The sequence below is a fragment of the Triticum aestivum genome, chromosome 2B, assembly GCF_018294505.1.
Source record: "Triticum aestivum cultivar Chinese Spring chromosome 2B, IWGSC CS RefSeq v2.1, whole genome shotgun sequence".
Lineage (NCBI taxonomy): Eukaryota > Viridiplantae > Streptophyta > Magnoliopsida > Poales > Poaceae > Triticum > Triticum aestivum.
The window spans coordinates 247,769,589-247,830,633 of NC_057798.1; the positions used below are offsets into that span (position 1 = coordinate 247,769,589).

General features: G+C 50.1%; 3 protein-coding genes, 2 non-coding genes and 1 pseudogene across 8 annotated transcripts; 5 read left to right on the forward strand and 1 right to left on the reverse strand.

Annotated features, from left to right (window-relative positions):
• Positions 1 to 31,068: 31,068 nt before the first annotated feature.
• LOC123044599 (uncharacterized) lies at positions 31,069 to 36,072 on the reverse strand. Its single transcript, XM_044467389.1, has 3 exons — positions 35,789 to 36,072; positions 32,490 to 33,871; positions 31,069 to 31,466 (listed from the first exon to the last, which is right to left on the reverse strand). The coding sequence occupies exons 1-2, from the start codon at positions 35,877 to 35,879 to the stop codon at positions 32,511 to 32,513; spliced, it is 1,452 nt and encodes a 483-aa protein (XP_044323324.1). The 5' UTR covers positions 35,880 to 36,072; the 3' UTR covers positions 31,069 to 31,466; positions 32,490 to 32,510.
• A 218-nt stretch (positions 36,073 to 36,290) lies between these two features.
• On the forward strand, positions 36,291 to 37,739 carry LOC123044600 (60S ribosomal protein L38). Its single transcript, XM_044467390.1, has 3 exons — positions 36,291 to 36,413; positions 36,525 to 36,708; positions 37,502 to 37,739. The coding sequence occupies exons 1-3, from the start codon at positions 36,411 to 36,413 to the stop codon at positions 37,522 to 37,524; spliced, it is 210 nt and encodes a 69-aa protein (XP_044323325.1). The 5' UTR covers positions 36,291 to 36,410; the 3' UTR covers positions 37,525 to 37,739.
• A 565-nt stretch (positions 37,740 to 38,304) lies between these two features.
• LOC123047892 (small nucleolar RNA snoR77) lies at positions 38,305 to 38,440 on the forward strand. The gene has a single exon (XR_006423206.1). It is a non-coding gene; the product is annotated as a small nucleolar RNA snoR77 (small nucleolar RNA).
• A 66-nt stretch (positions 38,441 to 38,506) lies between these two features.
• LOC123047875 (small nucleolar RNA R44/J54/Z268 family) lies at positions 38,507 to 38,600 on the forward strand. The gene has a single exon (XR_006423186.1). It is a non-coding gene; the product is annotated as a small nucleolar RNA R44/J54/Z268 family (small nucleolar RNA).
• A 526-nt stretch (positions 38,601 to 39,126) lies between these two features.
• Positions 39,127 to 39,219, forward strand: LOC123047799 (uncharacterized; annotated as a pseudogene).
• A 1,616-nt stretch (positions 39,220 to 40,835) lies between these two features.
• LOC123044601 (peptide chain release factor PrfB1, chloroplastic) lies at positions 40,836 to 44,985 on the forward strand. Of its 4 annotated transcripts, none has more exons than XR_006420182.1 (8): positions 40,836 to 41,181; positions 41,436 to 41,513; positions 41,626 to 41,846; positions 42,320 to 42,523; positions 43,235 to 43,450; positions 43,568 to 43,754; positions 44,157 to 44,549; positions 44,655 to 44,985. XR_006420182.1 is itself a non-coding variant. In XM_044467391.1 (7 exons), exons 1-7 carry the CDS (start codon positions 41,046 to 41,048, stop codon positions 44,459 to 44,461), a joined length of 1,347 nt encoding a protein of 448 aa, XP_044323326.1. In that variant the 5' UTR covers positions 40,836 to 41,045; the 3' UTR covers positions 44,462 to 44,985. The 4 variants fall into 4 exon arrangements, 2 of the variants coding, with proteins under 2 accessions (XP_044323326.1, XP_044323327.1); XR_006420183.1 differs by having other exon boundaries at positions 44,666 to 44,985; XM_044467391.1 differs by having other exon boundaries at positions 44,157 to 44,985.
• The last annotated feature ends 16,060 nt before the right edge of the window (positions 44,986 to 61,045 follow it).

Below are 61,045 nucleotides of genomic sequence, written 5' to 3' on the forward strand. Positions count from 1 at the left end.
ATTGCCGGCTCATCTTCATTTACACAGCACCGAAAAGACCAAATTAATACAAGTTCACACATAAAGTTCATACAACACATATTCTCATAAAACAACATACAGATAACTCTCTAGCTAAAGCATTTAAATGCAACAACAAATGCAATCAAGATCGCAACTAAGGTAACAATTGATCCAATAGCATAATGATACCAAGCCTCACTATCGATGGCATATTTTCTAATATTTCTAATCTTCAAGCGCATTTTCTCCATCTTGACCTTGTGATCATCGACGACGTCGACAACATGCAACTCCAATTCCATCTTCTCCCCCTCAATTCTTTTCAATTTTTCTTTCAAATACTTGTTTTCTTTTTCAACTAAATTTAACCTCTCGACAATAGGGTCGGTTGGAATTTCCAGTTCACATACCTCCTAGATAAAAATATCTATGTCAACTTGATGGGCATAATTTGTCATAAACACGAAATGCAACAAATAGTTATAAAAGAGAATATACCACATCCGAATCATAACCCAAACAAGGGCCGACGGGGACGGATATCAAAACCATGGCACTATGTATAACAAACAACGTACGGGTAAGATAATTATACAACTAACTATATATCTAAATCACACAAGCATGAATTTTTCTTATATTAAAAATATAAGAACAAGAGGCTCACCACAACATGGAGCCGGCGACGGGATGGTGCGGGCGATCGACGGTGGTTAGGACAGAGACGGGAAGGCACTAAGTAAACCACACCTACATATGCAAACTAAGAGTTATTTTGACCTCAAATTGCATATAAATCAAATACTACCACATATAATTCCTAACAAAATAAAACCCACAAATCACTATACTTATAGAGCATTGTAAGAGCTAATCTAGCAATGAGAGATGAAAGGACAAAGTTGCTAACCTTTATGATCACTTGGATGGATGGGGTGCCTTCAAATCTTCACAAATTTTGGCAAAAATGGAGTGTGAGCTCGAGAGGAAGAGGAAGAAAACAAATGAGAGGAAAGGGGAAGAACAGAGCGTTCGGGATGGACGAAGGGGTTTATATAGGAAGACCTTTAGTACCGGTTTGTTAGATGAACCGGGACTAAAGGTGAACTTCTAGTCCCGTTTCGTGGCATGAACCGGTACTATAGGTGCTGGTGGGGCCGCAGCCTGACACTAGCCTGCCACCACCTCTTTAGTACTAGTTCATGGCACGAACAGGTACTATAGGTTAGCCACTAACCGGTACTAATGAGTGCCACCCGCCTAGCCGTTGGAACAGGCACTAATGGTCACATTAGTGCTGGTCCAGTTACAAACCGGGACTAGTGTGCTTCACATTAGGCCCTTTTTCTACTAGTGTCTTATTCCTTGGTCCTCTCCCCTGGTAGCGAGAGGTGTTTTCCCTAAAAAATTCATGGCTATGGATCGTGGAGAATGATAGACCCCCCAACCACCACCATTGGATCAGACTTAGGCGAGGAGCCCTTTCTGGACACTTAAATCTAACCCCTTCAACGTGACAACGGCGCGTCTTGCTCACTCAGTGCTTGTAGTCATCGCTAGACGATCTACGGACCTGGATGTAAGTTTTATTTCTTCCTTTTTTGCGGAAAAATTTCCGATCTATTCATCTTAAATCATGGCAGTACAACGAACACCAGAAATAATAAAATTACATCTAGACCTGTAGACCACCTAACGACGACTACAAACACTGAAGCGAGCCGGCGCGCCACCGCCATCGCCCCTCCCTCGCTGGAGTCAGGCAAAAGTTGTTGTATTAGACAGTCAGAAAGTCACCAGGCTAAGGCCCCATAGGACCAGCGCACTAGAACAACAACCGCCACCGATGACGAGTAACGTAGATCGGAAGAACCCAACCTAGAAATACACGAACATAGACGAACTACGACCAGATTGGGGCAAATCCACCCAAGACGGATCTGCAGGGGACACACCTCCACACGCCCACAGATGATGCTAGACGCACCACCGGGATGGGGTATAGGCGGGGAGAACCTTATTCCATCTTCAGGGAGCCGCCTCTGTCTCGCCTTCCTGAGCAGGACACAACCCTAACAAAACTCGAAAAAACATCTAAAATGGACCTCTCCCACTAGCAAAGACCGGGATCCACTGCACCCCTATGGCTCTAAGGCTGCCAGAGACGAGGCGGATTAGCGGCGGCGCCAGCGAGAGGCAGAGGAAACCTAGGGAAGAGGGGGCGAATGCGAACGTACAAAACTAGCTAGGCTAGATGCAATTGATCTCCTGCATATATTACTTGAAGCCAAAGCAACGCTTAACTAGCATAACAGGAATGTAAGTTTTATTATATCTGTGTTCTTTGTACTTCCATGAATAGAACAAAAGTTTTACTATAAAAAAATATACCATCCTCTCGAAAATGACAAGTAGACACACATAAAGGAGAAGATTTATCTTTATATTCATAGTACACATGTCACTCGATGATGGGACACTTGTTATGGTGATATCCATAGGATGCCCTACATCATCTCCCCACACTTGAAAAAGGGGCGTCCTTGACACTAAACCGTTATCACCATGGGAAGGAGGTAGATCAATGACCCTGGTGTAGTTAGAGCAACTCCAACGCGCCAACCCAAACAGATGACGCTTTTATCCGCTTTTTGTCCGTTTGGGTCGGCCTCCCGCTCGACATCTGTCAGGTTTTAGATTTGGGTCGACAATGCACCCAACACGCCGACCCATATTTGCCGGCGTGGACGGCTGGCCGCCCTTTTTCAACAAATATGCACAAAATTTCACAAGCAAACATATAGTTTCAAACCAAACAAAATAGCATAGTTTACAAGCCGAATAAAAGTAATAGTGTCACATAGTTTTGTAAGATGAATAAAAAGATACATCTATTGGTTGCCAACATGAGCCCACATATGCTCAACCAAATCATTTTGCAATTGCATGTGATTTTCCCAATCACGCATGTCATGATGAAATTGGGTGAACTGTTCAAACGTTGCCGCTCCTCCATGCTCAGGCACAACATTCTCACCCTGAAACTGAAACCCTTGATCGTAGATACATTCTGGGCGCTCATCTTCTACGATCAAATTGTGCATGATCACACAAGCAGTCATCACCTCCCACGGCTTCTTTGTGCTACAAGTCCTAGCAGGATACCGAACGATACCCCATCGAGATTGCAAAACACCAAAGGCATGCACAACATCCTTCCTAGCACTCTCTTGCTCTTGGGGAAATCTTTTCCTCTTCTCTCCGACCGGGTTGGGGATTGTCTTCACAATAGTGTTCCATTGAGGATAGATACCGTCACCTAGGTAGTATCATTTGTCATAGTTGTGGCCGTCGATGGTAACATTCACCGTTGGGATGTTGCCTCCGGCAAGCCTAGCAAACACTAGAGAGCGCTGAAGCACGTTGATATCATTGTGTGATCAGGCCATGCCAAGGAAAGAGTGGCAGATCAAGAGATCTTGTGAGGCCACGGCCTCAAGTATGACAGTGCAAGCCCTGATGTCGGTGTCAAAACCGGCGGATCTCGGGTAGGGGGTCCCGAACTGTGCGTCTAGGCGGATGGTAACAGGAGACAAGGGACACGATGTTTTTACCCAGGTTCGGGCCCTCTCGATGGAGGTAAAACCCTACTCCTACTTGATTGATATTGATGATATGGGTAGTACAAGAGTGGATCTACCACGAGATCAAGGAGGCTAAACCTAGAAGGTAGCCTATGGTATGATTGTTGTAATGGTTGTTCGTCCTACGACTAAAACCCTCCGGTTTATATAGACACCGGAGAGGGCTAGGGTTACACAGAGTCGGTTACAATGGTAGGAGATCTACATATCCGTATCGCCAAGCTTGCCTTCCACGCCAAGGAAAGTCCCATCCGGACACGGGACGAAGTCTTCAATCTTGTATCTTCATAGTCTTGGAGTCCGGCCGATGATGATAGTCCGGCTATCCGGACACCCCTTTGTCCAGGACTCCCTCAGTAGCCCCTGAACCAGGCTTCAATGACGATGAGTCCGGCGCGCATATTGTTCGGCATTGCAAGGCGGGTTCCTCCTCCAAATAATTCATAGAAGATTGTGAACACTAGGATAGTGTCCGGCTCTGCGAAATAAATTCCACATTCCACCGTAGAGAGAATAATATGTACACAAGCTCAATCTGCTGACGTGTTCTGTGGCATGACGTCACGCCACTACCAAGCCTTTACTTGAATCATTTTTTATTATACCACCTCAACACGTTTAGCGAGGCGGTTTCCTTGGCACATCTTGTCGAAGCAGAGATCGTGTTCCCCTTATTCCGGGATTCTCATCAATACGGACGTGGGCAACCCAACCGCGCCATTGATGGTGGCGCTTGGGAGATAAGCAAGTTTTACCAGGCCGGTGGGGACGCATAGTCTTCGTCCGCCCATATATAAGGGGATAAGGATCCACCTTTTTTACCTACGCCTTCTTCCTCCTTTGCTTATCCATCTCCGCGCACTCGAGCTCCAGCGCCCAAGTCCACACATCTCGTCTCAACCTTCTCCAGCCATGTCCGGAGCGGGAGGCAAGTGGATGACCTCCTCCGTTACGGAGGAGCACATCGAGAAGCTGCGCGGCGCCGGATACCTGTCCAGCGACATCGCGCACCGGCTGCCCGACAAGGGGCAGCTCATCCCCACCCCCAGGCCCCATGAGAGGGTCGTATTCCTTCCCCACTTCCTCCGCGGACTGGGCTTCCCACTTCATCCCTTCGTCCGGGGGCTCATGTACTACTACGGCCTGGACTTCCATGATCTGGTGCCAAACTTCATCCTCAACATCTCGGCGTTTATCGTCGTGTGCGAGGCCTTCCTATGCATCCAGCCCCACTTTGGCTTGTGGATAAAAACCTTCAATGTCAAGCTGAAGGTAGTGAAGGGCGTCCAAGCGGAGTGCGGAGGCGCCATGGTGGGCAAAATGCCCAACGTCTTCTGGCTTGAGGGCGCCTTCGTGGAAACCATCAAAGGGTGGCAATCGGGGTGGTTCTATATCACCAAGCCGCGGGACCCTAAATGGGCAGCGGCCCCCGAGTTCAGATCTGGTACCCCCATGCAGCTCACCTCCTGGAAAGAGAAGGGCTTGCTATGGGGCAGTTCGGAGGAGCTGACCGGACTCCAGTCTTGTCTCCAGACCTTGGTGAACAAGAAGCTCAAGCTTGTCAACGTGATCCAGGTCATGCTCGTCCGCCAGATTCTCCCCTGCCAACAACGGGCCTTCAATCTATGGGAGTTCGATCCGGCACAGCACCGGACCCTGAGTGGGCTCTTTGACATGATGTACGAAGCTGCCTGGAGGGTGCTGTTCAAGGGCGGAGAAGCCCCCCGCGTCCGCGACTGAAGATCGCGGATTCAGCACCAAGCGCCCGGCCGGTGTGGTAAGATGTGTTATCCTTTAATGGACATTTATTTCTTTCATAGTTTGACTCTATGTGGGATCTAAAATTCCCAATGCCTTTAACAGGGCTGGCAGAGGACGTCCGGACAGGTTAACTGTCCGGCTCCCCTCCCCGAGGAACCAGCGGACGCCCGTTTAACGGGGCTGCTAGTCCCGACACTTTATGTGGTGCCGGAGAAGAAGGCCAAGAAGAAGGCCACGGGAACCCGAAGGAGTTCCCGGCGCCAGGTGGTATCGGACTCATTGTCCGATGACTCCGAGGCGGACTCCTCCCCCGAAGGCGAGGAGGAGAAAGAAGACTCTCCCCAGGAGGGGGGAGAGAGGAAGAGGAAGGCTTCCCCAACGGGGGAGGCCGAAGGGTCCAAGAGGGGAAGGACCCTTCCTCCGGACAGCTCCGCCAACACCAACGACGGCGATGACGAGTGGCCCTCAAGGGCCAAGCCCCTGGCAAGATCGTAAGTATCCGGATTCCTGAGTGATTTGTAGTTGCTCTTTTGTGCCACGTAGTGTCCTTCTAATGCCACACACTACCTGTAGCCCGGCCGAGGAGGATCTTCCCGCTTCATCCAGCGGGTCCTTGGCTCCGTCGGATGTAGATTCCATTCCGACCGCCTCCACCCCTCGCGATGCTGAGGACGCCGAGGTGGGATCCCAGGAGGGGACCCCCCAGGAGGGGGAGGCTCCGGAGGTGCCACAAGGCAACCTCCCGGACTTCGTGCCGGACTCCGTGCCGGAACCCGCAGTGGTTCTGGAGTCCGGCAGGCGGCCCCTTCATAAGAAGGGCAAGACCGTGGCACCGGCAGCCTCCGTCCAACCGGAGGCGCTGGACAACTTGTTGGAGGCGCTCAACGGCGCTTCCATCGAGGAAGAACACCGCACTATTATGAGTGCGGTGATTCAGAAGGTTCAGCTCGCCAAGAGCGGGCTGACCGAAGCCTGCAGCAGCCTTCTAACAGGCTTTGAGGTAAGAAGTTTTAAAATATGTAATGTAATACCGCATAGACAGTAGCCCCTGATGCTCGGTTCGGTGTTCGGAAAGAAAAACCGAACTGAGGATCTAAAAAAGATATACGCAGGAGTTCTAAAAATTATGTCAATATGGGATTGCAGGCTGCGCTGCTGACCTCTGCCGCACTGACTGCGAAGGTCGGTGCTTTGAAGCAGGACCTTGAGCGGTCCGAGCACGAGCTCGGCCTTGCCAAGAAGCAGCTCGAGGACAAAGAAGGTGAGTAACACCGCATTAAATTTGTACCTTATAGAAAAGGATTTTGGTTGCAATAGAAATGACAAGGATAACGTGGGTACTGCAGGGGCCACGAACGCGGTGGCGACCCTGAAGGAGGCCGTGTCCGCGGCCGAACGTAATGCGGCCGCGGAACGAGCGGAGCGAGAGAAGCAGGGGGCGCGGGTGGCGGCGGTGCGGCAAGAGCTCCAGGCTCTCATGGAAAAGCATGAGAGTTTGGAGCGCGACTCGAAGACTCGAGAGTCCGAGCTTGCCTCGGCTCTTGAAAGTGCCAAAGCCGCTAAGGCCGAGGCCCATAAGGCCCTCCAGGAGATTGAGGCGGCGAAGAAAATAGCGGCGGGTAAGGCATTTTTCATGCAAAGCAAGCATGTGAATGTGAATTACCTGTTACTTACCCGAATTCGGAGCTCTCCAGGGGCGTTTGCAGATCTGCCTCACAGCGTGTCCGATGCCGCCGCATTCTACCGGGCCGAGGAGGGGAGCTCAATGGAGAAGGTCTTCTGGTCTCAGTATGCTGAGGCCGGACATCCGGTGCCCCTTAGCGACCAGCTGAAGCAGCTGGTCGAGCTCCACAAGGTAGCCGAGCAGGCCATGAAGGGCCTCATAGTCCGGTTGTGGCCTGGAGAGGCCATGCCTGGGAGCTACTTCGGCCTCGTGCGGCGGTTGGTGAATGCGTGCCCTTGGGTGGAGGTCATCAAGCGCTCCGCCTGCATTGAAGGTGCCCGTCGGGCCCTTGCCCGCGCAAAGGTGCACTGGGGCAGGCTGGATGCTGAGAGGCTTCTGACAGACGCGCCGCCGGCGGGCAAGGAGTATCGTACGCCCAAAATGTACTATAAGAGTGTCCTGAAGGGTTCCCGCAAGATTGCGGATGAGTGCCCCAGAGATGTAATTTTTGAGTAAACTCGCGATGTGTTATCCTGTGCGCTAAAAACTTGGTTCATATGCGCTAAGCAACGCTTATTAATTTAAAATATTACCTTCTGTGCGGCCGTTTATCAAATCTGAGAGATGGCAAGTCGTCGGCTTCAGCCCCCATGCCACGAGTGCTGGGGTGTTCGGGATAAACTTGAGCGCTCTTGTTCCCATTTTTGGGTCCATCTAGGGAGGCGCTCAACACAACGAACAAGGCAACCGGACTTATAATGCTTGAACACTCTCACTTAGCCATAGAATTCTATAATTTTAAATTTCGGCGAAGCCCCTAGTGTTCGGAAGACCGAGTTCGGGGCGCTATCCACGCCTGGGCCGGACACAGCCGGTTCCTCGCTCTAAGCGGCATAAGTCTTTAGGGACTCGAAAAGACCTCTCGAACAGCGACCAGCTCTCGCCTTATCATGACGGTCAGTTTTAGCTTTCTCCACTGAGGCGCTCACCCAGCTCAACCGGGGCGCAATCGCAGTGGTTCTCCCAGTGCTACCTTAGCCGATAGAACGGAACGTAAGGTACCAAAACATGGGAGCCGGTCAAACCCAACTATTGACCCAAGACATGATTCGGAGCCGATGCATATAGTGCTATAAGTTCGGGGTGCCGCACTTGTGAAAGTGTTCGGACTTACAACACCATAATGCGGGGAACATAAGCCCCTGGTGTATTCGGCCGTACCAAATTGTACGGATGCAAGATGTCATAAATGAACATATATATAAAGAAAAGGAATGCAATTATAAGCGAAAAAGTGATGCATTGTTTATTCAAGGAATTCTGCTATGAGTGCAGAACGATACAAATAGTGGGGTAAGCAAGGGTTTGGACTATTAGACATGTCCCCCTCCAGGGGTAGGCTGCGGAATGGTGTATTAAACAGATTTAATGCTCATAATGGAGACCACCTGAGTGTTCGTCGTAGCCATTGTCCCTCCCTGGCTGTTGCATCGTGAGTTCGGCAGATCCATCGCCGGACAGGGTCTCTGGTGAATGGAGTCCTGTGGATAAAATAAAAAGGAAAAGAAAAAGAGCGACACACTTGGGAGCCCCTGGTGTGGTTGAGCCGCACTCTGGGCCTGTCGTGGTCGTGCCCCTCCCCCTGTGCCCAAGGTATCTCCAGAGCGTAATGATGTACGCGGAGGGCTAATCTTGCAATCATGCAGGGGCTGAGGTTGGGGCCGCATTGCTACGCGTGCTCGGAACGTGCCAGGTGGTCTTGACGTATGTTACTCCGGGCGCGTTTGGCCATGTCCGGTCGTTTAACGACCGGACTCGAAAATTGCCTTAAGAGGCTGCTCTGTACTTCTGCCGCGAGAGCCGCTGTGTGTTCCTCCGTTCGGAGGGAGCGTTCCGTGTTTCTGTTGACCGTGATGACTCCACGAGGGCCTGGCATCTTGAGCTTAAGGTATGCATAATGCGGTACCGCGTTGAACTTTGCGAACGCGGTTCGTCCAAGCAGAGCATGATAGCCACTGCGGAACGGGACTATGTCGAAGATTAACTCCTCGCTTCGGAAATTATCCGGGGATCCGAAGACCACTTCTAGTGTAATTGATCCTGTACAATTGGCCTCAACACCTGGTATGACGCCTTTGAAAGTCGTCTTTGTGGGTTTAATCCTTGAGGGGTCTATGCCCATCTTGCGCACTGTATCCTGATAAAGCAGGTTCAGGCTGCTGCCGCCGTCCATCAGGACTCTAGTGAGGTCAAATCCATCCACGATTGGGTCTAAAACCAATGCGGCGAATCTGCCATGGCGGATACTGGTGGGGTGGTCCCTTCGATCGAAAGTGATCGGGCAAGAGGACCATGGATTGAACTTCGGGGCGACAGGCTCCATCGCATATACGTCCCTAAGTGCACGCTTCCGCTCCCTTTTGGGTATGTGGGTTGCGTATATCATGTTTACCGTCCGCACTTGTGGGGGGAAACCCTTTTGTCCTCTACTGTTCGGTGGTCGAGTCTCCTCCTCGTCATCGCTATGCAGCCCCTTGTCATTGTTTTCGGTGATTAACTTGCCTGCCTGCTTGAATACCGAACAATCCCTGTTGGTGTGGTTAGCTGGCTTTTCGGGGGTGCCATGTATCTGGCAAGAGCGGTCGAGTATTCGGTCCAAATTGGACGGACCCGTAGTGGTTCTTTTGAATGGCTTCTTCCGCTGACCGGGTTTAGAGCCTCTGAATCTGGCGTTGACTGCCGTATCCTCAGTGTTATTGCCATTGACACGGCATTTGTTTTTGTTGCGACGCGACCTGCCATTGCGGTCCTTGCTGTCCGGACTGCCAGAATTTTTGCTAAGGTTGTTACTGCGAGCTAGCCAGCTGTCCTCTCCCGCACAGAAGCGGGTCATGAGTGATGTGAGGGCTGCCATGGATTTCGGCTTTTCCTGTCCTAGGTGCCGGGCCAGCCATTCGTCGTGGATGTTATGTTTGAAGGCTGCGAGGGCCTCTGCATCCGGACAATCGACGATTTGATTTTTCTTTGTTAAGAACCGTGTCCAGAACTGTCTGGCCGATTCGTCTGGCTGCTGAATTATATGGCTTAGGTCATCGGCGTCTGGTGGTCGCACATATGTGCCCTGGAAGTTGTCAAGAAATGCGGCTTCTAGGTCCTCCCAACACCCAATTGACTCTGCTGGCAAGCTGTTAAGCCAATGCCGAGCTGGTCCTTTAAGCTTGAGTGGGAGATACTTGATGGCGTGGAGATCGTCACCGCGGGCCATATGGATATGAAGGAGATAATCTTCGATCCAAACCGCGGGGTCTGTTGTGCCATCGTAGGATTCAATGTTCACGGGTTTAAACCCTTCAGGGATTTGATGATCCATTACTTCATCTGTGAAGCATAGTGGGTGTGCGGCGCCTCTATATTGAGCAATATCACGACGTAGCTCAAGAGAGCTTTGTCTGCTGTGTTCGGCCCGGCCGGAGTTGCTGTATCCGGCGCGACGGTAGTCGTCGTGGGTCATGGGGCGCCCGCGTGATCCGTAGATAGATCTTGATTGTCTTGCCTTATCCTCCAATATATCCCGCAAGTCCGGTGCATTCCCCCGTGGCTTCGTGCTTTTCAAGCGGTGCCGGGGTACGGCTCTGACGGAGGGCCTGGATGCCTCTCTATCGCGGCCACGAGGTGGTCGGTCTGCCGTATTGTGCGCTGGTGATGAAGGTTTGTATGCTTCCTCCTCTAGTCGGGGGAGCAACTTGCGTTTTGGGTAGCTTTTGGAGGGGCGTTCGAGTTCATACTCTTCGGCCGCGAGGACCTCGGTCCATCTGTCGGCCAGCAGGTCTTGATCAGCTTGAAGCTATTGTTGCTTTTTCTTTAGGTTGTTCGCCGTGGCCATTAGCCTACGTTTAAAATGCTCTTGTTTGACGGGATCCTCGGGCACGACGAATTCGTCATCATTGAGGCTTGCCTCGTCTCCGAAGGGAGGCATGTAATTTTCATCCTCATCGTCTGCCGCTCTCTCCTGAGGGCTGGCTACTCCATCCTCCTGTGTTGAATCGTGCTGGAGGGGGTTGTCTTCGGCACTCTCTGGGGTGTTATTATCTCCGGTGCCGGAATCTCCATTCTTGCTGTGGCGGGATTTAGAGCGGCGCCGCTGTCGTTGGCGCTTGGGCTGTTTCTTAGAGGAATCTGCCTCTGCTGCTTCTTCACCATCCCCATCCTTTGGGGTGTCCACCATGTATATGTCGTATGACGAGGTGGTCTTCCAGTGCCCTGTAGGCGCTGGTTCTTGATCGTCACCGGCATCGTCGTCCATACCGTCGATGTCTTCGGAGTCGTAGTCTAGCATGTCGGTTAGATCGTCGACAGTGGCTACAAAGTGGGCGGTGGGTGGGCTTCAAATTTCTTCGTCGTCCGCATCCCAACCATCCTGACCGCAGTCCGGCCAGGGCTCTCCTGATAGCGAGAGATACTTTAGCAAATTCAGGATGTCGCCAAAGGGTGAGTGCTGAAAAATGTCCGCAGCGGTGAACTCCATGATCGGCGCCCAATCGGATTTGATTGGCAGGGGCGCTGGAGGTTCAGAGTCCGGCAAGGAGTCCGACACCTCGGAGTCACAAGCTTTGTAAGGGACAAGGTCGGTATTCGGCTCTATCACCGTAGAAGTTGCAGCCCCCGAGGCGGTGTCCGACCACCTGCCCTCGATCTGCGCGGTCGGCTCCGAACTATGGGTCAGAGCAGACTTGTGTGCGGCCTCCAAGGTACTGTCCGACGGCAGAGTTAAGTCATGCCCATCGTGACAGTGCGGCTCGCTCGGCTGCGGCTCAAATCCATCGAAGATCAAGTCTCCGCGGATGTCAGCCGTGAAGTTTAGGCTTCCAAATCTGACCTGATGGCCAGGGGCGTAGCTTTCGATCTGCTCCAGATGGCCAAGTGAATTGGCCCGCAGTGCAAAGCCGCTGAACACGAAGATCTGTCCGGGGAGAAAAGTCTCACCCTGGACGGCGTTGTTGTTGATTGAAGAAGCCATCAAGCCTATCGGTGACGACACAGAGGAACTCTCAATGAAAGCACCAATGTCGGTGTCAAAACCGGAGGATCTTGGGTAGGGGGTCCCGAACTGTGCGTCTAGGCGGATGGTAACAGGAGACAAGGGACACGATGTTTTTACCCAGGTTCGGGCCCTCTCGATGGAGGTAAAACCCTACTCCTGCTTGATTGATATTGATGATATGGGTAGTACAAGAGTGGATCTACCACGAGATCAAGGAGGCTAAACCCTAGAAGCTAGCCTATGGTATGATTGTTGTAATGGTTGTTCGTCCTACGGACTAAAACCCTCCGGTTTATATAGACACCGGAGAGGGCTAGGGTTACACATAGTCGGTTACAATGGTAGGAGATCTACATATCCGTATCGCCAAGCTTGCCTTCCACGCCAAGGAAAGTCCCATCCGGACACGGGACGAAGTCTTCAATCTTGTATCTTCATAGTCTTGGAGTCCGGCCGATGATGATAGTCTGGCTATCCGGACACCCCCTAGTCCAGGACTCCCTCACCTGACATGGCCCTTATACTGCCATTGCCAAGCAGAAGGGCAGTTCTTCCACTCCTAGTGCATGCAGTCTATGCTGCCAAGCATCCCTGGGAATCCTCTACTGGCATTCATCGCCAACAAGCGGGTTGTATCTTCAGCAGTCGGCTCTCTTAAGTACTCAGGGCCAAACACAGCAATCACAGCCCTGCAGAACTTGTACATGGAACCTAGACATGTAGACTCCCTCATACGGACGTACTCATCAATGAGATCACCAGGCACTCTGTATGCAAGCATCCGAACGACTGCTGTGCATTTCTAATAAGATGAGAAGACAATCTTTCCAACGGCATTCTCTTTGCACTCGAAATAGTCATCGTATCCGACTACCCCCTCTCTAATACGGTTGAAAAGATGCCTACTCATACAGAAACACCGCCGAAATTTCTGATGTGTGAACAATGGGTTGATTGTGTCAAAGTTGTCCTTCCAAAGAAGGAAATGGGCGCTCTCTTGGTTGCGATTCAACGCCGAAAGGTGGCCCGGAATGGAGCCATGGAACGATGGGCATTGGCTATTGAGGTGATGGTGTACCAAAACGGCAGCCAAGATCTCCTCATCATCATTGGACAAGGAATCATCTAAGTCGCAAAGAAAATTGTGGAAAAGAACTCGTCGGCCGAGTCCATTTTGTACTTGGCAAACTGTCAAACAACTTGCGGACGTTGACGAAGGAGCAGGCCGGCAGGGAGACGCGTGCCTCCCTTGGACCAAGTGGCTGCCCTGGAGGCGTCCGACGAGCGTGCTGGCGTTAGGCCGGAGGAGCTGGCCAGGGACGGCGAGGCGGCTTCCTGCTCGCCTCTGCGTCGGGTGGTGGGGGTGGGAAGCTTCGGCGCCCCGACGGCGAGACGGTGGTGGGGGCAACGTGGGAGGTGGCGGCGTTGGGGGGAGGTGTGTCGGCACCAGCTGCTGGCAGAGGCGCCGGAAATGGGTAGCGTTAGGGACGCGGCAGAGTTGGGCGAGGATTCACTATCGATCTTGGGGTGGGAGAGGATGGCCAATGTGCCACCAACTAGCGGGCCAGGGAAGGAGGAGGCGGGCGCGGTGCGCGTCTGTTTCGTGTCTGTGCCGATGCAAATGAGGCTTAAAAATAGAACAGGAATGGGTCGGCAGGCGGACGAAAGCGGACGCACGTCCATTTGGGTCAGCGCGTTGGGCCGGCTTTTCTGTCCGCGCCGACCCAAACGGACGCGCGCGGACGAAATGGGTCGGCGCGTTGGAGTTGCTCAGCTTGTCAATCACCATGTACTCTCATCATCTTGACGGTTGATATGGCGATTCTTGAGGTGTATCATGCAAACAATAAGGAAACGACAATGAAATTGTAGCCAATCATCCATAGGTTCAGGTTAATCTACCTTAGTTCCGCACCACTGAGCACTACTATGCACACTGACACTTTGACATCCAATTTTTTACATGATGAGATCTAATCACTGTTGGCTTGCATCATTTTGCTGATCAATGTCGTCCGAAGTAAGTATGGGAGTACCTAGAACTCATCTAGATGAGATATAATTGGTCTCATTCGCTTTGAAAACAAGAACAGATATAACCCACGTGAGCACACACGCATCTTATAGCATTACATCCAATGGCTATAAGAGGTGAATGAGACCAAATTATATCTCATCTAGATGAGTTCTAGCAAAACTGAGTAAGTATTGTAACTAAACCGGACATGAATTGTCATGTGCCAAATACTTATGCCGCTCTAATTATCATTTGCGTTCGTGTAATTATCTTTTTTTTGAAGACCCAGCATTGCTGGCTTGTCGTTGATTTAGCAGAGGAGAGTTAAAACAAATACAGAGGAGCTCTTTTGACAAGAGCATGCCCGAAGGCAAGGAGAAAAAAGGCTACTCTCTCCCAAACGGGGCCCCAAAAGGGTGCGCTAAGCATTTAGGCCCTGCAATATTTCAGAGCTCTAAATGTGTTGTTACACGTCTGGTGACATTGTCCAAGGATGCAGCTTTTCCTTTGAAAATGCAGTCGTTCCTCTCCCTCCAAATTTCCCAGCAGATGAGCATGATGATCGAGGCCGTGGCCTTTCGTGCCTTATCATTGCCGAATTTTTGCAGGCATAGTTGCACTCTTTGGGTTGAGCTGCCATTGTTGCTCCAGAGAGCAGGATTCAAAGGGCCACAACCATTCCAAGTTGCCGCCTTCTTCCAAATCTCCAGGACGAGGGAGCATTCCCAAAAGAGATGCACCGATGATTCGATGTGGCGGATGCACAGCGGGCAAAAATAGCCATTGACCCAGCCTCGGCGTTGCAGCCTGTCATTGCACCACAGGCGATCAAGATGCAGCAGCCAAGAGAAGATCTTCAACTTTCCGGGCGCCCAAGGTTTCCAGATGGAGGAGCAAAGATCATCTCTTGTGGGTGATTGAAACTGCATGTTATAGGCCGAGCTCACCGAGTACTGAACTGAGTTGCTCACTGTCCATGTAATCATGTCATTGATACCTGCTGTTAGCACATCTTGCACCACCAGCAGCCGCCAGAGAGAGAGAGGAATTCTGTGACGATCACTGTCCTGTCACCATGTCTGAGATCCTTTACCCAGGTGTGATCCGTGAGAGCGGCAACCACGGACCTATTTTTTCGGCGGGAGTGTGCAAACAGAGCCGGAAAGACTTGCTTGAGCGGCCCGACCTCCAGCCAGTGGTTTTGCCAGAAAGAAGTCATCGCGCCATCGCCGATTGTGACTCTCGTTGCTTCGTTGAACACCTTGTGGTCTTTCTCATCGCATGGCACTGGGGTGCCCACCCATGGACGGCAAGGTTGCTGCCAGGCGAGCCATAACCATCTGAGCCAAAGGGCATGACTGAATTTCAGCAGATTCAGGATGCCCAAACCTCCGTGTTGCACCGGCGAGCACACTTGAGACCAATTCACCTTGCACTTCCCCCCGGTTAGATCCTCATCGCCTGCCCAGAGGAAACGCCGGCGGACCTTGTCTATATCTTTGAAAAACTTGACTGGCGCCCTGAGAACGGAGATCGCATACGTCGGCAAGGCAGACAGGACCCTTCTGACCAAAACCCTCCAGCCGGCAGTGGATAGCAGACGGCCTTTCCAGCCAGCGAGGCGTGCGCGGACCCAATCTAGGATGAACTGCAGGTGAACTATATGCAGACTGGATATGGTGATTGGATGACCTAGGTACATCATGGGGAAACCTACAATTCTACCCGTAAAGCTATGAAGCACATTTTGTAGGTCGAGGTCGTTGCAGCAAATTGGAGCGATGGAGGATTTTTCGAGGTTTATTCTAAGCCATGTTGCATCTCCGAAGAGTGCCATGATGCGCATGAGGTTGTCAACCTCCGATCTACTAGGGTTCACAAAGAGGATCGTGTTGTCGGCGTATAAACTGACTCTTGCAATGATTCTATGGTCTGGAAGGGGGTGAGGATGCTGTGCTCAGTTGCCGCTAGGAGAAGACGATGGAGTGGGTCGATAGCTAAAATGAACAGAAGTGGCGATAGAGGATCGCCCTGTCGAAGACCACACGCATGCTCGATCGTCTCTCCGGGCACTCCATTAAGGAGGCATGACGACGAGGCCAAAGACATAAGAATAGCTATCCAATCACGCCATCGCGCGCTAAAACCTAGCTATTGAAGAAGTACAAGGAGATAATCCCAAGCTATGGAGTCGAAGGCCCTAGCTATGTCAATCTTGATTAGCAGCACTGGTTTTTTGTTTCGATGCAGGGAGCGGACACAGTTTTGCACGTATAGGAAGGAGTCCTGAATGCATTTCTTCCTCTAAAACGCGCTTTGTGCCGGCGAGATAACATCGTGAAGTACCCCGGCTAGACGGAGAGATAGCACTTTTGCCAGCAATTTTCCGATGGAATGAATCAAACTTATCAGGCGGTAGTGGCCAATCTCCGAGGCTCCGTTCTTCTTTGGCAATAGTGCGATCATTGCCATGTTGATTGATTCTGCATTAGTGCTCCCCAGGTGGTAGAATTTCTCGAAAACCCTCATTACATCTTCTTTGATGATCTGCCAGCATGATCTGAAAAACCCTCCCGAAAACGCGTCCGGGTCTGGCGCCTTCTCGACTGGCGAGGGCTTGATGGCCTTCCACACCTCTCCCTCAGTGAATGGTAGATCCAGCATGTCCCCTTGTACCTGTGGCAGATTGAGCATTTCCCAGTTGATGGTGTTGGCCCGATTGATTCTGCTCCCCAGCAGCCTGGAGAAATGTTCGTGAATGAGTTGTGCTTTTCCTGGTGTTCGGAAGCAATGTGATTCCCCTGGTGCAGAGAGTGAATATAGTTTTTCCGTCTTTTGGAGATCAACCTGGTGGAAGAGCTTTGTGTTTGCATCACCAGTGCGCAGCCATATTATGCGAGAGGCTTGACGCTTCCTTGCCCGCTCAATAGCCGCGAAGCCAAGGATTCTCTACTTAACAGCTTGCGAAGACTGAATTCCTGAGGGGTGAGTTGTCTTCTTTCTTGGGCCTCATCCAGCCGAAGAATCACCTCCGAAGCAATATGCAGTTTCAGACGTGCACCACTGAAGAGGGTCTTGCTCCACACCTTGAGATCCGCTGCCACACGCTGCATTTTGATCTTGATACGCACGTAGGGGCAACTGTGGTTTTGCTGGCCTTTGCCAGGCTCTCTGAACTGTTTCTTGAAACCTTGGGAATTTGGCCAGAAATGCTCATATCTGAACTTTGCTTTCCTCGGAGGGGCGGCGGCACAGGCTAGAACAAAAGGACAATGGTGTGAGATGGAGGTTGAGGCAGCCATCAACAGATACTCCTGATGATCCATCTCCCAATCCATGTTACAGAAGAACTTGTCGATACTGCACATTGTGGGCCGGACATGCTCATTGGACCAAGTAAACTTTCTGTTCTTGCATTTGATTTCCCTAAGGCCAGCAAAATCGATTGTTTTCCGAAACTTCCCCATCACATGCCTGTTAATTCTGCTGTTGCTTTTGTCCCTAGCTTCATAGATGAGGTTGAAATCTCCGCATATGAGCCATGGTTGACCAGCCGGAGGAGCAGTGACAACCAACTCCTAAAAGAAATCATCTTTCAGAGCGTCATCCACCTGGCCGTATACATTGGTGAGCCAGTACCAGCCCGTTGAGAGTCGCGATGAGACTTTTGCTGTTAGTGAAAATTGGCCAACAGCATGGGTTTGGATTTCCAGGGCCGACTAGTCCCATAAGATGGCCACTCCTCCTCTTGATCCTACTATAGGCAGAACCGCGCAACCTTCCAGAGTCGATCCACCAATCTCTCTGACCAGTTCCAGAGACCATTGTTCAATTTTTGTTTCCTGCAGACAGAGAATGCCTAGCTTGTTGGCCGAAACCACCTCGTTAACAGTCGTGCGTCTTGCGGGCGCGTTTAGACCTCTAACATTCCATGAAATAATTGTTGGGTTGTAGCTACTCATCAGGAAACCAAGATTGCTCTGCAAACTGAAGAATTTTACTAAAAAAACAGGTGATACACAACCCAACTAGCAGGGGGCGACGACATCCACCAATAGCCCCAAAAGCATGTCGTCATATAACTAACCTAGCCACTGATCTAACACAGTACATCATCATCATTCCTAACTCAAACCAGCTTAAGGTTGGTCACCTACAGAGCCTAACTACTGAAGAAACTAACATGTTCAAACATCGACCTCCTCGGCCACAACGGCAGTGTCGGGCATGGCAGCGGCGACCCGTAGAGCGGCTTCGTCCAGGTCCGTGAGCTTAGCGATGGCCTGAATGTCACTGTTGGACAGGGGCTCATCGAAGCGCTTGATGAAGGCAGCCATGGCGCCCGTCGTCATCTTGTCCTTCGGGCCCAGGGCTCCAAGCTCCTGGATCAGCCTTAGCGTAGCCCGTTGCGCCACCGGCATGGTAGAGTGCAAGGCCGCCTGCCTGGCACTCTGTCTTCTCGGGGTCGGAGCAGTGCGCGTCTTCAGGGGAGCAGAGGAGCGGCGGTTGGAGCGGGGCGGGAGAGGACCAAGGACCGCAGGATCCGTGCTGGTGAAGAGGAGCTGCGGGTCCCTGTTCTCATCGTCCCCGATCCCCATGGCCTAGACCTGGCTGGAGACTGCGCAAACTTGAACTTCAAGGGCCGCGGAGGAAGGCGTGGACCGGCATGCGTGCAGAGTGGGGGCACCGAACTCCAGGGGCTTCTCTAGCGTGGCCTTGATGGAGGCGTCCAGCTTGAGCTGCATGCAGTCCACGTGAGCCAGGGAGGGGACGAACTGACCCACGAGGAAGTCCGCAACAGGATCGGTGGCGGACAAGGCCGTCGGCTCGTGCTCGCATCTGGAGTTGCTACGTCCCCTCGTGGCGGGCACCATGGTGACGAGGCACCGACGTCCTGCTGTGGCGTCTGGACGAGCCCTCATCTTGTGCCTTCTCCTTTCCTTTGCTCGAGCGGCCCCTGCCAAGGAGGGTGTCTCGCCATGAGCGCCGCCCGCAGCCTCCATCGCCTTGGTCGTCGGTGTCGTGGTCACGGTGGTGATCGCCGGAGGAGAAGTCGCGGCAGCCCGTGGACAACACACAAGGCACACTCCTGCGTTCCCGTGCCTGTCCGTCTTCCACCCCCTTCGACCACACCCCCGAGTCGGTGTAGGGCAGCCGTTGGCTGTTGTCCGAGTCCGAGGATGGGATGCCGCTCTGACTAGAGTGGGAGGAGGGTGGGTGAGGGAGTCCTAGACTAGGGGGTGTCCGGATAGCCGGACTATCATCATCGGCCGGACTCCAAGACTATGAAGATACAAGATTGAAGACTTTGTCCCATGTCCGGATGGGACTTTCCTTGGCGTGGAAGGAAAGCTTGGCGATACAGATATGTAGATCTCCTACCATTGTAACCGACTCTGTGTAACCCTAGCCCTCTTCGGTGTTTATATAAACCGGAGGGTTTTAATCCGTAGGACGAACAACCATTACAACAATCATACCATAGGCTAGCTTCTAGGGTTTAGCCTCCTTGATCTTGTGGTAGATCCACTCTTGTACTACCCATATCATCAATATCAATCAAGCAGGAGTAGGGTTTTACCTCCATCGAGAGGGCCCGAACCTGGGTAAAAACATCGTGTCCCTTGTCTCCTGTTACCATCCGCCTAGACGCACAGTTCGGGACCCCCTACCCAAGATCCGCCGGTTTTGACACCGACATTGGTGCTTTCATTGAGAGTTCCTCTGTGCCGTCACCGATAGGAAGGATGCCTCTTCCCGCCTTTAAAGACGGAACTATCACCAAAGGAGCTTTGGCCGCCGGCCAAACTATCTGGCTAGGTGGTTTTCTTATGACTGCCTGTTCGGCCACCGCTTCAACGACGACCTCTCGGGTCATCAAAAGCAATCTTCACGTCAACTCGGAATTCGCCGAGCAGCTGGATCCAATAGAGCTCTCGTCCGTAAACGAGCTCTTGGATCGCATCGCCGCCCTGGGAGTTGCTATAGACTACAATCAGATTGGGCTTAAAACCGATCTGAGAGAGATTAACTCTCCCCAGGTTACCCACCACGTTGCGGTGGTAGAGGAACGACGCGGCGAATCTTCTTCTGTATTGAAAACTAGTCATGTCCGGACTCCGGAACCCTCCATGCCGGATTCCCGCGGAGGAACGGACGTCGATCAAGCACTGAACCTAAAGTCAGGCATCGGACCAGACTCGTTGGACAACGTCCAGCAATCCAAGCTTCCAAATTCGGAAACTTTCCGGCCCTTGAGCCTCGAGATGGGTAGGGTTCCGAACTTAATTCCGCCCACCCACCCAGACATATGCGATCTATCTCAAATCCGGCAAGAGCCCGCTGAAACAGTACATCATTACTGGGCCAGATTCCTCCTGGTTATGGACAGGATAAAGGACTGCCGTGAGGAAAACGCAATTTCAATTTTCTGCAATAATTGCACGGACGAGGGAATCTTGAACACCGTCAGTCGTCGCGAAATTACACGCTTCGCCGATCTGGCGTCCATAGTATGAAAGTACTGTGCGATGGAGAGTTTCCGGAAAACCGAAACTAAGTTTTGGGACAATCCGGCCCCGAATACAACCCTAGTCTGAAACAAAAGGGTGCATCACACTCAGGCACCAGGTACAAAAACCAAAAAGCAAAAACCCCATAAAGGGCACGGAACTGTACTGGAGGGATGGCTCAGCGGACCCTGTAAAATTCACAGTACAGAAGGCGCCACTCCAACACACAGCCTTCGAGCATGTTGGATACTACGGCAGGTGGCCAAAAGTGGCGAAGAGCTTCTAGCCCCGGAGAGACACTCCAACAGTACCAGTACGGTGTCAACAGTCTTCGAGACTTTCGCATCAAATAATATGCGGAAACGAACAATCCGCAGCCTCGCCGAAGTCTACCAAGTAGCAACAACAAATCCATGGAGTGACACGGCCATCACCTTCAACGCCAGCGACGAACCTAAATTCCGAACAGCCCGAGCACCGGCCGCATTGGTCCTCAGTCCAATAGTGGACGGCTTTCGCCTTACCAAGGTACTCATGGATGGCGGCAGCGGATTAAACCTCATCTACGAGGAAACTCTTCAAAAAATGGAAATAGACTGGAGCCGCATTGAGCGAAGCAGCACAACCTTTAGAGGAATAATCCCCAGCCGGGAAGCCCGTTGCACAGGAAAAATCACACTTGATGTGGTGTTCGGCTCGCCGGACAATTACAGGTCCGAAGAAGTCACGTTCCAAGTGGCCCCATTCAGCAGTGGATATCACGCTATATTAGGACGGGAGGCATTCACAATTTTTCAAGCCATACCCCATTACGGGTACATGAAGCTTAAGATGCCCGGGCCCGGTGGAATAATCACTCTCGTTAGTGATCCGGACACAGCACTCCGCGCCGAAAACAAGACAGTCGCATTAGCCCTGGAGGCACTATCCGAAGCCCTAGCTGCAGAGGAACTCACCGCGCTGCGCTCCACGGTGAATAGGGATGATGTGATACTCGATAAGAGATCCAAGTCCACCTCCTTTAAACCAGCTGATGAAATAGTCAAATTCCAGGTCCATCCAACGGACCCAACAAAGACGGCCTCCATCGGGGCACAGTTGAACCCTGATGTAGACGCCGCACTACGAGAATTCCTTCGGGAAAATTGGGACATCTTTGCCTGGCACCCTTCAGATATGCCAGGAATCCCACGCAGATTGGCAGAACACAGCCTAAACATCCTAAAAGGATTCAAGCCAGTCAAACAGGCTCTTCGGTGATTTTCTGAACTCAAAAGACAGGAAATGGGAGAAGAGCTAGCCAAACTACTGGAAGCCGGATTCATCAGAGACATCAAACATCTGGACTGGCTAGCAAACCTGGTAATGGTACCAAAGAAGGATAAATCCTGGCGCCTATGTGTCGATTTTAAAGACCTCAACAAGGCCTGCCCAAAGGATCCCTTCCCCCTTCCACGCATCGACCAAATAATCGATGCTACCGCAGGGCACGATTCATTGTGCTTCCTTGACGCATACTCCGGCTACCATCAAATTAATATGGCGGAGGCGGACCAAGCCGCAACGGCATTCATTACTCCATATGGACCATTCTGCTTTAACACGATGCCCTTCGGACTCAAAAGCACCGGCGCAACATATCAGCGCATGATTTAGACATGTCTGGCTACCCAGATCGGCAAAATAGTAGAGGCATACGTAGACGACGTAGTCGTCAAAACCAAACACGTCGAAACTCTAGTAGACGATTTGAGGCTCACATTCGACAACCTCCGAGCATATGACATCAAGCTGAATCCGGAAAAATGCGTTTTCGGCGTACCAGCCAGAAAGCTCCTGGGCTTCATTGTATCCAGTAGAGGAATTGAAGCAAACCCAGCCAAGATCCGAGCTCTGTCACAGCTGGATATTCCAAAAGACCTCAAACAAATACAAAAATTGACTGGATGCGTGGCGGCCTTAAGCCGCTTCATCTCCCGTTTGGGAGAAAAGGCATTGCCCCTCTATCGCCTCCTCAGGCGCACTGAACACTTTGAGTGGACGGATGCTGCCACTGCCGGACTCGAAGAAATAAAAGCCATATTGGCAACAAATCCGGTCCTAGCTGCGCCTAACCTGGGCGAACCAATGTTGTTATATATCGCGGCAACACATCAAGTTGTAAGCGCAGTGCTCGTCGTCGAACGAGAAACAAAAGGGCATAAATTCCTCTTCAAAAACCAGTGTACTACGTATCCACTGTCTTAACCCCCTGCAAGTCCCGTTACCCGCACTATCAAAAGATAGCGTACGCGGTGTTCATGGCATCCCGGAAGCTCCAACACTACTTTCAAGAGTGTTCGATAACAGTGGCCTCTGAAGTGCCCCTCAACGACATTATAAACAACCGCGACGCGACGGGCAGGATTGCAAAATGGGCCATTGAGCTCTTACCATTCGATATAACTTACAAACCTCGGTGAGCTATAAAGTCGCAAGTCTTGGCTGACTTTGTCGCTGAATGGACTGAAGCCGAACTCCCTAAAGAGTACGGCGCATACTCCAATTGGATTATGCATTTCGACGGCTCCAAAATGTTGGCCGGTTTGGGGGCTGGCATCGTATTGACGTCCCCAACCGGGGACACAGTCCAATACGTACTCCAGATAATGTACACGGACTCCAACAATGCAGCTGAATACGAGGCCCTCCTACATGGCCTCCGGATGGCAATCTCCATGGGCATTCAACGCCTAGAGGTGCGCGGGGATTCAAACCTTGCAATATCCCAAGTAAATGGAGACTTTGATGCCAAGGATCCAAAAATGGCAGCCTATCGTAACGCTGTCCTAAAAATGTCAGCTCGGTTCGAAGGACTCGAATTCCACCACGTAGCCCGGGATAATAACCAAGCAGCCAACGTATTGGCACACATCGGCACGAAACGCGACGCTATCTCTCCAAACATCTTCCTGGAACGGCTCTTTAAGCCATCCGTACTATGGGAAGAGGAGTCCGGAAATAACAACCCGGAAGCAGCCGCAGTACCCAACACAGAACAATCTGACATAATCGGCGGCTCAGCCGATGAAATAACACCTTCAGCCCACGAAATAATGGCAGTAATTGCCCCGTGGACAGAGCCATTCCTAGCCTACTTAATTAGGCAGGAACTTCCCGAAGACCAAAATGAGGCCCGCTGCATAGTTCGGTGATCTAAAGCCTACAAGGTCCACGAGGGAGAACTTTATAAGAAAAGCACAACCGGAGTCCTTCAAAGGTGTATCTCCGAAGAGGAAGGGCGAAACCTTCTGTCTGAAATTCATGCCGGACTAGGCGGACACCACGCCGCAGCTTGGGCCCTTGTAGGCAAGGCCTTCCGTACAGGATTTTATTGGCCGACGGCCCGGGCAGATGCTCAGGACTTAGTCCAAAGATGCGTTGGTTGCCAGCTCTTTGCTAATCAGAGCCATATGCCACCTACCGCCCTCAAAACTATACCATTACCTGGCCGTTCGCGGTCTGGGGGCTTGACATGGTTGGACCCCTTAAAGGGGGAACCCACAAGCAAAGGTACCTATTGGTCATGGTGGACAAATTCACCAAATGGATAGAGGCCAAGACAGTTAAAACGGCAGAGTCCGGACCAGTGATAGACTTCATATCCGGGGTAGTACACCGTTATGGCGTCCCCCATAGCATCATCACCGATAACGGCACGAACTTCACGGCCGACGAGGTCAAACTCTGGTGCAAAAATATGGGCATTAAGCTCGATTACGCTTCAGTCTATCACCCTCAAACCAACGGTCAAGTTGAGCGAGCAAATGGTCTGATAATGAGCGGCATCAAGCCTAGACTAGTGCGGTCCCTTATGGAATCTAACACGCACTGGGTAGAGGAGCTTGACTCCGTGCTCTGGGGGCTGCGGACCACGCCAAACCGTACTACCGGTTTCACACCATTTTTCATGGTATACGGCGCAGAGGCAGTTTTGCCCTGCGACATAATTCATGACTCACCTCGAGTACGCATGTACGAAGAAAGAGAAGCCGAGCTGGATCGGCAAGACAGCTTGGACGCATTGGAGGAAGAACGTGATGTGGCAAAGGCCCGTTCCGCATTCTATCAACAGCAGGCTCGAAGATATCAAAGCAGAGAAGTACGGGCCAAAACTTACAAGGTTGGCGAACTAGTTCTACGCCTACCGGACAAGAAAAAGGACAAACTCAAGCCCAAATGGGAGGGTCCCTTCATCATCGACCAAGTCCTGACCGGCGGAGCATACCGTCTGCGAAATGCATCGAACAACCGACTCGAGCCGAACCCATGGAACGCGGCCCGCCTCCAAAGATTTTACGCCTAGCGCCGGACTAAGAGTTCGTTTCCTTCCTCCGTCCATATTTTTACACTTCAGCCATCTTTTCATTTCTCTCTTTTCTCTCACCTTTTTCATAAAAGCCCTTAGAGGCCTATTTGCGCATTGTTCGCACACACTTGATGTGCTATCCGCACTCATTATACCTGGGGGCTTCTTTACCAGAAGCTTACTTATCCGGGCTTTATGCCCAGCACATGTGTCAAATTTCCACATGTACCTTTTATTCACCATTATATGCATCGATATGACTTCAGTTTTAGCCAAGCTGGGTTGCCTGGCTCCGTGCTTACCCCTACGTTCCCGATTGTTCGGCTAGGAGGTAAAGGGAGCACCTCTACGATTGTTACTGCCGGGTCAGCCGGATGTGTACCTCAGACTGGGTGAAGCCGAAAGCTAGCATTCTTAAGGGAATATTCGGTCGGTGACTTGAAAGACGATTTCTTAAACATTTATCCATCTGCCCCCAGATGTTTTCCTGCTTTTTTTCGCAGTCCGGACATGCACTTTAGGGCATGCCTCCCAGGAAAAGGAACCCTTAATGGAACTATTCTCCCTAGAAGATGTTTCTTACTAACCATGTAATATAACATAACTAGTTGGGCACTTGTCTGATAAAGCACTAATGACCCCTACGCCTGGTCTCCATGCATGCCCCGGTTTTGTCATAACCGAGAAGGTATTCGGACACACTCCGGACTCTAGGGTCCCGAGGTCGAAGCGGAAAGGTCGGCAAAGACAAACGATCTACAATCCGGCTAGACGGCATTTTTACATGTCATTTTAAATACATCGTCAAAATGACTGATTGTACTCCTCCTCAATCCCGTCTAACAGGCTGTCTAATTTACAGTCCCGTTGGGAATACTTAGCGGCCAACTCTACTTGGCCATACACTAAGCTCACAGGGATCTCCTTCCCATCGGGCCCCACAGGTCCGACCTCGGCCATGTGGTTTGGATCCGCCTTCTTGTACCGCGTCTTCACCATGGCCCAGGCCGCCCTGGCACCTTGACGGCAGGCCGATATCTTCCATAAGAGGAAGCGCTGCCGTGCTCCCTGAAGCTTCTCCGCAAGCTCTCCAAGGCCCTCGGGTAGGGAGACAGATGGCCATAGGGCCTAGACGACGCCACTCATCGCCTGCCGAACACGTTCGAGCAGTTGCACCAGCTCGGGAAGTTGGTCACCCGTCGAAACGGGCATTTCCTCCGCAGGGCGACCTATGAGCGCACCTACAAGGCATATTTCTGTCAATAGGCTTCCTCGCCGAACTCTTATTTTCAAAAGAATTCGCTCAAGCACTTACCATAGATGCCGCGACGAAGCCGCTGATTCTCCTTCATGGAGCCAGACAGCTCGGCCCGAACACCTTTCATCTCTTCCCCAAGCTGGGTGTGGGCATCCTGGAGTTTGTTCCTCTCCTGCTGTACCTTCATAAGCACCCTCTCGCCGGCCTTCAGCTGGCGCAGTAGGTGTTGCTTGTCCGGATCCAGTCCGGCAACATCTGCAATATCAAAGTCAGACTTACACGCACGCCGCACACTGCTTATCTTTTTGAAATAATGTGTTATCAGGAGGGGTCTCTGCGTCTCCTCCTGCGGCAGCGAGTGCGGCCTCAAGTTGGGCCTTGCACTCTTGCAACTCCTGGGACAATTGGGCATTCTTCTCTCCTGGGACAATTGGGCATTCTTCTCTGTAAGATCCTGCAAATTATATGATCCTTAAATCAGTTACTTTAACTACTTTAAGTCTCGGGGGCTACTGGCATATATAACCATTAAAATCTCTTACCCGTATGTCTTTTACATATTGCTCCGTGGCTCTGGTTAAACCATCTCGAGCAGCACGGAGGTGCGCGTCTCCCGTGTTAAAGGCATTCAATGCCTCTGGGGAGAAACACGCGTCACGCAGAACTGACCGGCGATGCCTATGATTCATGGCGCTCTCCACCTCAGACCTGGTGGCGAACAACCGGTCGGCATCCTCCACTGGAGGAGAATCCGGCTCGCGCCTTGCGCTCGCCTCCCCCTCCGGACCAGGTGTTGGAGCCTGGCGGGCGGAGGCTTGGTTGGGAACCTCTCCGGACACCGTCTGGCGAGTGCTCTTTCTCCTGGAAAGGTCATGAGCGTTAATACGCCTCCTGGAAATCCTTTTCCTAAATAACAAGACGCGGGCTATACCGTTGCGGTGACGTTTTGACCCGCGCCGCACTCCTCTTCCGCCTGCGGGGCCGGACTGACCCTTGTTGGTCAGCCGCCGTGGGCTCGGCTTCCTCCCTTGAAGGCACCTCCTGCGAGACACCATTATATACGGTGGTCCGAAATGCGCAAGGACGAAATGATGGTGTCAGGACTTCGGTCATATTCACCTGGGAAGCCGGGGTTAGGCCGGGGTAGTCAGCCGTGATGGCGACTAAAGCATTGTCCATGCTGAGTTGGTGGAACACCCCGTCAATTAGCTCCACCTTTATGTCCGGATCCTCTTCGGAGGCTGGATCAAGGGATCTTCCCGGATCCTCGGGTTGTGGGGCCGGACTATGTATGCTCTCCACAGTCCGGCGCAGTTCCTGCGTCAAATCCATAAAGTAAGGTACTTAACTTTGAAAGCACGGGTCGGATAAATGAACGTCCGCTTACCCAGCTCCGAGGGTTATTCATTGAAAACCCATTTAATGGGCTCGTCTGGAGGAAGTCTTCCTTCTCCCCCTTGTATAGGCCAGACAGAATCTTCACCAGATCTTCGGCCGACTCCGACCCTTTGCGGCCATGACGGGTGGTATCATTTCCCCCGTTGAAATCCCACATGGGGTGGCCCCTGTATTGCAGCGGCTGCACCCCCCGCATTATGCACGTGGCCATGACTCCAATCATGGTCAATCCGGAATGGGCCAGCAATCTTATCCGGCCCATCAGATAATGGACGCCCTTGTCTTCCTCCAGTTGAGGGCTCCGCGGGCGCCAGCTTAGGCGTTTCTTCAGAGGAGCCCCACTAAACTCCGGGAGGCCGATCCGAACTGGGTCCGGCAGTGGAGCGTCCTCTACATAGAACCATTCCGAAGGCCAGTCTTCGGACGCCTTCTTCGGGATTCCGGATGGGTATCCGGTCCCGGTGATGCGCCATATTTCGGCACCGCCCACTTGATATATTGACCCCTCGTGAGAACGGGGTACGAGGCAGAATAGCATCTTCCACAGCGCAAAATGGGGCTCGATGCCCAGGAATAGCTCGCAAAGAGCTACAAAACCCGCGATATGCAGAATAGAGGCGGGCGTGAGGTGATGGAGCTGGAGTCCGTAGAACTCCAGGAGCCCGCGGAGGAACGGATGTACAAGAAATCCAAGCCCCCTTATCAGATAGGGGACGAAGCACACCCGCTCTCCTTTAGAGGGGCTAGGGGTGGCCTCCGCTTGCTTCCCACCTTTGTAGGTGGCCAGCCCGGCTCGAACCGGGACCATAAAGGCCGGAGGAAGATATCCCTCCGCTTGAAGCTTCACCAGCTCGTTGTGCGAAACCGAGCATCTCCTCCAATCTCCTGGCGGAGGGCTGGGAGCGCGAGAGGAGGAGCTGCGTCGACGGTCCATGATGGAATGGGTTTTAGGTTAGAAGCGCTCCGATGAGTACTCGCAGAGGGAAGATGGTGTGATTTGGATCTGGGTTCTTATCTCATAGGCAGATTATTTGCGCAGCTAGGGGGTAAAACATAAAAGATACCCTGGCTTTTCGCATTCGTGCGACGAGTGGAAGAGGGCCATTATTGGGCGTGGAAGCCAAGGAGCGCAACATTTGTGAGGGAGCCGGACACTATTCGGCAAACACATGGAATTTGGAGGAGAACCCGCCTTGCAACGCCGAAGATTATATACGCGCTGGACTCGTCGTCATTGAAGCCTGGTTCGGGGGCTACTGAGGGAGTCCTGGACTAGGGGGTGTCCGGATAGCCGGACTATCATCATCGGCCGGACTCCAAGACTATGAAGATACAAGATTGAAGACTTCGTCCCGTGTCCGGATGGGACTTTCCTTGGCGTGGAAGGCAAGCTTGGCGATACGGATATGTAGATCTCCTACCATTGTAACCGACTCTGTGTAACCCTAGCCCTCTCCGGTGTCTATATAAACCGAAGGGTTTTAGTCCGTAGGACGAACAACCATTACAACAATCATACCATAGGCTAGCTTCTAGGGTTTAGCCTCCTTGATCTCGTGGTAGATCCACTCTTGTACTACCCATATCATCAATATCAATCAAGCAGGAGTAGGGTTTTACCTCCATCGAGAGGGCCCGAACCTGGGTAAAAACATCGTGTCCCTTGTCTCCTGTTACCATCCGCCTAGACGCACAGTTCGGGACCCCCTACCCGAGATCCGCCGGTTTTGACACCGACAGCGGGGAGTGGCGCGGGGCCTAGTCCTCCACCCGGTCGACGTGGATGAGGAGGTCGTACCGCCACGCGCCAGGCGGCGGCGCCACCTTGCGCTCTGGGGGGAGTAGCCCAGTAGCTCTTCGACACGGCCGGCTCCGCGCTTCAGCACCCACAGGGTGTGGGTTGTTGGGATGTGAGCCACATCCCACGCCCAAACCCAGCAGGCGAAGAGCTTGGTATGGTCGCGCTCGTGCGTCCTGCTGTCGAGGCGATCGACGCGACACATCTTCCCCAGCGCCTCCTCCGCCCCCTCCAAGGACCAAAAGTGCATCGGGAGGTTCTCGATGACGATGCGCACGTGGAGGGTGAGGTTGAGCAGTGTCGTGTGGTCGTCTTCATGCCAGGGGTTGGTGTTGAAGTGAACTCGTGCGCCGGGAGCTCGAAGTAGACGAAGAAGTGCTCCAGGTGATGCGCCGTGACGCGCAGCAGGTGCGGTGGGACGCACAATTGCTCCTCAAGAGCATGCCCCACCAGCAGAGGGCTTGCCGCGCCCGGCCCCTCCGGCGCGGAGAGGGTGACCGCGTGCTGACGCAGGACGAACACCTGGTGGTCCATGGCCGGGGAGGACACGACCACGCTGTGGCTGGTGCGCGGCCGGCGGGACGGGCTGGTGTGGGCGAAACGAGCCTGCCCGAACATGGCGGAGGCAGGGTGGAGCGGACTGGGAGCAGCTGCGGCGGGGGGGGGGAGTGGGGAAACGGAGCCGGTCCCGGCCGGCACGGGAGCTTGGAGAGGGCCTAGCCTATTTCTAGCAGAACCGCCGGGGCCGCCGTTTCTAGGATTTTGTGGGCATTCCTTTCCAAAATGTCCAGGATGCTTGCAAATGATGCAGCGGAGAGGATCTCTACAGTCTTTCCGGAGGTGGAGCGAGCTGAGACAGCGAAAACAGAGGCCATGGAAGCGCTTTAAGAAGGCCTCGCGCCCGGGGTTGGGGGCCCTAGAGCTAGCAGGGGGCAGCACCGGCGCGCACTATTGACCTCGGTCCACCCACCGTCCGGGCCAGAAGAGGAAAGCGGAGCGGGGGAGGAAGGACGAACCACGATGGATTTGAGCTTCTGCTCCCCGAAGGAGGGAAGCGCGGGTGGATCTGCTGGGCAAAGGGGGGGCGGCCCACGGGAGCACTCCCCCCCGAAGCAGGATTCGCGGCGGAGGCGATGGATCCGGCGTAGCCTCATGGGAGGGGGAGGCCCTAGCTAGATCTTGCACCGAGGCCAGTGTCACCCATCCCGCGCTGTCGCAGGAGAGGCGCCTTGAAGAGCAGCCGTAGCCACGGGACCGCGAGGAGCGAGAACGGGATGGCCCATGGGGTCGGGAGGAGCCTCCTGCCCTGGAGACGAGCTGTGGCGGGGGTGGCCGCCGCGGCCGAAGCGGCGCGGGGAGAGAGCTAGAGCTCAAGAGCCTTTCACCTCCTCATAAGCTTGGTTTAGTTCTTGAGTTCTCGTGTAATTATCTTCAAATGTATCGCTTAGATTGGTCAAATAATTGGCACACGCATGATCTATAGATGTTGTGTTTGTGTCCGCATTTTACTCAAAAAGAGTTTCAAAACATGCAATAAGGCTACCAAGATTGGGTGGACAGATACACCACACGCCCCAGTGCCCTATATACACCATTTCAGTTCTAAGTTTGACGGGATATCAAGATGTCTGAAGCAAGATTGACGCGAGACAAAATGTGTCAGGAGTATACGCGAGCTTTCACATGGAAGATGACAATACATAATTAAATCTAACCGAAAGTCCGAATAAATACCAACACATCAAAGTCAGCTCTTGTTGGCTTCTTGCACCTGAGAATAAGAATCACTCGGTAGTCAACAGGACCAAGCTTACCCCGGAACGGCTGATTCAGCTGTAATGTCAATCCTGTGGTCAAATTTGTACAGAACTACGATAAGCAAAACACATTCAAGGATGACAGATTAAGATAGCTTCCAGCAAACTATTGGCAGATGACTCATTCTTGAGTTGTTCTAAGCTGATACGAATATTTCTCAGTTCTGGAAGTCCAAGTCTGCGCTATGGCACCTTTAGGAAATCATCTGCAATGTGGCGACGGTAGCAGTGAATAACAATCGTCAACTAGTGTCATTTGCATGGAAAGTGCATCTTTAAACTTGTAACCTTTGGATCAGATTAACGAGAAATCTGGATATTTTGTCACTCCAAACAATAGCAATTCGATCTTTCCCACTCCATGTCATAACGACATGTGGCCTCAAGACCCAAATATCTGTGTGATATTGGTGGCAATGCCATTCTTTGGAGTGCAGAATATTCAATTTTAGCAATAATGAAAGGATCAAAGCAAAGTAAAATAATTCCTGGTTATCATAACATACAATTTCAGGACTATGGTATGTACCCTTCAGATCTGCAAGTAAGTCAAAAACTTCCAGCGGTCACCATATTTAATATAACTTCACGGCAAAATATTTCAGAAGAGTGACTTACTATCCGTTGCAGCCTTCCTTACACAATGATGGCAAAATGATTGCCAACTACATCTAAGCTTACAAATTTCTTCCATAACTAAATAATATATAGTGTTCATGTTAACATATTGAAATGGTGGTGAAACCTTATTTTTTGATAGATTTTCAATTACTAAAGAGTAAAGAGACACGGATTTCCCTTCTACTTGTGAAGATCTGCCTATATAGATGCCAGGTACAATTTATGCCACACAGACTCCACATGTGCCACTAAACGTTTTGGGTTCCTGTAACGCATGGTTAAAAGGGAAAATCGAGGTAGCACCATATCATATGTTTTGACTGATTTTTTTCTGTAACTCAAAAGGGTCACTTATTACTTTGTAAGGAGGAAAGGTTTGCCTAGCTAGATAACAAAAATAACTGAGGTAACAACTCAATATGGCAAGTTATGATTAACTCTACTTAACTAAATTTGGGTACATATCCACACAATTACAAAATATATTATTAGAATTTGAACAAGTGCTGGTACTGAAACATTTAGTTTTCCAATGGAGAAAGATAATGAAATTATAAAAGAGACATAAAATTACATGTGCACAAGAATTACGTGACAATGTAACTCACCTTACACTAGAACTAGTTGCTTTATGTGTCGCCAAATGGCCCAAATCGCTGCCAAACATGCTCGATTAAATCTCTTCGGAGTTGGTTATCTGTTGAGTTTGCACAAATACTAGCATTTCTCCGAAGTAAATCAGCAAAATGATCAGTAGGTCCATATTTAATGTTTGACAGTGGAGCAACCGGTTTCTCTGAAATTTCATTCGAGTTGAAACAAGCACTTGCCATATCTTGCTCATCCTCAAGTGTCATGTTATGTAGTATGATGCAAACCTGCATGATTTTGCCTAGAGTTGCCTTCTGGAAGAATTTTGTTGGGCCACGCACGATGGGAAAACGTGATTCTAGGAGTCCAAATGCCCGTTGGACATCATTCCTTGCTCCTTTTTGATATCGTACGAATAATCGATCCTTTTCAGTTTGAGGGAGGGGCATCGCCTTAATGAAGACAGGCCATTCTGGGTATATACCATCAGCAAGATAGTAACCCATACTGTACTGCCTCCTGTTGATGGAGAATTGCACATGAGGACCTTGACCTTTCAAGACATCGGTGAACAAATGCGATTGATTCAGCATGGTAATATCACTGTGAGACCCAACAACACCAAAGAAAGCGTGCCATATCCAGAGGTCTTGTGAAGCAACTGCTTCAAGAATGATATTAACAACACCGTGATCACTGTGAGTAAGATGACGCACCCATTTAACTGGGCATTTTTTCCACTCCCAGTGCATACAGCCAATGCTTCCCAACATGCCAGGGAACCCACGGGTCTCACCCATTTGTAGAAGGCGCTGCATATCAACACTAGTGGGGCTCCTCAAGTATTCTTCACCAAACATGTTGATCACCCCGTCCACAAACTGCTCCAAACAGTTCATTACTGTGCTGAAACCAATTTCTACGTATTTGTCAGTGACGCCAGAGGGTGAACCCAATGCTAATATACGAATAGCTACTGTGCACTTCTGTAGAGGTGTGAGTCCTTGACGATTAAGGCCATCTCTCCTTTCTGTGAAATAGGGAGACCACTCTCCCAAGGCACGGACTATACGTAGAAAGAGGGGTCTTCTCATCCTGTACCTTGTACGGAACTGTTCGTCAGTGTAGGTTGGATGCTCAGCGAAGTAATCAGCCACAAGTTGTTCATGGCCCTCTTCACGATTTCTCACTATGTACTTCCTATTCCCGCGGTGAGATGCACCAGCTTGCTGAGGTTTAATTTTGGCCTGGATCTTCACATTGATCCGCTCAAGGAAATTGTGGAAGATGCTTTGTTCAGAAATCAAATCTTCCATAGTGTATATGCCGGTTGGGTCAATGGTACTGCTGTCATCGGAATCATCCGAGCAGGATGATGTGTCTGATTGGTGGGACATATCTGCAAAGATAAGCAATGAGTAATGCTTCAACATGAATGTGAAATACTTGCTGATGGTAAATCCGGGATGAAAATGACAAAATAAAAAAACTTCAACATTCATTTGTTTTCTACAAATAAAAATGCACAAACCCAGGACATAAATGAACTTGACACTATGCATTGCAAATATATGTATCAAAGTTTATCATTGGGCCAGCACAACTGGTAGCTCTTAAACATAAATAGCAAAATGAAGATACGAAGGGCATCTCCAAAGGTTGTGTTGCTTCTTCCCTACTTGTCCGTTCCGGACAGGCGGATAGAAATACTCTCCAATGAGGACCCCCACTTCCTCCTTATTTGTCCATTGTGTCCACTTCTCCCCATTTCTTCCCTACTTCTGGGGAAGAAGTAGGGGCGTCGGGCAGACAGCCACCTCAGCAGCAGATAGTGGGGCCAATGCGCGAACCCCACAATCCAGCTCCTCCCCTCCCCCCCCCCACCCCGTCGCTCTCTCTCTCTCCCTCTCCAATATTTAGTTCGCCACGAGCGAAACCCTCACCTCCCGCCACCGCCATCCGCTCCTGGCCGCCCCCCCGCGTGCCATGGCAGGCGCCCACGGTTCCTACGACCTCGCAAGCACCTGCGTTAGGCACGGGCAACCCCAATGCCGCTCTTTTGACCGGTGCGTTGGGCCTCACATCGGCACGCCATCACGCGGTGCAGGTCCTAGCCACCCCGCGGCAGCAGATCAAGCCACGCCGGACCCTTTAATGGACCCGGCAGCGACTGGCTGCACTCTTGCTCTCCTCCACCGAGTTGCCCGAGGAAGAGTAGGGGAATGTTGCGTCGGCCGAGGAGAAGAGGAATGACGCACCATCCGAGGAGGGGAATACCGCTCCGACCGAGGGGGAGGAGGATCTGGCAGTCGCGGTGGCCATAAACGCCTCCTTGGTCACGGAGCAGGAGGATGAAGCTAAGCGGCTCGCCATTGAAGAGAGGGAGATGGAGGAGGCAATGCAAGCTTCCCTCGCCGGCACAGACAATGTCGATGATGACAACCTCGGCCTCGAAGACAACAACGGCGAGCTTGGGGGCAATGAAGATGAAGGCACCGACAACGACTACGGCAGTCGCCTCAGAAACTTCACCATGGTACAAATAGGGAGGACCATTGGATACCATGGTACAATGGTGTCCTCCCTATTTCGAGATGCTCTAACAAACAGCTCACACAAAAAGTCAAGGTTTATCCAAAGATCAAACAAAATTAAGCTAGACTACAGCGGCATGACATGTAAGACAGTTCCAGATGCAAGCAAGGGCAAAAAAACACTGGACCTGTATCAAAGAAAAAGGTTAAAAGGAAAGCTAATCATTTCCAGGTGCTTATGCAACTCGGGGACCACACAAGTTATTATAAAATCAGATATTCATTGGGAAAGCTTCACTTATTCCATCTTAGGTTTTACTTGCACTAGGCACTGTAAAATACCATCACCCAAGCAAAAATACAAGAAAAACTACCTAAGCTACTGACAAGAAAGTTCTTCAACTCGGCAACAAACTCTCTCTGTCCCTGAATTTCATCAATCATCCAGAATCCCATGGCCCAAGAAAGGTGAGGGCAATCGGTTGATTATGTACTGTAGGCCTAGGCTACTGATCTCGAAATGCCTAGATATCCTTTATGCTCCAGTTTGTCAGGTTTCAGTGGAAGAGAAGCAGTGGAAGTTCAGAAAAACATGGGCGCAAAGCTTCAACAGGGGATTCCCAAGGTTCTGCATTCAGCAGCGAACGATCCCCCAATTCGCGAGGACAACAAGTAATTGGACGCTAACTTAGTAGTAACCGAACCAATGCAGTGATCTAAAATGCCATTTTTGCGGCAGGAAGCTATGGCAGAAAGTTAAACGTGAGAATACAACAAAATACCTGCTTCGCGCACGGTGGGAGGAAGAAGGGACGACTGGTCGGTGGAAGGAATTTGGGAAACCAAAGGGGAAACAACAGGAGACCCCGACATGGACCAACCTCGCTGGTTAGGCACGGCGGCGCGACGGTGAGGAGCGGCTCCCGGCGGGAGGAGGGGCGCAAGGCGAGAGGGGCGGTGGGGCTAGGGTTAGGGTTAGGGGTCGCCGGCGATTCAGCGTCCTGCAGTGCGCTTGCGCCGGTGGTGGTGGAAGCCGGAACTGACGAGCGATGGAAGCTCCAGAGTCTTTTTTTTCCTTCCTTTTTGAGCCGAAGGAGGCCGCAGAGTTTGGGGAGAGCCCGGAAATTGGTTTCGGCCCGCGACGAGATTATGTTTGATATCGGCCTGTTACGGAAAACGATTAAAAATGAAATCCATTCTTGCCTCACTCACTGCCGGCCTGGCCCATCAACTCTATGAGTATATCGTGTGCCTCCTGGCCCATCTGTACATGGGCCTGATGCCCGAGGTTATTAGGTCACCTCCAGTATAAATGTGCCGAGCAGGGTCTCCTCGTCCTCCCCCTACTCTTTCCCTCGCCGCCGCCGCCGCCTCCTTCTCCTCGGGTTTGCACAGTCGTCCACCATGGTGAGCTTCTCTCTTCCCCCGCCACGATGATATTTCCGGCGGTTGCCTCTTCCTTTCGTAGCGGATGCAGTTGCGTGGTGTGGTAACGAATCCTTTGTTGTTGCTCCGCAGCCGAAGCAGATCCACGAGATCAAGGACTTCCTGCTGACGGCGCGCCGGAAGGACGCGCGGTCGGTGCGGATCAAGAGGACCAAGGACGCCGTCAAGTTCAAGGTGCGCTGCTCCAGGTACCTCTACACGCTCTGCGTCTTCGACGCCGACAAGGCCAACAAGCTCAAGCAGTCCCTCCCACCAGGTTCGCCCTCGTGCCCCCGCCTCCTTCCCCATTTAGGTCTCGACCAGTTCGATTTGTGATGTTTAGCTGCTTACGGTACAAGATAAATTGGTGGAAGATCCCAGTATGCGTAGCGTGTTTCGTGTTCGATGCACCCCATGAGTAGGTACATTAGATGTGTTGCTCCACGCGAGTTCTGAATGGTTTGACGTATGCTTGTGCAAACGATTTGTTTGTGACATGGTATTGTGGAGGTGTTGATTTTATCTGGGATAATCTGCACTGCGAGCAATAAAAATCTCGGATAATCATAGACATCCTGCTATATGATGCAAGCTATTGACTTTCCAGCTAATCTGCTACTTTTACACAATTGCTTTGAGATAGATGCATCTTATTCGTTTGCCTATATTACTGCTGGACCCTCAGTGGTGACCAGTTCGCTATCAGTTATCTCTTACTCTGCAATGGCATTGCACTAGTTTAGTACTGCACAATTCAGTGTAGCACTTCGTCATGTTTATCTTGTCTTGTTAGTTATAATTTGCCCTCAGGTACAGTGATATTATAACTGCATAGTGCCAGCACAACTTCGTTAATATCATGAGGAACTGCTCAGTTCTGAGCCAGATTGTCCGTGACTAGGTCTGCACGAATTGTTTACATCGTCCTTGTTTTAGTCATGTTTCACTTAATACCAGCCATTATGATTTGTATCCAATATGTGCTCTACTGACATCAGTTTGTTATGCATAATATCCCATTTTGCAACCATTGTTATGCTTACTAACTAATTGTGATGCTCTCTTTGCAGGTTTGAGCGTCCAGGAGGTTTAAGCATCAAGCCAGACAATGCCTTTTCTAGTAGCGGGAATGTTCTATCCATCTTGCTTTAGTAACTGTTAGCAGGCTCTCCTTGTTTACCCCCATTAAGAGAGTTTTGATGTCCCAAGAATGGAATGTAATGTTGGGAGCTATGTGGTTGAACCTGTGAGGATTTTTGTGTTATTTTCACTTTTGCTGGAGAAGGAGATCAATTATCTTATCCTAAATTGGTTTAGTATCTCACTATTTTCCTGAATGTTCTGCATTTTCTTCAGGCATGGCCCATGGTTGGCCACTCTTAAGCTTAATAACTCAAATCAGTAACATTTAGAAAGGGTTGTAGGTAAAACTCGTGTGCAAAGGTGGACATTGTATATGCAACTTATGAGGTGATAGATCGATGGGCTGCAACGGCAGCAAAGTGCTTCAAGAGTGTTCCATTGTGTGCGGTGGACAACGGAAGCAATTTCGGAGGCACACCCATCCTATCTATTCGTCATAGCTTCGTTTCTTTCTTTCCTGGTCATGAAGAGCTAGTTCCTATTGATCCGCCGGCATCATTGGCGGTGGCTTGATGTTCATAGGTTTAGGGTTACCCGAGCATCCGTCCAGCCAGATAGCCCATTCTTCATTCAGATTCAGTTTTCTTTTCGTGTTAATTTCGTTTTCTTTCGGCGAAGATCCCAGCAGAGAGGTGTTGAATCTCCCTCGTTGAAGCTTGTCTAGTAGTCTTAAGAACATCAGCTAATTGTCCGATGTAAAACATTGTAGTTCTGTCACGAGCGACGATTCAGGCAGCCTCTTTACCATTACAGTGGCATTGGAGGTGTTGCGTTGCTGGGAGAGTAAACCTTTTGCTCTTCAGATTAGCCGAGGGGGAGGCTCCTGCTTCCCTCCCTGAAGCTTGTCTAGTAGTCTTAAGAACATTATTATTAGTATGTTTCTCATACCCAATTTATTTTTGACCTTCTTAATTTTTGGTTGGCGATCCATGAAAACAAATGATGATAGCTAGACAGGGACATCAGAACCTTGAATTTCAGGGTTATGACAGACTACGTCTATAATGGGAATCTCTCTGATGTTTTTGGTTCCAAGTTAAATTGTTCTGGTTTTCTCCTTTTCAATCATTCTATTTTGGAAGACGGTTCTCTTTCTCGTTTGCAATTCTGATATTGGATAACAATGCAAGGCTTAGGTTTGGCCTCCTCAAACATTGTGTGTACAGCTAGATCCAATGACATATAAAGCAGTTACACAATTGGCAACTGAAGCTATACAGGAATAATGAACATCTTTAACTAACCCAAGGCTTCCAGATGGCCCTTTCTGAATCGAATGGAAGCAAAACAAATGATTTAAAAAAAACAGTTAAATGTACTATGATTAAATGGAGCCCTTATGAACATATTTGACTGATCATATTCGTTTACCAGGACTCCGAATGTCAGTTCAATATGTGAAACAAATCATTAAACGGTCCTTATTGTTTGTTTGCAACTGAAGCTTGAGTTTCTGAAAAATACCTATCTGCACATCAATGCAAATGTTTCGAGGGACAATTTTTTTTTAAGATTTTGTTAATCATTTTTACTGGATATAATGCTTAAAGCTGCCCGCTGATGATCAAACTAATACTTTCGTTCTTCTGATGTGCCATATTGTGCCGTTGTGCTAAAGCAATTTGGAGACCTGAGCTGAGGAAATGCTTGATAATACCAACTTCTTATCTTTGTCGTGTCTGCTTCTGGCTTCTGGGCTGGATGGAATGGGTGGTAGGTTTGATTAACACCAACTTCTTGATCTTTGTCGTGTCTGCTTCTGGGCTGGATGAAATGGGTGGTAGGTTTGATTATGTATGGCGGAGAGAAACAATGCATTGATAATACTCCCTCCGTTCCTAAGTATAAGTCTTTGTAGAGATTTCACTATGGACACATATAGAGCAAAATGAATGTATCTACACTTTAAAATGCACTTACAGGAACGGAGGGAGTAGCTAGTATGATTGCCATATGAGTAGTAGGTGTTTCTTTTTTTTAGAGTAGTAGGTGTTTCTTATGGACCCTAATAGGGAGCAAACAGATGCAACATCAAAGAGAGTTGCCATGGTCTGGCGATGTTATCAGCAAAAAACGAAGCTGCAATGTGTTCACGGATTACCACATCGAAACACAGAAGAATTGCCACGCCGAGAATTGTCATACTATATAATAGAAAATTACCTGCATGTTTAAGAATTTCCATGCTGCCATTCTAGAGTAGAGGAAGTTGCCACACATGTCGATGCAAAAGGTTAGAAGGCTGGCCCATATAGCATCGACGAGAAAGGTGGGGGTGTGCGCCCATGTAGGTGTTTCTTTTTTCATATGTTTTTTTCCGGACCGGTTTTATTTTTTTATTTTTTTGCTTTTTATTTTGTTTTCTTTACATTTTAATTTTCTCAAAAGGTGTGAACTTTTTTCAAATTCGATGAACTTTTTTTGAAAATCCATGAACTTTTCTTCAATTTTGATGAACGTTTTTCAAATTCGATGAACTTTCATTTCGAATTTGATGAACTTTTTTTCACACTCGATGAACTATTTTCAAGTCAATGAACTTTTTTTGAAAATTCATGAACGTTTTTCAATTTTGATGAATGCTTTTCAAATTCGATGAACGGTTTTCAAATTTGATGATTTTTTTCAAACTCGATAAACTTTTTTCAATTTTGATGAATATTTTTCAAATTCCATGAACTTTTTTCAAATTTGGTAAACTTTTCTTCAAATTCGACAAACTTTTTTTCAAATTCTATGAACTATTTCAAGTTTTATGATATCTTTGGAAATCCATTATTTTTTCAAATTTGATGTATTTTTTTCAAATTTGATGATTTTTCTTTTCAAAGCCCATGATACTTTTTTTTTCAAATTTGATGAACTTTTTTTTGAAAATCAATGGAACTTTTTCAGGTTTGTGAACTTATTTCAAAATCCATGAACTTTTACAAAGTCACGTTTTTTCCAAATAATTCAAAAATAATTGAGCGATGGTTTTGTGCCATTAAATAGTGCTGCGACTGTGTTTATCACGCATTTGTCGCTGATACAGATCACTAACGTTTGGTAGCTCGAGTGCCTAGTGGGACTCACGGTGAGCTCGAAGTGCATGACTTCGAGACCTTTAGAGGAGGAGTGCTTTTGCGGTTTATGCGTTAGCTGTGTGTGCGTTTTTTTGGGCCGGCCCAACTAAGCAGCTTAGCGAGCGCCAGGGAGGAGTTCGGGCGCCTGAAGCGCCCGATAGGAGGGGAGCTACCAAAAAAAAGGTACTACCAAAAAAAAGGTCGATGCCGCTGAGCGTCACGAACCCCGGAAGCCAATCCCGAACTCGCCGTCGACACTGAGCTCGGGCGTCCTTCGACCTTCTCTTCCCCAATCCCCTTGGCCCGCGCCCTGCCCCCCTCCATTCCCTCTCGCGCCTCCAGCACCGCCCCTCTGGCCCTGGCTCCGTCGCCTCCGCTGGCCTTCGCATTCCCCTCGCCGACGGCCATGATTGACTGCCCGCGGCTGCTTCTTGCTGCCGCGAGCTCCGCCCCCGGCCCCTCGTCCGCCGCTTGCCGGAGGTTCGCCACCGGGTGCCCTCCCTTCTCCCTTTCATGCCGCGGCCGCCTTTCTTCTTTCCCTGGTGAGCTCCTCCTCTCATACTCCTCTGCAAGTACGCATCCGTGAGCTATTCAACTGCTGACTCTTATCTTAGATAAAAGTGTTCCTGTGTAAGATGTCAAAGTATACCTACGCCAAGTATGTACTTATATGTTTGTATGGGCGCGAGGGTTTTAAAGCTGACGCTCCTAGTTTGGCTAAAGAAAAATCGGGTGTTCATGCTTTAGTTTTCTTATATCCTGTGGATGGGACGATGACAGACTTGGATCACCACAGTGCAATCTGCATCCTCTGGGGCGGGGAGCCAGTCGAGCGTCGTGGATGAGCCGGAGGCCGTCGAATGGGCCATGCAGGGTAATCTATTTGCTCACCTTCTGGATTTCTTTCAGTGGGTAATGGTTAGGCCTGTGTTTTTGTCCCTCGCTGGGTTGTAATTGTTATCCATATGACTGGAAGTTGGGTACAGACTTCTACGCTTTGCGCAAGGATGTTGAGTTGGCCGTAGAGCGTGTCAATGAAGTCAGGCAGGATGCTGGACTGGAACAGCTTCTGGAGGAAATCGCTTCACTGGAGAACAAGTCTGGAGATAGCACCTTGTGGGATGATCCTTCCAAGGCACAGGAGTTGCTTGTTGCTCTCACAGAGCTCAAAGAGAAAGTCAAACTTCTTAACGATTTCAAGTCGCAGGTCTGACTCCATGGCATTCTTATGCATCCAGCACCTTAAATGATATATCTTGCAAAACTTTAGTCATGTTATATCTGTATATTAGTTTGCACGTCATGTATAATATTTATATAATGGTAATAATAGTTTAGGAAAAAAGATACACGTTTGCTTGGCATATCCATATAGATGATATAAATTTGTGGAACAAGCATGACAATAAGTTTTTTTTTCTTTTGAAAAGGAGGTTAAAAACCCCTGGCCTCGGCATCATTGTGATGCACACAGCCAATATTATTAATTATTAAGGAGAGTACAAAACAAAGACAATCACGGCCAAGCCATTACAAGAGAGATAAATAAAACGCCTATGACTAAGTCGACTTCTTCGGGACCAACGCCTTCAGGAAGGGGTACCGTTGCCATATCTGGCTGAGCATGGCAATAAGTGGTCATCAACAATAGTTCTTGATTATGGTCTTTCCTACATTCAGGTTGAAGAAGCGGATACCATTGTGCAGCTTACAGAGGAGTTAGACTCCATAGACACAGGCCTTCTTGAGGAGGCATCAAAGATCATAAAGGCATTGAATAAGGCACTAGATAATTTTGAAATGGCACGGCTTCTTTCTGGGCCTTATGACAAGGAAGGAGCTGTAATTACTATCTCTGCAGGCGCTGGTGGCACCGACGCCCAGGTATTTGCTCACTCCATTTTCAGGCTTTAACCTGACCTCTTTAGACCAGCAGAAGTTGTACTTTAGAGTTTAATTTACTTTCCGTTAGGCAGCATGACACTGCTTGTTATTTAAGCTTGGACTGTTTTTCTGTTGCTTTGGTATTTGGGTTTTATGAATCTTATGTACTCCCTCCGTAAAGAAATATAAGAGCGTTTAGATCACCAAAGTAGTGATCTAAACGCTCTTATATTTCTTTACAGAGGGAGTATTAGTCATTTGGTACTGTTGCTTCAGAAGAAATTTGATCTTATACTACTGCTAATTCTCTTTGCTACCCGGTCATAGTTTGCTAACGTATATGCAATTACTTGTATGAATTTTTGAATTGTATCACCATAAAAGGCTGCTCTTCAGACTCCGGTGAGTAACAAACTAGTCCAGCTATGGATCCGGAACTGCACAAACTTCGACTATATGACTCCTAGTTGTTGTCATCAATAGAAAGCAAGCGAGCCTGAGCGCTGAAAGTCCTCGTCCATGATGATGGCCTTTAATCCATATTGTACATAACTGACCTGTAACCTATCTATGTATATGTAGTTATACTCTAATCTCACATTCTCACTTCAGAATGACAACAAGTGATGCTTGGCATTTCCTCCGAGAAAGCACGTGCTATGGATAAACAGTTGTGATTGCATTCTTTTAAACCTGGCTTGATCTTTGCAGGATTGGGCTGACATGTTGCTCAGGATGTATGTGAGGTGGGGAGAGAAGCAGCGCTACAAGTCAAGAGTGGTAGAGAAATCCCCTGGCGAGGAGGCTGGAATAAAATCAGCAACAGTTGAATTAGAGGGAAGATATGCCTATGGGTATCTCTCAGGAGAGAAAGGGACACACAGGATCGTCCGCCAGTCTCCATTCAACGCTAAAGGCCTTCGACAGGTATCTTCATTTTGCAGTCCTCCTTTTCTGTTTGTTATCCATATACTTGCAAGCTGAAGATAAAACACATATAATAGGTTCTTTCTAAAAGTTTGCGTGATGTGCTAATTTTTGCAGACCAGCTTTGCTGGTGTTGAGGTCATGCCTCTTTTACCAGAGGAATCCTTGGATGTAGAAATTCCTGAAGAGGATCTGGACATAAGTTTTACGAGAGCTGGAGGTAAAGGAGGCCAGAATGTGAACAAAGTGGAGACTGCTGTTCGCATGGTCCATATCCCCACTGGCATTGCCGTCCGTTGTGCAGGTATTAATTACTGAGAACAGCTTGCATCACACCTATTTATTCAACTACCCAACCTGTAATGTATGGGTAGACATGGGATCTCACTCATCTCAGGTTGACAAATAAGCACACCAAGTGCAGGAATAAATTCGTGGTGATTGAAATTTGATGTGAAAATTTGAATGATGCTCTCCTGAAACTAGCTGAACCTCCTGGTCCGGGGTCCTGGCATAGTTGATAGGCAATATCTTGCAGCTTTTCCCATTGATAAGTTCAGCTTGTCACAGAATAGGTCATTTATGATCTTACATGTACTAGCTATTTAAGAATTTCACTCGAAGTATTTCTGAATCAAGAACCGGAGTTAACTGAGTGTTGTGGAGAATGAAGCTGACATTTGAGTTATCGTGTCTAACTTTGCAGAGGAGAGGAGTCAGCTGGCTAACAAGATAAAGGCCCTAAGACGGCTGAAGGCAAAGCTTCTGGTGATCGCCGAGGAGCAGCGTGCGTCGGAGATCAAGCAGATCCGTGGTGATGCGGTGAAGGCGGAGTGGGGGCAACAGATACGCAATTATGTCTTCCACCCCTATAAGCTCGTCAAGGACGTCCGGACGGCATGCGAGACGTCGGACATCAGCGGTGTGATGGATGGCGAGCTGGATCCCTTCATCAAAGCCTACCTTCAGTATAAGCTCTCTGCTGCTGCCGAGGAGCACAGCGTCAAATGATGCTGACATCGACAATCCAAGGTAGCAGTATGGAATTTTGATGCGCTCGTCATCGTTGGCTCTGGCTGATTGAGCCGCCCTAGTGAAGGTATGCAGTTTTACAGAGGCTTTTGCAGTTTTTGTAGTCTTTGTGTCCAGTGCCTCTAAAGGTGCTGGATATGAAAAACAGCCAAGTGATGAATTTAAGTTGAAGGTTGTGACTAGTGAAACAGCTCGACGGGAGTTTTTAACTGTTGGAACCAGAAGCCACAAAGGCATGATGGTTGAAGCATTGGTCTCGTAACACATGAAGGGTGCCTTGTGTACTGTACTACTGGTGCTTCTTTCACCATTTGATTTTTGCCTATGATGAATTCCTGAGTAAGCTGAACCGTAACAAACTGAAGTCGACGGTGGTTTGTCCGTTGAATTTGTGTCCATGGGAATATTGAGCATAGATACCTGGGGAGTAAGTATGCTGGAGAAATATTGTGTGTAGGATTTTTCTGCTGGAGGTTTTAAAATTTTGATGATCGATCCCTTCTTATTTTTCTTTTGAGGCCAATTAGTTGCCTCTCTTTAGCTAGATTGGGCTGCAACTCGGTTAGGAAAAGCCGACAAGCTATTAGGCCCAACTTGCTATCTCGTATGTGCGAGTTTGGACTTCTAGGAGCGAAAGGCGGGCCCCATGGCCATGGTCATGTATGTTTTTTTTTTAAATGGAGGCGTACCCCCGGCCTCTGCATCGTAATGATGCATGTAACCATCTTATTAAAAGATCCACGAAGTATTACAAAGTCATAAAAGTATTACAGCTCGCAAGTGGAGCGAAACTAGAAAAAGAAAACAATGCTGACGATCACAACCGATACTGCAATGTGAAGGATAGCCTCCCTAAACTCCTATCCTGTTATGCGACCGCTATCCGAACCGGTTGAATAAAGCCCGTGCTACCATTTTCCACTGGTTGCACCCAGTAACCAAAGGCTCCTTGGAGTCCGTAGGAGTGAGTAAGGACCACGTATGGATCCAAGCGGTAGCTCTAAAGATGACCTGCAAGAAAAAAGATAAAAGTGTGTTGTCTGTTAAAAATCAAATCATTCCGACAGTTTCATATAGTCCATAAAAACGCACATATTTCAATCCGAATATGAGCCGCAGTAGTATGCTCAACCCCAACTAACCACGTTCCAAACAACGACTCAGTGTCAACTGGAGGATTGATGTTGAAGGCTATATGAATCGTTCTCCACAGCAATTTGGCGAGTGGGCAATCAAAGAATAAATGTTGTATTGCTTCATCATGATCACAAAAACAACAACGTGAACTGCCTATCCATCGCCTCTTGATTAAGTTGTCTTTGATGAGTATTACTTGCTCGTGGACGAATCACATAAAAAAATTTATACGCAAAGGCACCTTAACCCTTCAAATATGCAATGATCGTGAGATTGGGCCAGAGTTAATTAAATTCAAATAGAAGGATTTGACCGTAAAAACCCCATTTTTAGTTAATTTCCGTTGAGTCGAATCCGGGTGGTCGAAGAGTTGAACATCGATCAATCTCCGAACCAAGTGCATCCAGGCATTCCATCGCTCACCGACTAACGCGCGTCTAAACTGAATATTCAAGAGAATCGTTTGGAACACTGTGCCAACGTAATCCTCTTTACGTTGCACAATGTTATAAAGGGTGGGATATTGTATATTTGGGTTGAAAGTTTTTTTTTTTGGGTGAAAATTTGGTGTTGAAAGTTGAACGGTAGAAAGTTACTAGCAACATAGCCGGAAGGAGTTGAAAGTTGGTTTTATTTGAGTTTAGAAAGTTGCAGCCCTGAAGTTGAAATCTTTGCCTTTTCCTTTCAAGTTTGATTTTTTTTTTTTTAGAAAAGCTGTGCCACTGCCAGAAGTGTCACACCACCCATCCTGGCCCACCCCAATACCCCACTAACCAGAGTAGCAGGGGCAGGGGGTGCTTTACTTCCACGTAATCCTTCTTGTACTGCTGCCACGTTTCCCTATATGAAAGAAATATTACTACTCCTACCACGTGAGCAGTAATCGTAAAGTGAAGAGAGGGGTCATGTATGTTTTTTTTTAAATGGAGGCGTACCCCCGGCCTCTGCATCGTAATGATGCATGTAACCATCTTATTAAAAGATCCACGAAGTATTACAAAGTCATAAAAGTATTACAGCTCGCAAGTGGAGCGAAACTAGAAAAAGAAAACAATGCTGACGATCACAACCGATACTGCAATGTGAAGGATAGCCTCCCTAAACTCCTATCCTGTTATGCGACCGCTATCCGAACCGGTTGAATAAAGCCCGTGCTACCATTTTCCACTGGTTGCACCCAGTAACCAAAGGCTCCTTGGAGTCCGTAGGAGTGAGTAAGGACCACGTATGGATCCAAGCGGTAGCTCTAAAGATGACCTGCAAGAAAAAAGATAAAAGTGTGTTGTCTGTTAAAAATCAAATCATTCCGACAGTTTCATATAGTCCATAAAAACGCACATATTTCAATCCGAATATGAGCCGCAGTAGTATGCTCAACCCCAACTAACCACGTTCCAAACAACGACTCAGTGTCAACTGGAGGATTGATGTTGAAGGCTATATGAATCGTTCTCCACAGCAATTTGGCGAGTGGGCAATCAAAGAATAAATGTTGTATTGCTTCATCATGATCACAAAAACAACAACGTGAACTGCCTATCCATCGCCTCTTGATTAAGTTGTCTTTGATGAGTATTACTTGCTCGTGGACGAATCACATAAAAAAATTTATACGCAAAGGCACCTTAACCCTTCAAATATGCAATGATCGTGAGATTGGGCCAGAGTTAATTAAATTCAAATAGAAGGATTTGACCGTAAAAACCCCATTTTTAGTTAATTTCCGTTGAGTCGAATCCGGGTGGTCGAAGAGTTGAACATCGATCAATCTCCGAACCAAGTGCATCCAGGCATTCCATCGCTCACCGACTAACGCGCGTCTAAACTGAATATTCAAGAGAATCGTTTGGAACACTGTGCCAACGTAATCCTCTTTACGTTGCACAATGTTATAAAGGGTGGGATATTGTATATTTGGGTTGAAAGTTTTTTTTTTTGGGTGAAAATTTGGTGTTGAAAGTTGAACGGTAGAAAGTTACTAGCAACATAGCCGGAAGGAGTTGAAAGTTGGTTTTATTTGAGTTTAGAAAGTTGCAGCCCTGAAGTTGAAATCTTTGCCTTTTCCTTTCAAGTTTGATTTTTTTTTTTTAGAAAAGCTGTGCCACTGCCAGAAGTGTCACACCACCCATCCTGGCCCACCCCAATACCCCACTAACCAGAGTAGCAGGGGCAGGGGGTGCTTTACTTCCACGTAATCCTTCTTGTACTGCTGCCACGTTTCCCTATATGAAAGAAATATTACTACTCCTACCACGTGAGCAGTAATCGTAAAGTGAAGAGAGGGGAAAAGGTTAATTAACGGCGACACCATGATTCAAAGCAGAAAGGAGGCAGGGAGGGCCATCCTGCTTTGCTTTGCTTTGCTTCGGGGATGACGCAAAACTGCGACCCCTCCCTCCCTTCCCTCCCCTGGTGTAGTCATTAGTCAACCTAAACATTCAAAATATTCCACAACAGTACCAGATCCAGCTTTCCGCCCAATGGCCCATTCTCGCGAAAGCATCTGTCCCATTTTTGCCCATCACACACGGTCGACTTGGCACGCCGATCAGACAAGGAAAAATTAGCATCCATCCATCCATCCATGAGGGACCATTATCCAATCCAAGCGCTCGAAAACCCACCCTCTCGGCTAACAAAAGTCGAGTTTTGGTGCCGGCGAGACGCCGTGTTTGCCAAAATGCCGAGTGCCCATGTCTAGTAGGAGTAATAGCGATGCAGAACCTTCAAATCTCTATGATTGCTAGCCAGAGATTAGGAGCATAGCAAACACCAAAATGCTTTTCTGAATCAAGGACCACGCGGCGTACAGCACCTTTAATCTGCTACTATACCCACACCGATCTTACTGAATCCATCTCATCTATTCGGAGTCCTCGTTTTACAACGCAGTACAATACCACTGGTCATATTCTTACAGATGTATGCTTGCATGAAGAGGTAATAGCACCCCAGGTACCCTAACTTACATACAATGTGATGATTTAGTCCCAAAGTTGTAAAACTAGACCAAACCATACCTCAACTTGCATCCAATGTGATGTTTTAGTCCCAGGCCAATCACAGCTCGGCAATTGGCTGCCAAGTGGCTGGGCCGGTCAGCGCGCGCATTTTTTCACAAAACCCTCTGCCGTTTCCCCGGTCCGACCACTCGCTGCCCACCACGCAGCGCCTCGCTGCCCGCGTCCTCCGCGCAAAGGGCCGCCGCCCAGCAGTGCAAGCCCGCGCTGCAGTTCGCCTACACCCAGAGCTTCCAGTACGGCCAGGCAATGGCGCATTAAGCAGATTGCTTTGCAAGCTCGTGAAGAAGGAGAAGATTCAGGTCTCAGGTGAGATCGATGGGTAAGATGGCTCGCAACACGATTATATCTGGGAATTTAGAATTGTAGTTTACCCTGCTGCTTTCTTTTCTTTTTTGTGGGTGGATCTGATGTCTCTACATATAATAGAGTTGTATGCTGGTGGCTCCTCTACGGCCGGACCAGCGCAGCCGTTCGTCTCCTCCATGCCTGCCCCAGCGCCGCCGTCTACCTCCACTATGGCCGTCAAGGTCTGGCACTCTGGCTGCAAGAAGAAGATTGCTGCTGTGCAAGAAGACCGATGGGTTCAGTTTCAGAGTTTGAGTTCAGTACTTGAGCCTGCACTTTCAGTTGGATCAGCAAGAACAGTGCAGAAACGATGGATGAAACTGAAGCTCCTGGTTTTGTTGCTGTTAAATTTAGGAGCTATGGTCAGTTGATGTATATTGTTTTCAATCAAAGTTCCTTCATGTATACATGTTCATAGCATTGTGAGGGGTGTTTAGTATATAGGAACAGAGACTCTGACTGAATTGCCTATTGAATTGTTTCTTACCCCAGGAGGCCGGAGCTGATTGTGTCCTGTTTGATTCTCAGAAATATTTTTGCTAGTGCTAACTGAACTTTAATAGCAATGGCTTCAACTATATTGAGTAAGATCATATTGGGGTTTGGTTTGGTCAGAGTCACACTGTTGAAATTGTTCATTACAGATTTATAGTTGTAATTCAATCGATACATGTGGCAGTTTTATTTAGTGTAATGGCTCTATGTAGTTAATGTTTTCTTTGATATAAATATGTGAGGAGCTATTCTAGAAGAGGATTCAGCTTTCACAACAACCCGATGAATTACGCTGGAAATTGAGTAAGTCTGGAGTTTTCACGGTTAAATCAATGTATATTGATGTTATCAATTTGAACTCCATTCCTACATCTAAAAATGTTTGGGACGTCAAAGTTCCTTTGAAAATAAAAGTGTTTATGTGGTTTGTCCATAAACAAGTTATTTTAACTAAGGATAATTTGATAAAGTGTAATTGGACAGGACCTACTAGGTGTAGTTTCTGCGATCGGGATGAGACTATCAAACACCTCTTTTTTGATTGCCCGTTGGCCAAGGTACTTTGGCAGACAGTCCACATTGCCTTTAATATCACTCCACCGAATTCTGTTAATGCGTTATTTGGGACTTGGCTTAATGGGATTGAGCCTGGCTTAGCGAGACATATTCGGGTTGGAGTTTGTGCTTTGCTGTGGACTCTCTGGACTTGCAGAAATGATTTGGTCTTTAACAGATTATCATGTATACATTTTTTGCAGGTCATTTTCCGATCTACGGCACTGATCCGTTCGTGGTCGCTACTCACCCAGACGGCGGCCAGGGAGCATTTGGTTACTGGGTCTTTCCGCTGGGAGATGGTAGCTCGGGATATCTTCAACCGGTTTGGATGGCGGTCATGTAATAGGATAGGTATTTAGTTTCCCTATCTACTTTGGGCCGGCCGGTTGTGGCATCTTGTCTTGGCTAGTGGGTGTTTCTAGCCTTTTTTTAGGCTCTGTGTGAGCTTTCTGTACTTTTTTATTACTTTTGGCGACCTTTCGAACCATGTAGATACTTATCTATTTGGCTAATAAGATGACCGTATGCATCTTTCTGATGCAGAGGCCGGGGAATTCCCCTTTTCAAAAAAAAAAAATCTAGAAGAGGATCCAGCAGCATGTGTCTTTGTACAAAGTATACCAGGCAAATCTGCGTGCAGTATTGCTCTCTGCTCTGCACCAGTGTTCTCCGGGCCTCTGTAGTATAGCATGTGTCTTTGTGTTCCATTGAACGTTGAGGTTCATGAACAAGACAACCACCGAGCCACCTTCACGGCTGTGTAACCACTACTTTGCACAATTTAAACGGGTATCCCACTTATCCCACATAAACAAGATGTGGGTGTTGACGGGCTTCCCACATAAATTATGGGAAGTGGGCAGCCCGCGGTGCATCCCACTTGCAGCCTGGTGGTTCTTTCCATTCTTTTGGGTTCGTGGGTGCGATGTAAATGTTGGTCGATCGATTCCTTTATGTTTTTGCCTCCTGCGGTAAATAAAAAGCTAATGCAGATTCGTGATCGACTGCTCCTATGTTTGTCTTGATGATATAGATATAGATGCCGTCCACTGCTTCTCTTCAGATCTGATGAGCTAAACCATCTTTCCAGTTGCTACCAGCTAATGGTTTGTGCAGCTCACAATAGCTGGTGGAGCTAGCTAATGAGGGTTTTGTTTTCCTTTCGTAGAGGCTTAATACAACAAATGACACACATTATAATTATGTAAAGCAGTTCCATATGATGGAAGTGCTGCTCAAACAAATAAAATAATGATGAACATGCTTCGTTAGACTGTAGTGTCGGTGCATCGGCAAGGTAGAATAAAATAATAAAAACGTGTCGGTGTATTAGCAAAGGAGAAGAACAACAATAAAAAAAATGGAGAAGAAGAAGACGACGAAGAAGCAAAGGAGACAGTTCACACACGAAAATTTCCACAGTTCTTTTCCAAGTTCGGCGTATGTTTCTCAAGCTACGTCTTTTCGAAAACGTGCAGGAGGGTTTCTGCAAAAGTGCGTGCGTTGACCGGGCAAGCCACCTGGCTGCCAATTGTCGAGCTGTGATTGGCCTGGGACTAAAACGTCACATGCATTGCAAGTTGGGGTATGATGAGGTTACATTTTACAAATTTGGAACTGAATCATCATAATTTGTGCAAGTTAGGATACCTGGGGTGCTATTACCTCTTGCATGAACCCCAAAGCGCAAGCTAGGCCCTTTTTCTCAGAGTTGTAACCTGTACACGTAAAGCAAAATCAGAAAGCTGGCTCGATTGAGCTGTGAGCTTTGACCACAGCCACTAGTTAATTGTTTAACTCTGATCAAGCGCACGGATGCACGTGCAAAAGGCATCCACGAGGCTAAGATGCTACGGAAATAATCGCTTAGATTGCACTCATCCCTTCCTTGGTTAATCGATGGAATCGACCAGACCACACGACCCGCAAAATCCAAGAAAAATGCATGCATGCATCGTGGAGGCGCATGGAACAAAAGTTGGCGACAACCCCACGCATCGTGCATCGGTGCATGCATGCATGGGCATGGCTGGGCTGGCGTCGTCGCACCAGCTTGATTAGTGCTGCCGCTCCTAATTAACTAGCGTGTTGACTTGGATTTGGCCCGGATCAGATAAGGATCAGAGAAATCATCAAGTCAGCATCAACCGGACGCCGCTACTGTAATTAAGAGCGAGCAAGCGATCCCTTAGGACGCACTGCTCATGCTGTCAGGCATTGGGTTTCTGATTAATTAATTGAGAGATGAAGCCGGCCTAGAGCTTGCACGGCTTCAGGGACTGACACACACTGTATTGGATCCTCCTAAATCTATAGCTAAAAGGATCACCTACAGATCCAGAGCAGAAGGTTATTGCATGTAATGTGCTGTTTTCGGTCAGGAGCATGCGTGCATGTTCTCTCATTAATGCATAGAGGAGTTGAGATGTTGGAGTGAGCCCTAACTAAGAAGAAATTGTCACTGGCCTGCTGCAGATGGGCAGCATGTGAAGCAGCATTCCCAGAATTTTCTGGTGTATCAACTTGTTTAGAAATGTATGACTGTACTAATACAGGAGTACTATACGACTAAACAAGACAAGAATAGTGTAGTACTCCAAACAACTTGTTTAGAAATGTATGATTCTACTAATACAGGACCAGTAGTACCTAAAGCTGGGCGTGTAGAAGAGGTTAGCATGGAAGGTTCCCATTTTGAAATGGCAAGATTCCCTGCCGCAGAGGCCGAGAAGCTAAACAACGTATTCCAGACATGACCTAGCTTGCGAGTGACTACTCCGTCACTCCGCTATGAGAAGAGGAGCATCCTATTCCTATCCTAGGGGCAGCAGAACTGGAGTGGGCAGGTCTCGAGCTTGAGTTGAAGGACCCGAGAAGAGACCAGCATGGGTTGGGAACCGCAGCCGATTGAATGGAATGGATGGTTGCTTAACAAACAAAAAAACATTGGTGCCACCCTTGCCTCGCCTGGGGTTCTGCTTCTGGAGCGGCTGCAGAAAGGCGCGAGCATGGGCGCCCCGCCGGCCGCTCCTCCTGCCAAACAGCAGCAGCATTGGTCCGCGCTCCTTGGTGTAGTGGCTTTGAGATTCTCACGCCGTTCGCCGTCGCAGTGACGTAAACGCCGGCCCATCCGCGCGCGTGGAGGCGTCGGAGTCCGCGACACGGAGATCGCTCAGTGTCAGTCGGTGACTGAGTGGGATTCCTGCCTGCTGCCGAGTGAGTAGCTACTAGGCCACGCTTCTCCTGTCTTGTGCCGCCCGTATACGTATAATAGGAAGGAGCATGTTATTCAACCAACGTGGTAGTAGATAGTAACTCGCAAAAAAATAAAACCCAACGTGGTAGATCAAGTTATCTACTCCACGAGACTACGCTTGTCTAAACCTTCTTCTTAATTAATGAAAGTGGCAAGTCTTTTGCCTTGTTTTTTTAAAAAAAAAACGTACTGTGCTGCCCGCCTTGCTTTGTCTCATCTACTATGCCCCATGTGTGCCTGGAGCTAGTGTGTGAGGCGAAGCACACGTCAATTGGACAAGGGGACAGTGCCGTATGTACACTGAGTATCCACGTTTTGGAATTACTCACTCCCTGTGTTAGGTTACTCTATATCAGACAACGTGGGGTGTTCCACAATTCAAGTTTTCGTCGAGCAAGGAAAGATCTCCAGATTTCACCGAGTTTTGTATGGAGGGCCCCGTAGCCAGCGACGGCTCCACTCCAGCATGGCGGCATTCGCCGTCAGTGTGCTTTGATTGGGCGAAGGCAGCGGTCGACCAAGGCGCGGGGGCTCGCCTGTTGCGCTCCAGTGCCCCGCTTGGTACGTACTACACTGCTCCCACTCGGATCAGTGATGCATGCACCAACAGGAACAGCGCGATCCGTGATCCCGTATATCCAGGCGATCGCCGTACGCGCTCCATCGTGCACCGCCCCGGCCCTGCCAAGCGTACCATGCGTACTACTGCTGCACGTCCAACAGCGGCCGTCAGGGGCCACGTCGGCTCGCCGGATGAACAGATCAGTGTCCCGTGCAGCCGTGGATGAACGGGCGACGAACGCGGCATTGAATGCTACACAGGTCTGGAACTCGCCGACCTGCTGGTTTCTGTTTTCGTACATGCCGCAGCTTTGTACACGACCGAGGTCGGCCAACGGATTTTGGACATACGTACTCCTACGACAGGTCCACGGCGCGCTCAGTATGCGTACAAACAAACGATCAGCTTATCCGAGGAGACTGGTCATCTCGTCTCACTGTCGTTGGAGATCAGGTTTGATTCATCAGCCTGTATCCGGTTTGGACATACGTACGCATGAGTTGGATCGCTCCGACCGCCCGCATCGCGACGCTACACCATTAGGGCATGTACAATGTTGCTATCTTAGGAGTGTCACGTAGGATAGATGATGAGGTGAAGAAGAGAGAACTTATAAAAAAAGGGTTTGTCTTCTCTTATTTAAAAAAAACAAGCGGTGATATTTTAGCACAATATGTCTCATCATATTTTTAGGAATTGCTAGTTATTGAAGTTAAGGCTAAGAGATGACCCATTGTACATAATTTTTTTGGTCCTTTCTAAATCACATGCAAGACTTAAGATAAGACTATCTTATCAATCATTGTATATGCCCTTAGAAAAATGCTTATAGATGGGACATCATTAGTAGCTACAATCCCGCACAAAACAATACTACGACGTGGGCTACTCTGAACGTTCTATATCCAGGCCCAAGAAGCCACAGATGCCAAGGAGAACACGATCGATGGATGGCGACAAAAATCTTTGGAAATGATCGGTGCGAGTGCCCATCATCACTTCCTTCCCTGGTGGTGGTTGGTATAATCCGCCCAACCCATTGGGTGGCTGCATGCATCTAGCTGGAAATAATCAATCGCGTCCGTGCATTTTGTACGAGAGCGTACGCTGTGGTTGCCCAGGTCGATCGGCGGGATCGGGGTGCTAGTCGGCGCATGCAGAAACCCACTGATGAGATTGAGAGAGTGGTTTTGTGCTGCGAGAACTTGCAGCTTTTCTTTGTGGCCTTCTTGCCCTTTTATTCATACGAAAACAAAACGCTGAACACGCCAGCTCCCACGACCGATTCCGACGCGCCATCCCACGTCCATGATCCATGAGTCTCGGTCGTGCAGCACCTACCTAGTCGCCACGATGCGCACGCCATGGTGGCTCTGGCCTAGACTTTAGGGAAATAAAACAAACTCTTAACTGACTAACTGTCTAACTGAAGAAAACAAAGAAACGAACAGCCTAAGGCTGTTAAGACTGACGAAACTGAAGACGGCGAGCGACGGGTTGAACCTGACATTCTCCCCCTTTAACTTGCCACACGCCGTCAGTGTTGAGGATGCCGATCTTGGCGTGCAACTCCTGGAAGCGCACACGCCCAAGTGATTTTGTGAGAATATCAGCCAGCTGCTCACCGGAGTTGACATGGTCGACCTTCACCTTCCCTGCTTCAACCTTGTCTCTGAGAAAGTGATATCGGATCTCTATGTGTTTGCTTCTGTCGTGGAACACCGAATTCTTGCTGAGCTGGATTGCAGATTTGTTGTCGATGAGAATTGCAGGTGGCTTGATCTCGGTGCCCGTCGCTTCAGCCAGCAACCGAGAGAGCCACAGCCCCTGGCAAGTGGTAGATGCGCCTGCGACGTACTCCGCCTCGCATGATGATAGCGCGACCACCTTTGGCTTGGTGGACTGCCAGCTGATCGGGCTCTTGTCGAGGAAGAAGAGCGAGCCGGTGGTGCTCTTGCGGTCGTCGACGTCGCCGCCAAGGTCGGAGTCGCTGTAGCCGATGAGGAGGGGATCCCTGCTCCCCCTAAGGTACACACACCCGAAGGTTAAAGTACCTGCAATGTACCTCAGCAAGTGCTTTGCCGCCGTCAGATGCTCGACGGTGGGCTTCTCCATGAAACGGCTGAGGTAGGAGACCGCGTACGCGATGTCGGGCCTGGTCTGCACCAGGTACCGCAGGCTGCCAATCAGGCTACGGTAGTAGAGGCGTCGGTGGCCGGCGCCGTGCTGTCCTTGCTGAGCTTCAACTTTGCTTCCATGGGCACCGCGCTGGTTTTGCAATCTGCCATGGATGCCTTCTCGAGCAGTTTCTGCGCGTAACCCGCCTGGCACAGCGTGATGCTGCGCTCTGTCTGTCGTACTTCTATGCCAAGATAGTACGTGAGTCGCCCGAGGTCGCTCATCTGGAAGAGTTTCTTCATCTCCTCCTTGAAGTTGCCCAGTTCCCGTGGCTGCGCGCCGGCGATGATGAGATCGTCGACGTACACGCCAACAGCCAAGAGGGAGTCGCCGTTCCCGCGCAGGTAGACGCCATGCTCGGAGTCGCTTCGCTGGAATCCAAGCGACAGCAGACTGCTGTCCAGCTTCGCATTCCAGGCACGCGGCGCCTGTCGTAGACCGTACAGCGCCTTGGCGAGCTTGAAGACCTTGTGCTCCTGTCCAGCAAGCTCGAACCCCGGCGGCTGCGCGACGAAGACCTCCTCCGCCAAGTCCCCGTTGAGGAAGGCTGATTTGACGTCCATGTGATGGACCTCCCACCCATGGTGGGCGGCGAGCGCGGTGAGGAGACGTACGGAGTCGAAGCGAGCCACCGGCGCAAAGACTTCCTCGAAGTCTATGCCGGCGCGCTGCACGTAGCCCTTCGCTACCAGGCACGCTTTGTACTTGATGATGGCGCCGGACGGGTCCTTCTTCAGCTTGAAGACCCATTTCAGGCCGATCGGCCGCTGCCCAGGTGGAGGTTCCACCAGCTTCCATGTGTCGTTGGCGTCGATCGCGGCGAGCTCCTCTCGCATCGCCCGCAACCAGCATTGTTGTGCTGCAGCTTCTGGGTACAAGGCCGGCTCCTCCCCTGCGACGAGGCAGATCGGGTCTGCAGTCTCGTCGTCGTCCATGACGTCGACGAGGTGCACGTAGTCCTCGTCGTACTTGGTGCTCGGCTGGAGTGTGCCGTCCTTACTTCGGGTGAGCATGGGATGCCCACCTCGCTCTATGTCCTGGACGCCTCCTTCAGGATCATCTTCAGAGTGCGCCCCGCTTGGCGGCGCCACGTCCTCGTTCGCGGTCGGGTCCCCGCTTGCCGGGCTCGGCATGACGGGCTCCCCCGTAGGCGCACGAGCCGCCGGCGACATTGCTGCTCCGCCGGGTTCTGGGCACTCTGGCCTGGTGATGGAGACGGTGTAGCTCACCGAGAACGGTTCTGATGTTGGTGAGGATTCGTCCCATTTCCAGCAGGCGCCTTCATCAAAGACCACATCGCGAGAGACATGGACACGCCCAGTCCCCGGGTTGAAGACACGGTAGCCCTTGGTCCCTTCCTCATAGCCGATGAAGACCATGGGCGTACTCCGATCATCGAGCTTCTTGAGCATGGGCCTGGCATTCTTCACATGCGCAACGCATCCAAATACGCGAACATGTTGAACACTAGGTTTTTCCCCATGCCATACCTCATATGGTGTCTTCCCTTCGACGTTGCATGTAGGGGATCGGTTCAGGAGGTAGACTGCAGTGGTGACTGCCTCCCCCCCAGAACTTGGCCGACATTCCCTTCGCCTTGAGCATGCTGCGCGCCATGGAGACCACCGTCTGGTTCCGCCTCTCCACCACCCCGTTCTGCTGGGGTGTGTAAGGCGTTGTGAGCTGTCGCTTGACACCCTCTTCCGCGCAGTATTCCATGAACACTGCTGATGTGAACTCGCCACCACGATCTGTGCGGAGCGCACGCAGGGGCCGCCCCGCCTCCACTTCGACTGCCGCCTTGTACCGCCTGATCGCCGCTTGGGCCTGATCCTTGGAGGCAAGCAGGACTAGCCACATGTATCTGCTCCGATCATCTACCAGGAGCAAGAAATACCTCTCCCCCCCGGCGTGGGTGGAGAGATCGCCCCGCACAGGTCACCGTGCACGAGGTCGAGCAGGTTGTCGGCGCGCCACTTCGCTTGCTGGGGAAAGGGTGCCCTCCGCTGCTTGCCGGCGAGGCAGGCATTGCACATTTCGTCGACGTGGTCGATCTTGGGGAGCCCGCGCACCATCTCCTCTCGCGCCAGCTTCTGCAGCGCCTGGAAGTTTAGATGTCCCATGCGCGCATGCCAGCGCCAGGAGACGTCGTCGTAGCGTATAGCCATGCACTGTGGCTGCCCTGGCTTGACGCGCAACACGTAGAGGCGATTGCCATTGCGCTGGACCTTGGCGAGGAGCTGGCGATGAGTGTCCAGCACGCGCAGCTCCCCGCGCTCAATGGTGACCCGGCAGCCGATCTCATCCAGCTGCCTGAGGCTCACTATGTTTGAGCGTAGGCGTGGTATGAAATACACCCTGGTGAGCGCGCGCTGGCGCCCATCTTGACACGTGAACGGCACCGTGCCACGGCCACAGATGTCCACCACCGACCCGTCGCCGAATCGCACGCTCCCTCCGACGCTGGTGTCCAGCTCGCCGAAGAGTGAATGATCCCCGGTCATGTGGTTGCTTGCGCCGGTGTCGAGGAACCACGCCGAGCCGTGACGCTCGCTGTCACGCCCGGGCAGTACGACGGCGCGTTCTTTGTTGAGCATGACGATCTCCAGAGGCGGAGTAGGTGGTGCTGGTTCCTCCATGGCTTCTGTTAGGGCGCATACCGAGGTCAGTAGCAGTGCAGGGTCGGCGACGTCGTCGCCGGCAGGTTGCACCAGATGCGCCTGTTCGCGCTTCCTGGTGTTGCAGTCTCGCGCCTAGTGGCCCATCTTCTTGCAGTATCTGCACTGGTCCGTGGGTCGAGGTCCGCCGCGTGAGCCGCCGCCACGGCCGCGTCCTCGCCCGCCACGCCCCCTGGAGTTGGATCCGGGGGCGCCGTTGCCGCCACCACCGTTGTCGGTGTTGCCGCGGTTGTCACCGTTGCCGCGTTCCCTGTTCTTCCGACGCGCATCCCACTCCGCCTCCGTCATCAGGAGGGTGCCGGAGCTGGAGCCGCCGCCGTCGTCGAGGCCGTAGCGCTCCTCCACAGAGCGCAGTCGCCCCGTCAGCTCCTCGATCGTGAGGGTGCTCACGTCGAGTAGCGTCTCGATGGCAATTGCCACCTGTGAGTAGCGCCGAGGAACAACACGAAGGAACTTGGTGACTACCTTTGCATCTTCGATGTTGTCTCCGACGGTGCGCATGTTGTTGACGAGGGACGTGATCCGCATCCCGAAGGCATCGACGGACTCCCCGTCCTTGAAGGAGATGGACTCGAATTCGCTGCGGAGGCGTTGTGCCGTCGCCTGCCGCGCCCTCTCGACGCCCATCCTCAGCACCTTCACCGCCTCCCACGCCTCCTTTGCAGAAGACTTGACGGCAAGGATTCCGTGCATGTCCGCAGGTACCGCTCGCAGGATCGCCGCCATGGCTGCACTATCCTCGCGCTCGATGTCGCACCCCAACTCGATTGCATCCCAAAGGCCCTGGGCCTTCAGGTTGACCTTCATGACGAGTGCCCACTCGATGTAGTTGGTCGAGGTGAGTTCAGGGTAGACGAACGAGCCGCCGCCGTGCTCCCGCACGACGCGCTCCTGGACAACCACGGCGCGGCCGCTGCGCCTGGTCCTACTCCTTCCCCGTCGAAGCAACGGAGGAGTCAGGGACCTGGCCGGCGAGCGGGCGCCGCTGCGCTCATCGGCGGACATGGTCACAGGATCGAGAGACGGGCTCTGATGCCACTTGATGAGATTGAGAGAGTGGTTTTGTGCTGCGAGAACTTGCAGCTTTTCTCTGTGGCCTTCTTGCCCTTTTATTCATACGAAAACAAAACGCTGAACACGCCAGCTCCCACGACCGATTCCGACGCGCCATCCCACGTCCACGATCCAAGAGTCTCGGTCGTGCAGCACCTACCTAGTCGCCACGATGCGCACGCCATGGTGGCTCTGGCCTAGACTTTAGGGAAATAAAACAGACTCTTAACTGACTAACTGTCTAACTGAAGAAAACAAAGAAACGAACAGCCTAAGGCTGTTAAGACTGACGAAACTGAAGACGGCGAGCGACGGGTTGAACCTGACACCCACCACATTTATTACTCCACTAGAAGGAACAAAGATGGACCTCGAACTGAACTGAATGGGGATAAGCAGCACGGAGCATGGGATTGCATGAGGGTGCACGGAGACGGAGGGAGGAAATCAAAATCATGGCGGCACCTGGTACCGGCAGGCCACCATGGCTCTGCTGTCGGTCTGCGCTGCGCTGCGCTGCGGTCTCGCAGCCGTGGCCCATGGTGGTTGGTGGAAGAGGTCCATGCAGGCAGGGATGGGCCGGTCGCAAACTCGTAAAGGTCGGCGCCTTTTTGACCGTGGTGATTGTGCCGATGACCTGTGCGCGATGTACATTGTACAGGGAAAGGAAGGAAGCTTGTCATGACTTGGTGACGAGCATCTTTCGTCCTGCTGCCACTCTGCATGTCCAGCCCAAACCCATGATGATCCCCTGAGCAGCACCAAAAGTGTGTTCTACTAGTGCGTACACCTACATTGTTTTGTCTCGAAAGAAAAGTAAATTCGCATACAAAGTACGGATGATTTGTATTTGTTTTCCCCGTTTTAGTTCAAGTTCAAACACGAGGCACCTAGCTCATAACGGGCAAGTGTTTCTCAAATTCCTCCGTTTTAGTTCAATTTCAGAGCCCACGCACATGGTTTAAATCAGAACAAAATGTTTTTGGTCCATCGCTTTTGAACCGAGGTAAAGATTCATCTCATCTTATTACGTACTCCCTCCGTTTTTAAATATTTGTCTTTTTAAGATTTCAAATGGTTATCATATACGTATATATATAGACATATTTTAGAGTGTAGATTCACTCATTTTGCTCCGTATGTAGTCACTTGTTGAAATCTCTAGAAAGACAAATATTTAGAAACGGAGGAAGTAATTAAGAAGAAGAGTTCACAGTAGACTAAAGCAAAAATAATGACGATGCACTCACTCCGGCCTTCCTTTGGCGAGGGGGGACC

What these genes read in the sequence shown, in the direction of transcription:
- LOC123044599 (XM_044467389.1), bottom strand. Translation starts at nt 35,879, where the DNA reads ATGTCGGGGTCTCCTGTTGTTTCCCCTTTGGTTTCCCAAATTCCTTCC. An exon ending in TCCCACCGTGCGCGAAGCAG is followed by an intron (nt 33,872 to 35,788) that starts GTATTTTGTTGT and finishes TTATCTTTGCAG; the next exon opens with ATATGTCCCACCAATCAGAC.
- LOC123044600 (XM_044467390.1), top strand. An exon ending in CAAGCAGTCCCTCCCACCAG is followed by an intron (nt 36,709 to 37,501) that starts GTTCGCCCTCGT and finishes CTCTCTTTGCAG; the next exon opens with GTTTGAGCGTCCAGGAGGTT.
- LOC123044601 (XM_044467391.1), top strand. Translation starts at nt 41,046, where the DNA reads ATGATTGACTGCCCGCGGCTGCTTCTTGCTGCCGCGAGCTCCGCCCCC. An exon ending in CGTCGAATGGGCCATGCAGG is followed by an intron (nt 41,514 to 41,625) that starts GTAATCTATTTG and finishes AGTTGGGTACAG; the next exon opens with ACTTCTACGCTTTGCGCAAG. An exon ending in TTAACGATTTCAAGTCGCAG is followed by an intron (nt 41,847 to 42,319) that starts GTCTGACTCCAT and finishes TCCTACATTCAG; the next exon opens with GTTGAAGAAGCGGATACCAT.